Source organism: Crocuta crocuta, unplaced genomic scaffold, assembly GCF_008692635.1.
Source record: "Crocuta crocuta isolate KB4526 unplaced genomic scaffold, BGI_CrCroc_1.0 scaffold289, whole genome shotgun sequence".
NCBI classification, from domain to species: Eukaryota; Metazoa; Chordata; class Mammalia; order Carnivora; family Hyaenidae; genus Crocuta; species Crocuta crocuta.
Window position 1 is genome coordinate 313,162 of NW_027533264.1, and position 69,469 is coordinate 382,630.

The 69,469-nt window shown below is 50.3% G+C and overlaps 4 protein-coding genes, 1 long non-coding RNA gene and 1 pseudogene across 6 annotated transcripts in view; 2 read left to right on the forward strand and 4 right to left on the reverse strand.

Moving 5' to 3' along the window:
- DUSP3 (dual specificity phosphatase 3) overlaps nt 1-5,427 on the reverse strand; it is a 7,707-nt gene extending 2,280 nt beyond the window's left edge. The window contains exons 1-2 of the mRNA XM_077747777.1: nt 5,384-5,427; nt 4,947-5,173 (exon numbers count right to left, since the gene is read on the reverse strand). Of these exons, the coding sequence (XP_077603903.1) occupies nt 4,947-5,173; nt 5,384-5,427 (271 nt within the window). The remainder of the gene's footprint in view (nt 1-4,946; nt 5,174-5,383) is intronic.
- A 2,350-nt stretch (nt 5,428-7,777) lies between these two features.
- On the reverse strand, nt 7,778-9,085 carry LOC144217948 (uncharacterized). Its single transcript, XR_013330998.1, has 3 exons — nt 8,920-9,085; nt 8,663-8,714; nt 7,778-7,826 (listed from the first exon to the last, which is right to left on the reverse strand). It is a non-coding gene; the product is annotated as an uncharacterized LOC144217948 (long non-coding RNA).
- Nucleotides 9,086-9,094: 9 nt separating this feature from the next.
- On the forward strand, nt 9,095-12,768 carry CFAP97D1 (CFAP97 domain containing 1). 2 transcript variants are annotated; one of them, XM_077747751.1, is made up of 6 exons: nt 9,099-9,307; nt 9,841-9,911; nt 10,399-10,517; nt 11,427-11,550; nt 12,059-12,115; nt 12,636-12,768. In XM_077747751.1, exons 1-5 carry the CDS (start codon nt 9,184-9,186, stop codon nt 12,113-12,115), a joined length of 495 nt encoding a protein of 164 aa, XP_077603877.1. In that variant the 5' UTR covers nt 9,099-9,183; the 3' UTR covers nt 12,636-12,768. The 2 variants fall into 2 exon arrangements, with proteins under 2 accessions (XP_077603878.1, XP_077603877.1); XM_077747752.1 differs by lacking the exon at nt 11,427-11,550 and having other exon boundaries at nt 9,095-9,307.
- Nucleotides 12,769-16,166: 3,398 nt separating this feature from the next.
- Nucleotides 16,167-18,024, reverse strand: LOC144217974 (large ribosomal subunit protein eL32 pseudogene; annotated as a pseudogene).
- A 2,472-nt stretch (nt 18,025-20,496) lies between these two features.
- On the reverse strand, nt 20,497-46,159 carry MPP3 (MAGUK p55 scaffold protein 3). Its single transcript, XM_077747760.1, has 18 exons — nt 46,104-46,159; nt 45,744-45,862; nt 45,403-45,480; nt 43,763-43,843; nt 43,374-43,511; nt 39,764-39,845; nt 37,908-37,993; nt 36,530-36,604; nt 34,041-34,237; nt 31,572-31,636; nt 30,141-30,161; nt 29,599-29,640; nt 28,357-28,521; nt 28,171-28,251; nt 25,902-25,995; nt 25,589-25,697; nt 24,011-24,133; nt 20,497-20,804 (listed from the first exon to the last, which is right to left on the reverse strand). The coding sequence occupies exons 1-18, from the start codon at nt 46,126-46,128 to the stop codon at nt 20,628-20,630; spliced, it is 1,758 nt and encodes a 585-aa protein (XP_077603886.1). The 5' UTR covers nt 46,129-46,159; the 3' UTR covers nt 20,497-20,627.
- A 15,098-nt stretch (nt 46,160-61,257) lies between these two features.
- CD300LG (CD300 molecule like family member g) overlaps nt 61,258-69,469 on the forward strand; it is a 12,031-nt gene continuing 3,819 nt past the window's right edge. Inside the window, 6 exon segments of the mRNA XM_077747773.1 lie at nt 61,258-61,300; nt 62,347-62,682; nt 65,954-66,055; nt 66,685-66,769; nt 66,887-67,072; nt 67,720-67,832. Of these exon segments, the coding sequence (XP_077603899.1) occupies nt 61,258-61,300; nt 62,347-62,682; nt 65,954-66,055; nt 66,685-66,769; nt 66,887-67,072; nt 67,720-67,832 (865 nt within the window).

Below are 69,469 nucleotides of genomic sequence, written 5' to 3' on the forward strand. Positions count from 1 at the left end.
ACGGTTCGGCTTGTGGGTTCGAGCCCCACGTGAGTCCAGCTCTGCACTGACAGTACAGAGCCTGCTTGGGATTCTTTCCTCCCCCGCCCCGCTGTCTGCCCCTCCCCAGCTTGTGCACACATGTGCATGAGCTCTCTCTCTCAACATAAATAAACTTAAAAATAATAAAGAACCACACCAACAAAGACACCCTCTCACAGCCCCTCAAGAGGCCTACGAGGCCCTACTCAAGCTGGCCCCCCACATCTGATGTCATCTCTTGCTCTCCCTCTGTCCCTCCACTCCAGCCGCCTTCTCAGCCTACAACACTTCCCTCCACCCACCGTGTTCGCTCTCCCACCCACCCCCTNCTCAGCCTCCCACACCTCCCCCCACCCACCGTGTTCGCTCTCCCACCCACCCTCTGTAAAGTCACAAACCCCCTCCCAGCCCTCCTCCCTAATCTCTGCCTCCCCACTCTAGGTCCCCCCACTCTGGAAAACAGGCCAGAAATCTTTTCTACTTGTTTGCTTTCAGCTTCCCCTGAAGTGGGGAAGGTTCACGAGGCCAGGGTGGTCCATCTGCTTGCTCCCGGCGGCACCCCCAGCATTTGGTGAAAGAAAGCATCATTGCCAAACTGCAGCACATTTCCAAGGAGNCTTGGCCTTTCTCTGCCACCCCCCCAAGCCCCCACACACACACAGAGCATTAGTTCAGGTCCTCGTCGCCTTCACCTCCGCACCTCCAAACCAAACTCTCACTGTACCCTCACGACCACTAACCCACACTCCACCCAGCAGCTGGAAGGGCTTTCTAAAATACCACCAGGACCTGTCCCCATTTGGGGGGCTTCTAGTCTCCACGGTTCGCCTTATAAGGCCAAGTGCATACAGCCTTGCTACCTTTCCCTGCCCTTCCCCACCTCTGGGCCTCTGCACATCACTCCTTCTGCCTGGAACATGTTCTCCCTCTTGGCTACCTGGCAAACTCCCCACTCATCCCTTAAAACCCCAGTTTAAGTATTTCCTTTGTCAGCATAGAAATTTAGAGCCCCAACCTTTGAAGTCATGTGAATCTGGGTTTCAATTTTAACGTGCTGGTTGGGATGGTTACATGTGTCAACTTGGCTTGTCTATGATGCCCAATTGCTTGGTCAAACACTGGTCTAGAAGGTATGTGGTGGATGTAATTAACACCTACTATCAGTTGACTTTCAGTAAGGGAGATTACCCTTGGTAATGAGGATGGGCCTCATCTAATCAGTTAAAGATCTTAAGACGCAAACGTGAGGCTTCCCCGAGAAGAAGTTCTGCCCCAAGACTAACAAAGAGGGGTGCCTGGGTGGCTTAGTCAGTTAAGTGTCCGACTTTCGCTTAGGTCATGATCTCGCGGTTCGTGGGTTCGGGCCCCGCGTCGGGCTCTGTGCTGACTGCCAGCTCAGAGCCTGGAGCTTGTTTCAGTCTGTGACTCCCTCTCTCTCTGACCCTCCCCTGCTCACGCTGTCTCTCTCTCTCTCTCTCTCCTAGAAATAAATAAAACATTTACAAAAAAAAAATAATAAAATAAAGACTGTAACAAAGAGGGCCTGCCCAAGTTTCCAGCCTGGCAGCCACCCTACAGTAAGCTTAAGATTTGGGATCCAATCCCTTGAAATAAATAATACCAATTTATTCTATTGGTTCTGTTTTTCTGGCCAGTACACTCGTTATTAACGCTAGGACACACGTAACTCCACAATGCCTCAATTTCCTCATCTGTGTTGGTGGCACCCACTGCACGACGTTGTTAGGGGACTGAAGGAAACGACGTATAAAGCCCTTAGGCTAGAGGGGCGCCTGGGTGGCTCAGTCGGTTAAGTGTCCGACTTCAGCTAAAGTCATGATCTCGCGGTTTGTGAGTTTGGGCCCCGTGTCGGGCTCTGTGCTGACAGCTCAGAGCCTGGACCTGCTTCAGATCCTGTCTCTCCCTCTCTCTCTGCCCCTCCCCTGCTCATACTCTGTTTCTCAAAAACGAATAAACATTTAAAAAAAATTATAAGCCCTTAGGCTAGAGCGTGGCACATATAAACACCCAATACATAACTACAGGCAGGCACCAGGAGTATCTTTTGCTACAGCTGCCCGGCTGTGCCTCTGTTGGCCATGCACAGATCTCCCTCCTCTGCCAGGCTGTGAATTCCTTGAGGGTAAGGACTGTGGGGTATTGATTTTGGGAGGCCCTACCATCTCTAGTATACACTTGGTGGTCAATAAATGTTTGCTGACTAGCCAAGTAAATGATTATCCACCAAAACATCTAGATTGCCATTACTTTGAAGGAAACCGGCTGGCCCAGAGTCGAACAGAGTCTCTTCCGTTCCCATCACCCTACCCGCAAAACATGACTCTATCTTCCCAGTGCCTCCCAAGCAGGAAGGGGGAGCCCTCCACTTTCCTGCCCATTCACGTCCGGCCGGTATGCCCCAAGTCCACAGAGTGGGTCCCCCTATGCACTGGCCCTGGCAACGGCACCAGCTGCAGAGTGGCTCCCTCACCATCTGGAACAGACTCAGAAGCCCAAGGTGCACAGAACTGATAGGGAAGGGGAAGGTTCGACTCCAATCCTTCCAGGCCCCACCCCCCTCCATAAAGCCCCCTTGATCTTCCTGGCTGGAAACGACTGCTTCCTCCTCTGAGCACTCCTGGCTGTTCCCACATCTCCAAAGTACCAGGCATCTGGCTCCCTCGAGCCCTGCACACTGCTGGAGGCCAGGGCGCTTCTGTTGACTCACTTGGCCAGTCAACCCCAGAATCATCGGAATCCTTGGAATTCGTTTTGGTCACTCACTCGGCAATTATGTGCAGCGTGTCTGCTACGTGCCCGATGCTACATCAGGTGCTGGAGAGACAGACAGGGGGACCCAGCAGACACAGCCCAAGGGCAGGCTTCATGGAAGAGAGAACACTGTGCCCAGTGCTGAGACACAAAGTGGGGTTTGCCAGCGGATGGGACAGGAGAGGCGGAGAGAACTTTCCAGACTCAGCTCACGTGGGCTCCTGCTAAGGCAGGAGGTCACAAAAAAGGCAAGACATGTTCCTAGTTGTATGGAAAGAGGAAACACAGTCGGAAAGCTCTAAGTTCCCTGTGCGGATGACCAATCCAGATATAGAAGAGCAAGACACAGGCCCTTAACTGTGCCCCTCGTCACCACCCCACCAGAACTCACGTAGCGGGGTTGCGGTGGACACATAGACCATGACGTGGCACGAAGGGCCTGACAGTGAAGTCTGCAGGTGTCCTGGGGGAGAAAATCTCCCTCCTGAGCCCCAGACATGCGATAATCAGCATCTGGTACAAACTGTCCACTGAGAATCATTCTAGTAGGAGGCTGCAGGGTGCGAGAGGCACCGTGTAGCAGAGATGCCTAGAAGTGGGGGGACAAGGCTGACCATGCCTTAATGGCAGGAGGGCTTCCCCTGAGAGGGTTGTGGGGAGGGGGAGGAGGGGGCTGGGAGAAGCAGCTGGAAGGTAAAAGGCAGATGCTGAAAGAAGCGAGTTGAGCTAAACACAGGAAGGGCAAGTGGCCCAGCCTGCTCAGCAGATGTCTGCCTTCTGCCTTCCAGGAGTACCCCGGGGACACTCAGCCTGACTGTCAATTCCTCACCCATTCTGCTCCAGCCTACAGTTTGGGAGCATTTGGAAAGTGGCTGGAAGATGTGGCCTGTGGGCCATAGCCTCCTGAGTGCCAGGCTAAGCCAGTCATGGCTGCCCCCATTCCTCTGGCCCGGCATTCTTGTGAGCCAAGTCCAGCCAGCGAGATGCGAGGGGAACCCTACCAAGGGGTTTCTGAGGACTGTTCGACTTACTCTTTAAAAAAAAGAAGAAGAAAGATACAGCCCCTCTGGAAAACAGTGTGGAGGTTCCTCAGGAAACTAACAATAGAACTCCCCTATGACCCAGCAATAGCACTGCTAGGAATTTACCCAAGGGATACAGAAATGCTGATGCATAGGAGCACATGTACCCCAATGTTCATAGCAGCACTCTCCACAATAGCTAAAACATGGAAAGAGCCTAAGTGTCCATCAACAGATGAATGGATCAAGAAGATGTGGTTTATCTATACCATGGAATACTACATGGCAATGAGAAACAATGAAATCTGGCCATGTGTAGCAACATGGATGGACCTTGAGGGTGTTATGCTGAGCGAAATAAGTCAGGCAGAGAAGGACAAATATCATATGTTTGCACGTATAGGAGGATTAGGAGGAACTTGACGGAGGAACAAGGGGGAGAAGAAGGGGGGAAATGGTGGGGGAAAGGGAGAGAGGCAAACCAATGCTGACAAAAACTGAGGACTGATGGATGTGGGGGGGAGGGGGGGATGGGCATGGAGGAGGACTCTTGTGGGGATGAGCACTGGGTGTTATGTGGAAACTAATTTGACAATAAACTTTGTAAAAAAAAAAATAATAAAAATTTAATTACATTAAAAAAAAAAAGAAGAAGAAAGAAAGAAAGAAAACACACGAGAAAGAGCTGGCGGCCTCATCTTTTGCTGCACTTTGTCCTGCTGGGATGTCGTGACTGGGTCTGCCGCCGCCATCTTGGGACCGCTTAGGGGAGTGCCCAGCATTGGCAGCAGGAGAAAGACAGGGGAAATACCGCATCCTGATGCCACCACTGAGCTGCTGAACCAACCACCCCCAGAACTCCCTCACCTTAGGACTTCTTCCCGTGGAAGAGAAAGTGTTATTACTGAAGCTATTTGAAGAACTGGGGGGCATGGCGGGAAGTGGCTGGAAATGAGCTCTCGGCCCAAGTCAACTCAAACACGAGGACCCCGGGGCTGCCACTGGGGGAAAGATTTTTACATCTTGTGTCATGCAGGGCCACTTGATAGGTTCCAAGAGGAAGCCTCTTTTCCAGAACAAAAATCCAGTCAAAGCTGCCTTGCCCTGTTCCCTGGGCGGCAGATGCCTTACCGTTCTTGTGAGCCAAGGCCTGGTCAATGAAGTCTGCAGCCCTTTCAAAGTAGGCGCTGAGGTTGAACTCCTGCGTGTCATTGGCCTTGATGCCCAGGTAGGTGATGCCAGAGTCCTTGTAGAAGTTGGCATTGGTGTTGACGTGCATGAAGGACCTGCCCTCGGCAGCATTCAGAACGTGGGTGATGCCTAGCTTCTGCAGCTTGGGGATGTCCTGAGCCACAGACCTGGACAGAAGAGGGCAGCAGGGAATGATGAAGTGACCAAGGGGCAGCCCCAGGGGGAGGAAGACAGAGAAGATTCTAAGGGTCTTGGCAACGCCAGGAACCCTCTGTGCTCGGCCCCTGCCAGCTTCTCCTGTCTCATGACCCACCCCCCTCACGCCAGCCATATCTAATTACCAGTGGCTTCCCCAAATAGACTGGGTGGTTCCATACCCATGGTGTCCGCCCTCTGGAATGCCGTGCTCCGGCTTCTCCATGGACACACACCCTCTTGTTTTTCACCACCCTCTGCAGTATGTCCTGGTAACCCCTCCATTCCATCTGTCATCGTGCTTTCTACACTGTGCTAGTGGTAGTGCCTAGTGGCTTAAAAACGGGCTCTAGAAGCCAGGCTGCCTGGGTCTGAGTCCAACCCTGAGACTTACCAGCCAGGTAACCTTGAGCAAGCCACTTAAGGTTCTGGCAACTCCAGTTTCCCTGCCTGTATAATGGGGATGATAACAGTAGCTACTACCTCTGGGGTGTTGTCATGAGTGTTCAATGCGCTGTTGTGTAGACAGAGCCTGACGCTGTGGACAGTACTCTTCTAATGCCTGACTGTGTTTATTTGTCTTGATGGGCAGGCTGTGAGCTCCTGGAGGGAATAACCATGTCTGCTGCAGGTCTGCCTGCCTAGCACCTGCTGTGGCACCTGGCACATAGTAGGTGCTGAATGAGTCTGTAGTGAATCAGTGAAAAGAAAGGAAATCGGCACAACCTAGGTGGCCCCCTTCCTTGGATTATAAAGCGCAGCAGCCCCTCCCATCCCCCAGGGGGACCCTTTCCGCCACATCCCACTAACGAACGGCGTTTCTGAAGCTCTCTTGGGTGAGTAAGCACTTGGGGACCAAGTGGCACCAACAGAACTCTGGGGGTTATAAAACATTTGATCTGAATAGTCAAAGGGCTCCTTTATTTCATCTCACAACAACATCCCAATTCAGACAGCAGTTGACACTTTACAAAATGCCATCTCCTACAGGATCCTGTTTGCCAGTCATAGCGGCCTATGAGGAAGCAAGGACTCGGCTTAAACTCGGGCCCAACAGAACAGTAGAAGGATGCGCTTGTGCTCACATGGGCTGCCTGGCGGCGGAGCTGGGAGGAGACCTGACGCCAGCCCTGTTCTGTCCTCCCTCCCTCTGCCTGTCACGTCCACACCAACTGCAAATCCCGAGTTCTAGAAAACAAGGCTTCTCCAGGATCCTTTCTGCCCTGTGAACCCTGATCTGGGTAATGGGGATCCCAACGTGCGGGCAGCACCCCTCACACCTGCAGCCAAGTCAAAGCCAGGTTCATTCACTGAGCAGGGGGTATGTTTTCTGCAGTGGCCGTCAGCACCAGACATTCACAACCTCAGTTTTCACTTGGGAAGTGTTGGCAGCCGAATGTGCCAAACTGCCCAAGGCCAGCAGGTCCCAAGGGTGCCAAAGCCACTTGCTGCTTGCGTGGCTGGACAGGGGGCTATCTTCAGAACTCTGCAATTACTGAGCCCTCTCGCGGAGGCTCTGGGACTGTTTGTCTCTGCTCACAAGGCTGCATACGGTTGTACTGTAAGGCAGCAGTTGATTAAAATAAACAACTCTGAAGGTGAACTCCCACTCACCTCCCTTCTCTATTCCTTGATACTCAACAAATTTACCATTATCATTACTATCGCTATGAATGTGCACTGTACAGTGCCTGACACACAGGAGGTGCTCAAGGTGGTGAATGAATGGATGGAATGATGGAGACTGTCCCCCGTGAAGGTGGGACCTGCCTTATGGACCCCTTTTAGCCCCACGATGACCCCCATTTTTGTGGCACTCCTTAGGGTAAGCAGCAGGTCCTGATACAGACATGAACAAGGCGTTGACCCTGTCCTCACAATCCCTCAACCACTCCCGGCCACCATTCCCCCCCCAACTCCGCCCCCCATCCCTGTTAAAGGAGAGAAGAGAGTTAGTTCTGGGTTTCCAACACGCAGACCCCGGCCCACAGAGCTCAGGGCGTTGGTTAATCCAACCCTATCTGCAAGGCAGGAAAAGGAGCGAGGAAACCCCAGCCCAGCTCTCTGGCTCCCACATTTGGAGTATTCCGATTCCTTGATCGGGCCTGCCCAGCCGGGAAAGTTCCACGCCCGGTTTGTGACGTCAGCCCGTTGCCATGGCAGCGAAGGCAGACATTCCGCGGTGACCTCACTGCAGAACCAGGCAGCTGTCACATGACGCGCGGGACGGACACCGGCCGGGTGACACAGGGCCACCTGTTTAGTGATCATGGTAGCCCGACCCCGCCCANATTGAATTAAACTCAGGGCGCAATAAATGGCCCTACTGACCAGGGTCCTAGTGACACCACCGGCGTCGCTTAGTTTTTCCAGGATTACCGGGACACCCGGGTTCGGCTTGTGACCTCTGGCTGCCCGCTGCGCTGCGGGACCAGCAGCAGTGACATCGCCCAGGAAGCGTGTCAGAAAGGCCAAGTTTCCNGAGCCTGTTTGCTTAAAAAAAAAAAGATAAAAAAGGGATACTGGTGATGGGGGAAACAAAGGCAAAAGAAACAATTAAATTTCCTTGCTACTCACAGCCCATTGATGAGTCCTGAGCTCAGCTGTCTCAGTGTTGATACTTTGCTAAGGGCAAAAGGGAATTTTGGCTTAACATTAGCTGCGCCCCCACCCCCACCCCAGAATCCTGTGAATCTACTTTAAACAAATAGAAATTCCTTTGGAAACTTCTTTTATCTCTACCTCCTAAGATATATGTTAGCAATCATCCTCCAGGCATATGGCCCCCCAGATATACATCTGAAAGGGCTCCTGACCGAGTTTTTACTGAAGAGTAATAAATGACTTTTTCCTACCAATAGCTAATCCCCTCGGGGTCCTGGAAATCTTGTTTCCAAAATTCCTTACAACGTGCTCTATCCCTGAGCCCCTCCAGACTTGAAAGCATATATTCAGCCACTGCTCACAACCCCAGCGCCCTTCTTTCTCACCACCGGTCCTGTCCTCGTATTTTAAGAAAACCACCTTTTTGCCACAAAGACATCTCAAGAATTCTTTCTTGATTGTTTGCTCGGAACCCCATTTCCACACCATTTGAACCTCATTCCTAGGGTTGTTTGAAAGATTAAATATGACGTTCAAGGAAAGCACTCAGCACTGTACAGTGAGCACTCAGTAGGTGTTCTCCCTCTATTTCAGCCAATGTGATGAGCACCTACTAGGTGCTACTACACCTGTGCTAGCATGGAGATGCACCGGGCTCCTTTGCAGCCGGTCCAAGAGCAGCTGCCCGGCCCAATGTTGACTGCTCCTCACTTACTGAGATCCCACTAAGAGCAGAAGACAGTCTCTGTCCTCCCCCACTGCGATGGCAGATACCCCATACCCACCCCTACCCCTCCAAAAAGCAAACATCCTGGGAATTCAGGAAACCTCATCTGGAGCCCAGCCCTGCCACTAACTTGGTTCGTGACCAGCAGAGCAGGCTGTGACTCTGGACTTCAGTTTCCTCTCCTGCAAAAGAAATGGGATGAGATTATCATTAAGGTCATCTTTCACCTTCCCCCAGAAGCTTATGGTCTCACGCCTCCAGGGGATCCATCACAGTGGAGGTAAATTAGCTTAGACCCCAAGATATGTAAGGAAGGCTAGATCCCTCCATCCCACCCCCCCACACACCCCCACCCCGCGCCTTCCCACCCCTCCCAGCACAGCACACCTTTTCCTGTGGTGCTGGCGGCATCTGCGTGCCAGGCAGGTGGGAGGGCTTCTGAGTCTGCCCCCTCATCTTGACTTGGACCTAGATGAGCTTTCAAGCAGAAGCCCAGGGATGGCCAGGAATGCTGGCTCCTCCTCCTCTTGCTTCCCAAGACCTTCCCCTGATGTCATAACTGGTAACTATGACAACGTGTCATGGGGACAGCTGAGGACCTCACAGAGGAGCCTGAGTGCCTCATTTCTGAAGTGAGACTAGGAAGAGAAGATGAACAATTCCCTGGATTATCTAGCCTACCCCGTAATCGTCTCTAATCACAGGCAGAGCACAACCTTCAGGAAGAAACTGGACTTTGGCCACTACATATGTCACAAGAATAGAATACAAATAGGTATGTGGGCCCTTGGGGCAGGACACTGGCATTAGGGGTTTTGAAAGATTAGAGATATGGACAGTAAACCAGACCAGTACAGGGCTTCACAATGATGTGACCTTCTCTGCTGGGTTGGGTCAAGAAGACATTAGAGTCAGTGACAAAATTTCTCTTCCACCAGGAGCCCAGTGGACAGAAATGTTCATTTAAACTCTTTAAAGCCAAAGAAAGGTAGAGAGAGGGTGGGACTCTGGCTCCCAACAGGCTAGTTGTATCAGGAGGGGATGGGAGAGGCTCTTTCACTGGGTGCAAAAAACATTATCTCTTCTGTTTTACTTGTTCGAGTCCTCACATTCTTTCACGTCTGCTAAAAACTCATCAAAGATGTCCACTTGGGACATCAAACTAACCTAAAATTCCTGAACCTGAGTAACATCAGAATTCAAACTCGTGATGTTTATTAGTCGGACAGTTGTTTAGAACGTGAGCAGGTTTTCCGAGGTGGCTAAGAGGACTCCTGTGTCGTAACGTGTCTCTCTTTTATCCTCTAGTGAAGCCTGCTGTTGATACCAAACCCCCCGTGGCGCACACACATCACATTTTAAAACTGAGCAAACTCCAGGTATTTGTTCTCGCCATTTGCCAGTGTGCTTTACTGATTTTTTTTAAAAATATTTTTCATTTATTTCTAGGGGAGAGAGAGAGAGACAGCGTGAGCAGGGGAGGGTCAGAGAGAGAGGGAGATACAGACTCGGAAATAGGCTCCAGGTTCTGAGCTGGCAGTCAGCACAGAGCCCAATGCAGGGCTCGAACCCACGAACCGCGAGATCATGACCTAAGCGAAAGTCGGACGCTTAACTGACTAAGCCACCCAGGCGCCCCTGATTTTTATCTATGTCCTGAAGAGGTCCAGTTTCCCAGAGCCTTCTAAGTACCCACCTAACCCAGAGATTTGGTACTTCTCCCCTTCCCTTGCACACCACCGGTTTCCTACGCTCAGATCCCAGTCTCCACTGTGGCCTTGGACTTGGCCTTCCCCACCATCCCAGAGGAGGGGGATGCCAGGGTGATGGATGAGGTCACCATGGCGGGGTGTGGCTTCTTCCCAGGGCGAACAAAACCGAATCGACAAAATCGAATACGAAAACAAGCAACTGTGTCAGAAAATCGCAAACGCCCATCGCGGCCCTGCCAAGGTGGATTGCTGGAACGAATATTTTTCCAAGAGGTAGTGTTCTTTCCCCCTTTTTTCGGAATTGACTCGCCCCTCGTTGAATTTTAGTGCGGGGTTCTCCTGAGCAGGAGGAGTACTCGAAGGAAGGTATCTTGATGGGTAAGCCAGAGAGTTCAGATTAAGGAGAATAAAAACTACTCAAAATGGGGAACTTCTTCTGGCATTAAAGACTCCTAACTTTAATTGCACCTAAGAGACTTTTTAGAGTCCTATTCAGAGTTTGTCACAAGAAAATACTGCATACGTTTGTCAAATGGTGACCATTGCTGGGACTCTGACATAGCGTTCTTAAGGATCGGTTCCTCAAATATTTCCTGAGCAACTACTGTGTGCTAAGTGCTATGAAGGGGGATGAAATGATATACATATATGTATATTTCCTGACCTCAAAGAACTCAAGACCTGTTAGGGGAGACATTTATGTAAATAATCAGTGTAGCCAGGGCAACAAAAGAAGTGTATGCAATGGAAAGAATTTGGGGTGTGTGTATGTATCCTTGTATATCTGAAATTGTTGAAATCTGAGAAGAAGTGAAGCAAACTTGTCACTGTCCTTTTGTGATGTATCCATAAGCAAGACCTTCCCACATGATATAAACCAGACATTCTCAGGCCTGGTTTCACCTAACAATTCCTGGGGTGCTTTTCCCAAATGGCAGGGTCCAAGCTGCGCCCCAGACCAGTAAAGTAGAATCTTCTAGTAGACGTCAGGGTTGAAAAACTGCTGGTAGAAGCTGTGTACATGCCCCAGAGTGTAGTCTATTTCAACAGGTGTATGGGGACCTCAGAGTTCAACAGGACAGTCTGTTCCCTGAGCTTAGCTGGCCTGGGTTTATGACATCACGACTTCCTCCAAGAGGGGAAGTTTATTCTTCAACTGTCTCAGGATTTTGTGTGCTTCAGCTTAAACAGAGAAACAAGAAACCGGGAGCTAGTGAGAATCACCATGGAAAACCAGGGCATTCTGAAGAGGCTTGGTGATCGAAAACCACATTACGACCACAGGTCATCGGAGATAGACTGGCAGGCACGTGGATACCCGGCCCTACTCCCCAGCACACACTGAGTTCGTCTGTTCAGAGTGGAGTCAGCCTCAGAAGAGACCTCTGGGTGGTGGGGGGAGGGATCATGAGAAAGGCAACAATCTGTAAAAGAGAAGCTACCCAGAGCAAACAAAGCCAAGGGCAGGAGCAAGCCATCCTTGGTAGCAAAGCCAGGAGGCATCAGTTCCAGAAAATACCTAGTAGCATCTCCCCTCAAGCTTTAACTCACTGAAAAAGGCTGAACGTACAAGCCGAGAGGAGGAACGGTGTATGATTCAGGGTGTGGCTGATTTCCTTCATTTAGGAATGACCCTTCAAGAAGGGAAAAGAGAGAAGCCATCTGCAGTGTTTTTAAGATACTCCCCCACCCCGNAGAAGGCTGAGAAGGGATCTGTAAGCCTTTTCCAAGCCAGCCTTAGGAGCTAGACCTTCAACTTTAGCATCAGCCTCCTGGCACTGACGTCATTCTCTCTGATTTTTTTTTCCTTCAAGAATTCAAGGCGCTATATCAGAAATACAACAAAATATCTTCTCTCCCGAGATGAATAGGTATGTCTCCCCATGGCTGCTTCTTACTGTGAAATAGAGTGATCACAGTTGAAGCCAAAGCCCTAAGAATTGTGTAGATGGAGAACAAGGGGCCCAGTTAAAGGGATGGATTTTGCCCTTCTGCGAATATAAGGGAACTTAGAAGTCTCTGTGTCCTCTCTCCCTATGAGTCGGAAATGACTGGCTTTTGTCATCAGCTTTGAGTCTTTATGGGAGTCTAAGGGGAAGCGATTTGTTCCAATAAAACGTAAACAGGAGGTCTCACGGCTTCAATGTCATGCCAAAAGTTGAATGACACGTCTCTGTCACTATTTAAAAGTACTGTTGTGTTGGCGTTTTGTATTACTTAACTTTATTAGTAATGGCCAAGTTTGGGTTGGTTTTTTTTTTTGTTTGTTTTTGTTTTTGTTTTTAATCCCTGGGGAGGAGGCTAAATGGCCACTCAGGCTTTCCAAGGAATAGGTCTGTGCAATTAATGTTTCTCTATTTCTCTCCCTCTCTTTTCCCCTGAATACACAAGGTCACTCACCATGGGAAAGATACAAGAGAAAGCCCTAGGATTTCTTAGCTGCTTAGAATCTCAAGACACTCCCTCCTAAGTGGCTAAATGCTCAATCTTAGGATGCTACAATAAAGCTTGGAACATAAAATGAGTAAGTTAAATAAGTTACATTGAAGATGTCCGAAGGCTTTAAGTCCCATCCCCAAAATGGAGACAGAGTGGGGCAGGCAGAAGGAAGGATACAAGCATTTTTATTTGGGGCTATGAACACAAGTGTCTATGAGAGAGAAAGTGAGAGAAACAACTTTTTAAAGCATACACCATCAACACCATCGTGGAGGGTAGGAGGGTGGGGTAAGATGACCCAGCCACAAGCACAGCTCTGTCAAAATGGAAAACAAAAGCAGGTGAAATAAGATTAAGGCTCTGACAACACAGAGAACAAATACCATTCGTTTCTCTGTGCATACACAGAATTGGAAACCGCTTCATTGAAGTTTCCATGTACTCTGTCCATTTACAAGGGAGCAGCGACAGTGAAAATGTCAAACATATCTCAAAACATACGCCAAGACGGCGTTACCTGACTGCTATGACTGGTCATGCTGGGGTTGAGCCTGACTTTTTAAACTTTTTATTTTGAAAGAGAGTAGACCTTAAATGTTCTCATCACCAATAAATACACTTTTTATTTTAAAATAATTAGATTCACAGGAAGTGGCACATAAAGTACGGGGTGGGGGCGGGGCGCTCCCCCACCCTTCACCCAACTTCCCCTCGGAAGTTGGCCTCTTGGGTAACTGTCCTACTCCATCAAACCCGGGAGCTGACATTGGTCCAGTCCATAGAGTGTATACAAATTTCACCAGTTATACATGCACTCATTTGTTTGGTGTGTATATAGCTCTAAAGTAATGTTGTGGCACCTGGGTGGCTCAGTCGGTTAAGCGTCTGACTTTGGCTCAGGTCATGATCTCTCAGTTTGTGGGTTCAAGCCCCGCATCGGGCTCTGTGCTGACAGCTCAGAGCCTGGAGCCTGCTTCAGATTCTGTGTCTCCCTCTCTCTCTGACGCCCCCCCCCAACTCATGCTCTGTTTCTCTCTGTCTCAATACTAAATAAACATAAAAAATAAAAAAATAATAAAGTAATGTTATCACATGTGTAACTTTGGAAAACTACAACCACATTCAAGATATATGGTTAAACGGTATCATCATCAAAACACTCTACTGTACCACTCCTTTTAGTCACAGCCACCCTCTTCCATTCCTAACCCCTGGCAATCACTAATTTGTTTTTCCATAATTACAATAGTAATTACGCTATTTCATAAGTGTTACATAAATAGTATCACACAGTACTTATCCATTCTTTCGAGACTGGCTTTTTTTATTCCATATAATTTCCTTGAAGTTCATGCAAGTCGTGTACATCAAAAGTGCATTCCTTTTTACTGCTGAGCTGTATTCTGTGATATAAATGTCCCAGTGTGTTTAACCGTTTACCTGTTGAAGGACGTTTGGGTAGTTTCTAGGTTTTTTTGACTATCATGAATAAAGCAGCTATGAATATTTGTTCCAAGTTTCTGCATAAAAATAAGTTTAATTTCCCCAGGATAAAGACACAAGAATACAATAGCTGGGTTGTATGGTAAGCTTAGTTTGAAAGGAACTACAAAGCTATTTCCCAAGTGGCTGTACCATTTACATTTCCATGAGCAACGGATGAGTGGTGCAGTTTCTCCACATCCTCATCAGCATTCGGTCTTATTCTTCATTTTAGCCATTCCGATATTTGTGCAGTGACATCTCCTGTGGTTTTCATTCTGCATTTTGTCATGATTAAGGAAGCTGAACATCTTGCATGTTTATTTGTCACCTGTATATCCTCTTGCATAAAATGCCTGTGAATATCTTTTGTCCATTTTCTAACTGGGCTGTTCCTTTTTTTTAATATTGAATCTTGAGAGTTCTTTATATAGTGTAGACCAAATCCTTTGTTGGATCTGTGAGCTGCAAAATATTTTCTCCCAGTCTGTCATTTGTCTTTTTGTCCTCTTCACGGGATCTTTCATAGAGCAAAGTATTTTTTAAGAGTTTTTGTACTGCTTATTATTTATTTTTGAGAGAGAGACAGAGAGAGGGAGGGAGACAGAGCATGAGGGCAGAGGGGCAGACAGAGGGGGAGACACAGAATCTGAAGCAGGCTCCAGGCTCTGAGCTGTCAGCGCGGAGCCTGATGTGGGGCTCCAACCCACAAACTGCGAGATCATGACCTGAGCCAAAGTCAGATGCTCAATCGACTGAGCCACCCAAGCACGCCCTGACTACATATTTTAAATCCAGCATTCCTATTGCTCAGTCTCTGCATGTGCTGTTAGTTTCCCTTCATCTGAGAATGTCTTCATTTCCCTTTCACTCCCTAAGGATAATTTCATCACATATAGAATTCAAGATTGACAGTTCTCTGCTTTCAGCACTTTATAAATGTTGCGTGACTTCTTTCTGCCTCCGTAGTTTCCTTTATAGGCCATACTAAAATAGAACTTGAATTGGTACTGCTTCCTGGTTGTTTCTCCCTTTTTGTCAGATGTTATCTAAGTGTTCAGTTTTCAGAAGATTAATTATGATATGTCCAGTGGATTTCTTTGGTCTCCATCTACTTGAAGTGTATCAACTTCTTGAATCCATAGGTTTCTATCTTTCACCAACTTTGGGGAGTTTTCAGCCATTATTTCTTTGAATATTTTTCAGCCTCACATTTCTCCTCTCCTAGGATTCTGATGATACACATGTTAGCTCTTTCATTATTGTCCCATATGGGTCCCTTATCTTTTTCTTTGTTGTTCGGATTGTTTCATCGATCTGTCCTGAAGTACCCTGATCTGATCTGTCATTTCCCTGCTACTCCTGAGTTCATCCAAGTTTTAACTTTGACAGTAATTCTTCGTTTCTATCATTTCCATGTGGTTCTTTCTCATAATTTCTATTTCTTTGCTAAGATTTTTCAATTCAAGAGAATTTGCAGTTGACTATTGTGGCATTTTTATTATAACTGCCTCAAAATCCTTGTCAGATAAATTCTAACATCTGAATCATATCAGTATTGGTAGCAGTTGATTGCCTTTTATTTACATTGTTGTTTTCCTGGTTTGGGGTGTGATGAGTGATCTTCTATTGTATCCTGGACATTTAGGTCATTATGTTAGGGATCTTTTAATTCTATTTACATCTATTTTAGCAGGTGGGAGTCCTGTTTAAGTATAGCGTATTGGTTCTTTTATGGGTGTTAGTTCCAAAGACAGTTCAGTTTCCTTTCTCTTCCTTTCTCTCTCTCTCTCTCTCCTTCCTTTCTTCCTCCTTTCCTCCCTCCCTCCCTCCCTTCCTTCCTTCCTTCCTTTCTTTCTTTCCTTCCTTCTTTCCTTCTTTCCTTCCTTCCTTCCTTCCATCCTTCCTTCCTTTCTCTTCCTTCCTTCCCGCCTTTCTTTCTGTCTTTTCTTTTCAGTTTTATGGTTTTATTAACACAAATATGACATGTACATAAGCTGTCTATTCATTTTCTTCTCTGAGCAGCCTCATATTGGGGTTGGTGACTCCGATGGCCAGCTGGGCTGCTCTTTCCACAAGGACTTTGTGGCACTTGGAGGAGATGCTGTGAGCGATCTCTGCACCGTCAGATTTGTCGTTCTTCAGCAATACTTCCAGCTCCTTGACGTTGTAGACTAGGAACTTCCGGAAGCCACTGGGCAGCATGTGCTTTTTCTTGTCACTCCCGTAACCAATGTTGGGCATCAAGATCTGGCCCTCGAATCTTCCATGCAACCCTATTGCCAACTTCTCTGGGTTTCTGCCATTTGCACTTAACTTTGACGCACCAGTCTGACTGGTGCCAGATGAACTTCTGGGTCCTCTTTTTCACGATCTTGGGCTTCACCAGAGGGCTGAGGGCGGCCAGGATGCTGAGGAAGATGACTGCCACCTCCACAGGCAGTGCCGAGGAAGAGACAGCAGTTCAGTTTGTTTCCTGAGCCCTTGAGATACTATTCTGGTCTGCGCTGTTCTTTCGGTGCGGCTAGGGTTCCTACTCAATCCGGGCTGGTGTCTTCTGTGGTGTTCCCTGGATCGCATGGTGGTGCTGGGTCTTCTGTAGTGGGGCAAGCAGGGAGACACAGGGCTTTGCTGCTGCTGGGAACGATTTGGGCCACCTGCTGGCACGCTGGTGTGAAACTAGGGCTGGGGTTCCCGTAAGTCTCTACTGGGCTCCCTTTTTTTTGTCCTTTGGCTGAGAAAGCAAGCTTTCCTTTTTTTTCTTCCTCTTCTTTCTGCTGGTGGTTCTGGGTTGCAGGCCCCTTCAGATCTTAGTCCAGGGTATATGGAGAGGAAAAGAAAACCCAGGAGATTCACGGCTTTGCTGTTCCTCAAGTCCCGAGGTCCCCAGCCAGCCCCCCATCTTCTTTCTAGCTTTCAGAGTCCTTTTATCATTTTTTAAAAGTTTTCAAGGCTTTGCGTTGTACTTAGAGGAGAAAAGAAGGAAAAGCTGATTCTACACCATCTTGTTCTAAAACCATAAGCCTGCCTTTTTTTTTTTTTTAATATTTTATTTATTTCTAGGAGAGAGAGAGAGACAGCGTGAACAGGGGAAGGTCAGAGAGAGAGGGAGTCACAGACTGAAACAGGCTCCAGGCTCTGGGCTGGCAGTCAGCACAGAGCCCGACGCGGGGCTCGAACCCACGAACCGCGAGATCATACCTAAGTGAAAGTCGGACGCTTAACCGACTAAGCCACCCAGGCGCCCCTAAAACCATAAGCCTGCCTTTTAAAGGAAGCGGTAGTTTGAGACTATATTCAAAGGGCAGGGGGAAAAAAATAAAGAAATTGACCTACATCAGCTCTCCCAGTTTTTTCATTGGTTCTGTATAACTCAAAATGGGGCCTTGTGCTTGGTATGGTCTGTTGTCGTTAAATAAATCACCAAGTGCTGTCATTCTGGTGTGCATGATTTCGGGGACTGGTGGCACAAACGTGACGCTGGATAAATGTATGTAAAATTGTCATGGGCTACATGTCTTTGTGTATGTATTCAAACACGCAATGGCTTTAAAAGCACAATTGGCTAAAGTTTATCATAGCTGAGCACAGCCTGGAGGATGTATGGTTGTATCTTTCTTAAACCACTCTCCTGCAGAGGGGGGAGTGGGCGGCACACATGGTTACACAGCACTGGATCAAGGATGGCAAACAGGATTAACTCACTTGCTAATTCTGCTGAACTGATGCTGGATACTTTGACCTGAAAGATCCGAAGGCAGTGCTTAGAGGCAGGAGTGTCACGTCCAAGGAGTTCTGTGTGCCGTGGATAAAAGAATGGGTGGTGGCAACACATACATATGCCTCACCCATTTAACATCCTCGATCTAGAAAAGTCCTCCGGAGCTCACATTCTTTCAGTAGACACGGGCAGAGCTGANATATTAAAAAAAAAAAAGAGAGAGAGAGAGAGATTTCTTGGGCTGGGGACCCACCCAGAGTGATGGGCTTTTGCAGATTGGCCCAGCGGCTCAGCACATATTTAGTTCTAGCCAGAAGGAGACTTGGCATGATATTTACCTACGTCCTACCAAATCTATTTGTAAACAATTGCGTATTCTGTTTTATTTTTCTAGCAAGGCTTCTCTGCTTTTTACAAACAGTATTAACGCTTTACAAATGACCTCCGTCTCTGGGGACCTACCTGTTCTACTCTCACTGACTTAGTAGCACACAAATGGCTGTCGACACAGCTCATCTCAGGGGCAGGGAAGTGACTTGGACAGGAAATAAAGCAGGCATCTCATTTCCACGCCTTGCTTTATCATATACAGGAAGAGAATTAGTACCACTTTATCTGACAGTTGTGTAAAAATAGTAAGAAGCCAAAAATGCCTGTTGAGTAAAATGAAATACTAAATAAATAAATAAATAAATAAATAAATAAATGGGCGGCATTGGGTGCTCAACCATTGTTCAGATACTGGAGGAGAAACCACCCAGATGGGGCTTGGCCAAGAGTTGGTTAGTGCCTCTCAAGGGCCCTTTTGACCTCTGTGTTTCCTGCCTCAGAGCTGACCTTAGCTCCTGGCTCTCCTGTGTAACACACACACCTCTGCATATGTCATTCCCACGTCCAGGGCCAGCTGCCACATGGAAGAACTCAAGACTCATCTCACTTGCTAAGAAGCGAGTGCTCACGTAGTCAGGGCAAAGAAGTCCTCGCCCTTTTGCTTTTTTAGGATGTGAATCTCGCAGGTAGAGCTGCCAGGTCAGGGAGCTAGAAAGGTGCCAAAGTGTCTCTGTAGGAGAATGCAAAGTGGAAATTTCGACACAGGCAGCAAATCTCCTGAGAGGAAGAGCTTGCAATGGGTAAGTGGCCTCTTTGCCATCTTAAAAGATACATCCCACCCCCACCACGGCATGTTGTTGTAAATTCTAGCTAGGAACGCAGTCCTCACGCGGAAGTCCGTTCTTTAACGGGTAGCCCCAATTATGAGACCACAGAAGGATAAAGCAGCGCAGGATACAGACAGCAATGACCATCTCTGGTAGGGAGGCTTGCGTTCCAGTCCTACGGCTCTGCCATTTCTTTAGAGCTGTGTGAGCTCAGACAGGTTGCTGAATCTTTCTAGGCCTGTTTTTCTCATTTGGATAACGGAGTGATGGGCCCGTGTCATAGGCTTGGTATATCTGTCAGTCACATATACAGCAGCCTTAGCATAGCTCCTGGCGCAGAGCCAAGACTTCTATACACAGGCTATTAATTAATAAAATTCTCTGCGCAGCTAAGATACATCACAAGTCGTGTGACATTAAACACGTTTGCCCAAGGACCAGCCATTAGGCCCACACTGCATCTTTATACTTTGATTTTGAGAGTCAGGACCGAAGTGTCTTTGACGGGAGGTATCATTTGGTTTCCCATGACCTAGCACGACAGAAGCCTCTCTAATGTGAAGGTTGGGCCAGGGGAGAACCAGGACAATTGGCAGGGACAAGAAGGACAGGTGATAGAACAGGACAAAGCAAAGCCAGGGCTCACTTCTAGGAACCCGAGGGTATTTAGAAAAGGGACAAACAGCCTTGTATTCCTCCAGAGTCCCTGCAAACACCACTGCGTCGTCCAATAGCCCAGTGACTCGTGGTGACGGCGAAGCGTGCCTTACGTTTCAGATAAAGCTTGTGCGTGCTCACTGTTTAAGCAGGCAGAGAACCAAGTTTTTCCACTGCCAAGCAAACACTCTCCGAGAGGTCAAAGTCAACACGTTAGTGCTTGACGACTGGGGAGCCCCAGCTGCATGAACATGTCAGGGGGCAAAACAACTCAATTTCCAACAAAGCTGAATAAATGAAACGTCACTCTGTTTAGAAAGCTTAAACATCTCTGGGGCACCTGGGTGGCTCAGTTGGTTAAGCGGCTGATGTCGGCTCAGGTCATGATCTCACGGTTTGTGGGTTCGAGCCCCACATCGGGCTCTGTGCAGACAGAGCCTGGAGCCTGCTTTGGATTCTGTGTCTCCCTCTCTCTCTGCCCCTCCCCCATTCATGCTCTGTCTCTGGCTCTCAAAAATAAATAAATGTTAAAAATAAATTTTTTAAGCTTAAACATCTCTGCAAACCGGTACTGCATAAATCCACCACCACCACCACCACCCTCCCGCCCCCAAAAGACGGTGGCCACTTCACTTTGGTGCAAAGAATCAGGGTCAGCTTGCCTGTGACACTTTAATGAGTGAAATGTGTTATTTTGTGATATGCCTCCCTTTCAATTCCTGTTTTCTGCTCCAAAGGGGTACAGTGAGAAAAACAACAGACAAAAGCCAGTAACAAACCAGACTCCACGCACATACTCTTCTCGACAACAGAGTTTATGAAAACTTCTGCTCCTCTCCACACTGGAGACTGCTCGACGGTGGCACAGGGGAGGCCAGGCTAGGTGGTATTCCAGGTCCCTTCCAACCCGGACGTCCGAGGATACAGTTACCTGACCCAACTAATAGGTACCCAGTGAGTGTCCTTGCTCAGCTTCTCTAGAAGCACCCTGAGCTGGCCATGTGCGCTCTGGAGGTCCTCCTTCACCACCACGGAGTCCACCAGGTGCCCGTAGTGCTGGTCTATGAAGGCGGCGGAGGCGGCCATCTCCTGTTGCTGCTCATCCTGCAAGGAAAGGGGCGCTGAGGCAGTAGCTGGGTGGTTCTCCCTCAAAATAAGAAGCCTCCAGTCTTCTTCTTGGGCAATGGGCCCGCCTCTAATTTTCAAGTGATGAGTGGGTGACTACGGCCCACGAATACCCAATGGCGCACCCAAGAACAGGGTGTAGTGATAATGGCCCATCACAGCCTCCCAAAATGTCACCAGGCAGTAGACCTCATCATCGTTCGTTCTCGTAAGATACCTACTACGTTCCCTTAAAATATCTACTATGCATTGGTTAACCTCCAGCCATGGTAGGTGCTTCGGGAGAATGTCGAGTCTATACCCATGTGTACACCTAGGTCAATATCACACTTCCTGTTGGACGAGATTTCCAAAGAAGTGGTACTATTGTGTTGCATGTCAACTTGGTTAAATAATTCCGGCAAAGAACTACACAGACACTTAACCAGAAGCAAAGCAGGCATTGCTGGAATCAACGAAGAAGAAAAAGAAAGAAAATAACTCTGGTGCCCTCTGAAAACTCCTAAACCCACAGAACTTAATTCTTCTTGTCATTTCATCATAACCAGAGCCAGACACCAGCACAGAAGCTAGGGTTTTTTACCCAAGCGCTGGGATAATCCTGACCAGAAGCCCCATTTCCTTTCATCAGACTGCTTTCCTGACACCTACCAGTAAGGGACAGGTAGCCAGTGACCCCTCCTTTGCCCAGCCTGCTCAGGGTTTGCTTCTTCATTCAAAAACGCTTCGAATAACCAGAAGCTCAAGTGGGTAGTTGACTGACAATTAGCTTGATTTGGGGGGAAAAGGCAGGTGGCAGATCTACTTTAAGTAACCAGCAAAATGAAAATGGGCCTCTGGCATTCACTCACTTCCTTTTCTCTTTCCAGTCTTTTTTTTTTTTTAAGTTTTATTTATTTGGAGAGAGAGAGAAGGAGAGAGAGCGAGCATGAGCAAGGGAGGAGCAGAGAGAGGGAGAGAGAATCCCAAGCCTGACATAGGGCTCAAACTCACAAACTATGAGATCATGACCTGAGCTTAAATCAGGAAGTTGGACACCTAAACCTGACTGAGCCCCCCAGACGCCCCCACCTCTCTCCAGTCTTATGCTTACAGAGACTCAGTGCTTTTACAGAACAGGGCGAGTTGTCCTCCCCCAAAGAGACCCACATTCCAGAATACTCCCTCCTCCTCTTCTCTCTGTTGCCAATCAGCCCCCACTCCTACTTTCCTTTAGAAGATGTGTTCTAAAGGCCTAGGAAACAGGTTGGCCACAAAAACGGTAGAGACAGAAGAGAAGGCTGAGGTTCCTTCTCCTCCTCACTTCTTTCTCCCAGGAGGGGAAAAAGTAGATCACATTGGGAGAAGCTTTCCTTTTTCTTTTTAAATTTTTTTAATGTTGATTTATTTTTGAGGGGGGGGAAGGGCGAAGAGGGGGGAGACACAGAATCTGAAGCAGGCTCCAGGCTCTGAGCTGTCAGCAGCACAGAGCCTGATGCGGGGCCTGAACTCATGAACTGTGAGATCATGACCTGAGCCGAAGTCGGATGCTTAACTGACTGAGCCACCCAGGCGCCCCCTTTTTAAAAAAAAAAAAAAATTAAAGTATTTTTAAGAGACAGGGTGAGCAAGGGAGGGGCGGAGAGAATCCCAAGAAGGGCTTGAACTTACAAACCATTGAGAGCATACCCTGAGGCTAAATCAGGAGTCAGCCGCTTAACCAACTGGGCCACCCAGGTGCCCCCGGGAAAAACTTTCTAAATAAATACTCTCTCTCACAGGGCTCCTCCCCTACTCAAAAGCATTCTTCTTGGGGTTTTTTTTATAATTTTTTTTTTTTTTTTTAATTTCTAGGAGAGAGAGTGAGAGAGCGTGAGCAGGGGAGGGTCAGAGAGAAAGGTAGACACAGACTCCGAAACAGGCTCCAGGCTCTGAGCTGGCAGCACAGAGCCCATCGCGGGGCTCGAACCCACGAACCGTGAGATCATGACCTAAGCGAAAGTCGGACGCTTAACCGACTAAGCCACCCAGGCGCCCCTACTCAAAAGCATTCTTCAGAGTGCCAGTGCTGCCCCTGGAACTTCAATCCCATGTGCCCATCCAACCCCATATACCTCCAGTGCACCTGTCCCCGACTTCCGGAGTTTCCCCACCTCCAGGCACCCTCATTGTTCATCTTGGAAACATTCAGCTCTTTAAGAAATTATAGAAGGAGGGTGCCTGGGTGGCTCAGTTGGTTACGCTTCCAACTTTGGCTCAGGTCATGATCTCACAGTTCGTGCTGACAGCTCAGAGCCTGGAGCCTGCTTCGGATTCTGTGACTCCCTCTCTCTCTATGCCCCTTACCCACTCGTGCTCTGTCTCTCAAAAAATAAACATTAAAAAAGAAATATGAGAAGAAACAGTTTCACCACTAAGTACCTCGGTCCTCCTAACATTTGCATCTTGAAAGAACTCAAGTAAATCTCTCATGGAGTAAAATGGATGACATTTGTTTTCCAGCCATAAATCCCCTGAACCCTTTTCTTGGCCTGGAAAGGTGGAACTCAACCACCTGTGGCTTCAGCAAGAAAGTCACAGGGGCGCCTGGGTGGCTCAGTCGGTTGAATGTCTGACTTCACCTCAGGTCATGATCTCACAGTTTGTGGGTCTGAGTCCCACGTTGGGCTCTGTGCTGACAGCTCAGAGCCGGGAGCTGCTTCGGATTCTGCGTCTCCCTCTCCCTCTGCCCTTCCCCTGCCCGCACTCTGTCTCTCTGTCTCTCAAAAATGAATAAACATTAAGAAAGAATTTTTAAAGAAAGTCACACTCCTGAACAGCAGACAGGAAGAATTCCTGCCGTGCTGTCCCCTGCCCCATGTTGGATTCACTTGCTGGATCCGGAGTTGGTATTTTAATTAAAAACTACTTGGGTTTTGGCTTGGGAATTTAACAGATTAGTGTGATCAAATTCTTGACAGATGTCCCTGATCTTCTGGGAGGGTGCTTCTGTGAAGGAGTGAAGTGTGGGGAGCCCAGGCAAACTCATCCCTGTCTGAACTGGGAGGAACTTTTAGCGGCCCTACCTCGTGCCTTCTGGCGACATGACCATCTTAACTCTGGCCAACAGGCCAATGGAATGACGGTCCTGTCCAGAAGGTACAAGCACCCTTGTGCAGCTGTAATAGGCCTTTTTGGGCCTTCGGAAACATCAACTTTGAACTTACAAGTGGGGCTGCTGTGTCCTCACAAGCCGGGGACATAGGTGGCGTCTTCCTTTTTTCCTGTATTGCAGGCTTTACAAATATAACATAGGGCTTGAACTCTGAGGTCCTCAGCTGTTGCAGTGCCTGCGAAAGGAAGTTCAAGAATAATATACATTTGGGAAACACGTGATTGTGAAAACACTTTTCGTACGCTGGGTGATGGTGTACTTCATCCCATAACTTCGGTGGCAAAGGTCCTGATCACACGGTCCTATGACAATGGACTTCAGCTGGGCAGACCAGCTGCTCATTTTCCCATCCTCCACTTTGACACGGGACTTGGCTGGGCCCCCAAAGACCCACGTGCTGAGAACAAACGTTCCAGAGCCCTGGCCCCAAGAGCTGCCATTTCTTTAAGCCCTGACCCCACGAGCTCTAATTAACCTTCTTACGCCCTTATCCACCTGTCCAGTCTTGACGGAAGAGGCAGCAAGATTCAACGTGCTTCTATGGAGTCAAATGTCACCAATTTGGACTAATCCAAAATATGTGTTATCAAACAGGCCTCTTTATATTCAAAGAAGAAAAGGTTTGCTAAGCAAATGAAGAGGCATAGAAACCGTTTGAGACACACTGTAAAGACTTTAGAAGGTTTTCAATATGCAAATCACCCTGTTCGTTAGTGCATATGGTCTGTAACGTTATGCCTCCGCTTGGAAACACTGGTCTCTCGAACCTATACTGCCCCACTCCCCCGCCCAGCAAAAAAAAAAAAAAAAAATCAATAAAATCACTTTTCAGGTAAAATATTGAAATCTAGACTTTTAATTTCAATTACCAGCCCCCAGTAAGTCCAAATGAGAGAGGATTTTCCTCCACAGACATAACGTGCTTTCTGGAACTCTGTTTCAAGCCAACTTCTGTGAAATCAAGCCCTGCCGCTTATAGCGTGGGCTGTTTCTATAGAGGAAGAAAAATCCCCAGGTTGGGTTCATAGCTTAGAAGTGTTTCTCAAAGACAAGATTAAAAAGACGGTTAAGTCCCGGTCAAATACACAGCACGCAGCCTGTGCAGAACTGGAAATGGTTTTGAAGCACTTTACAGGGTCAGGTCTCCTTTCCTTTTCCCTTTCAGATTGCTCTCCTGGCCGCGCCGCCTCCTTCAGTGATTCCCTAAGCCACCATTTTACTTGTCTGAGAAGGGGGTGAGGTAGGAGGGGGGGTGGTGTCCTGATACCGAGGGCTGAGCCCTACCATCCACCTGTGCATTGACATCTAATTCCCTGTCACATCACCGGTGATCACTGGGTGTCACCACTGACTCCATGATTTACGCAGAGGCTACTGTCCGAGGTCTGCAGGCCCCGCAGAGGGACCGCGAGCGCCCCACAATTAATGTTGTCTTGGGTACTGATGTGCATGTTTAGGGGTACTACAAAGTTTTCATTAGATTCTCAAAGGGAGACTTAAGGAAACTTTAACAGCCAGTACTCTGGACTTAAAAAATCCTAAAACTGAGGTCAAATGTTCTGTAAAAGACACAGTTCCCTCGTTTACATATTCTGTCAACAGAAAATGCCCAACTGGCCCAGAAACTCACGTCCGGCTCCACGTCCACCAAACACACTTTGTTTCTGGCCATCACGGCCTGAATGGCATCCAGGCTGGTCCCATAGAGATTTTCCTTATATTCACCGTGTTCCAGGAACCTAAAACACCACCAACGGTGAGCAGGCCGTTAGTTTCGGAGCTTGTCTAAGCAAGCGCGGAAAGATGGGGGGACTTTCCACCGCAAATTCTCTCCCGCTTCCCCCATCTCTCCCGAGAGCCCTCCCATGAGGTCAAGTGGACCAGTGGACACACGCACAGAGCCCCAGCGCGCCGAGGCCAGCCGGGCCATCACATCCACGTACTTGTTGTGATGTAAGTCGGCCTCGAATGCTTGCTTAGAGACGAAGTGATACTCCACCCCTTCCTTCTCGTGGCTCTTTCGGGGCCTGGTGGTATCTTTTAAAGAAAGGAAAAGGGAAACCGGGCAAAGAATTGTCACCTCACAGTAAGCGAGAACAGCAGCAGGCCCGCAATGCGGCTTTCCTCTCCGGAACCCATCACTGCTTTGTGGATAACCCGTTCGTCCATGTCCCTGTGGCGCAGGCACTTCCGTGATGTAGGAAAAGAGGAAACTGCGGCGCAGTTAGCAGGCGGCAGGTCTCAGAGCCAGAGTGTGAGCTCTGTCTCATATGCCAAGTGTTTGCCCTTAACTGCCCCGCTAGACTGCCTCAGGGAGGCTGTGGCTTTTATTTATGTTGATTTATTTTCGAGAGAGACAGACAAAGAGACAGAGCATAAGCAGGGAAGGGACAGAGAGAGAGGGAGACACAGAATCCAAAGCAGGCTCCAGGCTCCGAGCTGTCAGCACAGAGCCCGACACTGGGCTCAAACCCACGGACCTCGAGATCATGACCTGAGCAGAAGTCAGACACTCAGGTGCCCCAAGGCTGTGGCTTTTAAAGAATTGCAGAAGGGATCCCTAACCCTAACCTTTGATTTCCAAATTGTTTTCCAATTTCCAAATTGTTTTGAAAGCAATGGGGTCCCAGACAGAGATGACACTGCTATATGCTTTTAATTCCTCATTTAGCTACTTCTCATTTTGCAAGAAAAGACATGAAGGCGGTCCTGCTATGGACTAACTGTGTCTCAGCCAAGCTGGCTCTCACGCTAATAATTTAAAAACGCACAGCGTTTCCCCACCGATTTCTGTAGCAGAACTGAGATGCACGCTTCTGGAGGGAAAACCAGTCCTTCACAGAACAAGAGTGCACGTGAAATAACACACCGCGTTTTTCCAGAGCATTCCAAAACAAAAGACGGGATCCTGAGGGACGTGTTCATGCCCTTGAGAACCACCCGGGGATGCTCTGTCTCTAAGCGTGGCATCTTTGTCCGACCTCTGGCAGAGCTGCGGGGTCGCTTTTCTGACCATGTTGTTGACTTAGTTAAAAACTTTCTATTCACCGCCGATTACATTCTGAAGACCTGACAAGAGTCTCTCCTCCCCGATCACCCACACTAACTTCCCCAGTCCTTAACGCTGCTACGGGGTCACACCTCCATCCCTCTGGATGCACAAAGGGAACTATTCCTTTCTTCTCTGCCTGGAAAACTCCTATTTATGCTTCAAAACCCAGGATAAAAGCCACTACCTCTGTAAAGTGGGGAGAATCGGGAAGCTTTCCTTGACCTCCTAGTCTCTAGAAGCAAGGGGGAAAGTCCCCTTTCTGTGGTGTGCCTGGAAGCAGGGGGGCCTGCCCGCCCATGTACCCCTGCCCCAGGGGATGGCTCTGGGGGTTTCTGAAGGGCCCAGAAGCGGTAGGCTGTAGCCTGAGGCCCTTTGTGTGGCCCCATTGGGGCTATGACTGGGCAGGTTGCCTGGTTTGAATCTTGGCTCCACTGCTTACCAACTGTGTGACACTGGCCACGTTACCTAACCTTGCCGAGCCCCAGTATCTTCCTCTGCAGCGCAGGGTGGTGATAATCCTTCTCCTTGAGGGCACTGGGAGCGCTGCCCAAGCTACCACCCATGAACGCCCTTGCTATAGGTCCTAGACTCCTCCTCTTCTTCATCACATTCAGAGCCGGGACCTACTCCCTACCGGCTCTCGGCATCCACAGCTGCTTCTAAACTCAGGAACGGGCAGGGGTGTCAGCACCTAGAGGATGCCCAGCCTCTCTGATGGGCCGGAGCCCAACTACAAGGGAGCGACTGGGCAATATCGCTGACCGGGCTCTCTGGCTTCTCTGACCTGCTCTCGTACCCAAGCGGAGAGGGCAGGGGCCATCGGGGTCAGAGTCATTGTGAAGAGGAAGCTGGAATGCCCCCTTGGTGTCTGTCGTGCTGAGGTTGCCGCTTTGCCTGCAATGTGCTCTAGACTCCACTCCCACCATGGGAAGGAACTGGGCAAGTGGTCGTCCGACTTCTGACTCAAAGGGTCCTAGCGGACCACTGAGAGTGCGTTTCTTATCATGCTTAGGTCCCATGATCTGCATACAGCAGGCAATGTCCATCAGTCGCTCAGACCCAAAGTAAGGCTTAGGACAGACATGGGGAGTCAAGCCCCCATGAAATATTCATGCACATGTGCGCCCCTCCCCTCCCCCCCACCACGTGGGCCCTCTTACGTGGAACAGCAACACCAAAGCGCTGTGGGTTCTCTGCCACCACCTTCTGCTTCAGCTCGTGCAGTCCGGCTCCCAGAGACCCTGGGAAACAACGGGAAGGCTGACCAGGGTCCCTACTGAGCTCCCTCCCCACCCTTCCAAGAGGGAGCCTTGCATTTGTCCCCAGAAATGCAGGACATCACCTACCAATCAGGACCACCAGGCGCGGCCGCTCACCAGGCTGGTGCTGGTACCTGGTTACCTCCTCATAGGTCAGCAGCTCCGGAGACTCGGCTACTGCGGGCACCTTTCCTTCCTGGGGGCTCCCCAGTCTCTCCCTTCGGCCCAGCCGGAAGCTTCTCCGAAGACCGGCTTTGGGGGAAGGGCAGGGGGAACCATGGCACTGGTCCCAGCATCTCCCCGTGAAGACTGTCTCCCCCTGGCCAGACCTGGAAGGGGGGCTGGGTCCCACCGGCCTCTCCCGACCACCTGCTGTTCCAGCAAGGGGCTGATCACAATGCATAGTAATGTGATGAAAGAGTGACCACCTGGCCTCCAAAACTTAGGGTTCAAGGTCACTGTTCTGTTTAGCATGTGGCTGACTTTGGGTGAATCGTCACCCCTCTGAGCCTTGACTTCCTTACCCGTGAAATGGGAATACACATCTACAAAGGCAATGTGTGGTCCTGGGGTGGATCCTGGACTGGGGAAAATGCTCTAAAAGACACGACTGGGGCAACTGGCAAAATTTTAACAGGACCAGTATATTAGGTACTTGAATTGTATATATGCTAAATTCCCAGAACTTTAATAAACTACCCTGATTATATAGAGAATGTCCCTGTCCTTGGGGACCCATGCTGAGACATTTAGGGGTGAAGGGACAGGATGGCTACAACGGAGTCACATGACTCAGGAAAAGCCCGTGTATATGTAAGAAAGGGGAGGACAAAGCAAAGAAGGCAAAGGGTTGTCTGGTGAATCTGAGTTTTCTGTACAATTCTCGCATCTTTTCGGGAAGTTTGAAATTACTTCAAAATGAAAGGTGAAAAAGACTCTGCCGGTCTCTAAGGCCTTTGAAAAGACTAAGGAAAAGAAAAGCAGCCAAGGACCTTTGGAGACACTAGTAAGAAGGCTCCGTTGCCATGTGGTGGTAGCACACACACACGCTGACTAGACCTTGGCCGAGACCGTGATGGTAACATCACTATTAATGTGGCGGCCTGAATCCCTTCCCTGCGGGGGCTCTGCTCCCAGCACTGGGTGAAAGCTGGGAGGACCCGAAAGCCTGGGCAGACCAGCCGTCTTCTGGCTGACGAGAGACTGAAGGGGAATGTGGGTTCCCCAGGTTCAGCTGTTCCCCAAAGGTTCCTGGTGCTAAGATCACCCTGCCTCGTTCGGGAGCCCACGGCCGGCTGTGCGGGAGGGGGCAGCGCCCCCACCACTTACCCACATAGTGCCCTTTGAGGTACCCCTCACAGTCACACGTCTCTGGGAACCAAACAGAGAGAGGGCAGCCAGTGAGCTACGCCGGACACAGACTCTGACCCGAAGGTTCCTGGCCCCTGGGTGGCCAGGCAGAACCCACTGGGATGGTGTCTGGAGCGGGGGGGCAGGAAGTGATGCCATGTCCTGGCCCCCCAGGAAAACAAGTTCTTCGTTTCACTCAATTCTCCATGCTTCAGTCCCCCACAGCCTTTCCAGGCCCTGGGGTCAGCAAGCCCCTCTGGGTTAGGATCAGTATGCACGAGGAGGGGGGATTCACTGGCCCCGTCCACCCCCTCCTGTCTCCTGCCTCCCACCGGCCTGTCAGCCTGGCCGGAGTCCAGAGAAGGCGGGGGGGCCTGTGTGCTAGGCGGGCAGTGGGGAGGAGCTCTGTTCCCCGCGGCTCTTCACACCTCAGGGCACAGGGAGGCGACAACAAGCCCTTCCAGACATTCTACAAAAAAAGGGGTCTCATCCGGGCGCACCAGGGATAGATACCAGCCTACCTTTGTCACAAGGCTGATCATCTGCGGTTTGCACAAAAGACAGATGGAAGAGCGTTAGTGGAGGGGAACCGGGAGGCCCCGCGGCTGAGAGGCAACTGTGGCCTTGTGTGCGTAAGGAGCCTCCATCTGTCCCCTCTTTCTTGCCTCCGACAAACCTGTGATCCGAGCTGTGGTGCGTTATTAAACCGAGACTAGCTCTAATTAGTCTTCCTGTGTGTGTCTCATTAGTGGCCCCCAGCAAGCCAGCTCATCACCGGCGCAAGCAGCCTCAAGGCCAATTTACTCGGCGGTCCTTCTGACTTGAGAGCAAGTCTGGACGAGTGGCCGTGGGCGGTGGCCCAGAGCCAGCGGAGCAGCAGTGGGCCCGGACCTGCTCTCTCTCTTCTGGGGGTTTGAGACTTGCCTGGGCCAGTGCAAGGTACCAGAGGACAGGGTGGCACCGAGCAGGGCTGCGGGCCAGCTGCACCCCGCAGTTCACCCGTTTGGGCCCTTCACTTGGATCAGAGCCCCCCCGAGTCCAAAAGGCCAGACCACGGAGAAGCTTCCTTTCTATACACTGCTTTAACCTGGACCCTCTGGCCAGGGGCCCTCTGAAAACCTGACCCCAGCCCCACTCCATTCTCTCACGTTGGAAAAGAGGATGTACTGACTCCACTACTCCACACTGTGATGATTAAAAGGCAAGGTGAGTGTGTTTTCCAGAAGGGAGGTGCTATATAGAATAAGCCTGCCAGATAAAATACAGGGGACTCAGTTAAACCTGAACTTCAGATAAACGACATATAATTTCTTAGTATAAGTATATCCCAAATATTGCATGGGTTATACTTATATTAAAAACTCATTCATTGTGGGGCCCTGGGTGGCTCAGTCAGTTGAGCGTCTGACTTCGGCTCAGGTCATGATCTCGTAGTTTGTGAGTTCGAGCCCCGTGTCAGGCTCTGTGCTGACAGCTCAGAGGTGTTTAATCTGAAATTCAAATTTAACTGGCCTTCCTTTATTTGCCAAATTTGGGTCACTCGCAGCCTTCTCCACTCCTCCACCATCAGTTTGTCAGGGTAAGAGAGCCCCTTGGGAATCTAATGAAGGCTGTGGACGCTCTCCCAGACACACACAAGTACACACAGTCACACACAAACTCACATAAACACGTTTGCACACAACTTTTGAGAGAGGTGTTTAACATGTCCCCCATATCATCTATGGGCCCCAAATATAGTAGCTCCTTTCCAGGGAATAGCTCGTCCCTGACCTACCCCATTTCCCCTCCTCATCCCTCTCCCCAACCCCTCCTTCCTCTGGAGGCCCTCGAGCTCAGACAGAACCCATCGTGCCCCCTCCAGTCCAGTGCTTGCTACTTCTTCCGGGCACCGAGCCCCTGAGCCCCAACCCCAGCCCCTCCCCGAGGTGCTTCCCTGCCCATCTACTCACAGGGGGGCTTCCTGAGGCTCTGGGGGCTCGGCAGGGTGCCCGTGGCTCTCCGGTAGCTTAGTCGCCTGTGGGGACACAAGGAGATGGGCAGGCCCATGAGCTGGGCCACAAAACCAGTCAGAGAGAACCTTCTAGAAAACTCAGGGAAACCAAGGCTTGGCTTGCACAGGTAGGTACAGCCTGGCACTCCGAGGGCCTCCCTGCTTCACAGTCAGTTTCCATAAAAAGAGACACTTTTGGGGCGCCTGGGTGGGTCAGTCAGTTAAGCGTACGACTTCAGCTCAGGTCATGATCTCACTGCTTGTGGATTCGAGCCCTGTGTCAGGCTCTGTGCTGACAGCTCAGAGCCTGGAGCCTGCTTCGGGTTCTGTGTCTCCCTCTCTCTCTGCCCCTCCCCTGCTCACAGTCTGTTTCTCTGTCTCTCAAAAATAAACAAACATTTAAAATTTTTTTAAATAAAAAAAAAAAGAGAGACACTTTCACAGGAGCTCACTGACTGGTTCACGAGGAGAAAGAAACCAAGTCTTTTGTTCTGGGAGAGGTTCATCCAGCCCAAGATGGTCAGTGATCAGTTGTTCCTTTCCTATGACTGATTCCCAAGGAAGGAAGGCCTCTTCTTCACTCTCCCCTGGCCTCCCCGTCTCTGAGGAAGCTGGGAAGTAGCAGAACGACTCCCAGGAGAGGTCAAGGGCAAAAGCGACTCTAATTTAACAGCCTTCTCCTCCCAAACCAGAGAGCTCAACCTGGCACGTTACCCAGTGTGGGCAACAGTGGAGAGGCGGTCACCAAGACCTCATCTCTGCCCTGAGAAAACACTCAGGGCTCTTCGAGGTGTCTAGAGCCCATCAAATGCAGCTAAAGGCCTCTCCCCCAAGACCCGCGAAGCCAAAAATGCATACGGGTCTGAGGTCCCCCTGCGGAAACAGGGTGATGGCTCTCTGACTTTAGCGCCTCAGGATCACCTGGAATGTCTGCTGGGACACAGAGCTCAGAGGCTGCCCCTCGAGTTACTGACGCAGCAGGTCTGGGGCAGGGCCCGGGGGTCTGCATGTCTAACATGTTCCCAGGGGGTGCTGACGCACCCAGCCAGGGACCACGTGGAGGGGCTCTGAAACAGCTGAATCCTAAAGTCTGTCACTAGAGTACTCCACACCCCCAAAAGACGGAAGAGGGCGACAGACCTCAGGAGAGGGGACGCGGTAGTAACCGCCACACCCTCTCAGGCAGGACTTGCATCTTGGGAAACGTACCTAAGGAAACAATCTGAAGTATGAGGGAGAGTCTAACGTGCACGGAGATTACTGCAGTCTCGTAGCACTGAACAGTGCAGACACCTTAAAAGTACAGCCGCGGGGAAGCAGTGGAGTCAACTGGGTACGATCCTGCCCCAGAGATGCCTCCCCGCACACTTGGATGAGGGACAACCCTCCTATGATATGACCCTGAAGAGCACGTGTCCTCCTCCCCGGCACCCGCCACATTATATAAAGTGTTCGTCTGAATACTGTGTGACTTGCCTGCTACACTGTCAGCTCCTCGGGGCAGAACCGACACTTGCTGCCGGTGAGTGAACGGTCTATTTTCTGATGCAGTATTAGAAAGCCATTAAAATCACACAGTAAAGAACAGGCAATAATGTGGGAAATGTGGACATTAAAATAGTAAGTTATAGACACACACACAAAAAGCATGACTTCCGGGGCACCTGGGTGGATCCGTCGGTTAAGCGTCCAACTCTTGATTTCAGCTCAAGTCATGATCTCAAGGTTCGTGAGCTCGAGCCCCATGTCGGGCTCTGCACTGGCTCCGTGAAACCTGCTTAGGATTCTCTCTCTCTCTTTCTCTCTCTCTTTCTCCCTCTCTCTCTCTCCCCCCTCTCTCTCTGCCCCTCTCCCATGCACTCTCTCTCTTTCTCTCTCTCTTTCTCCCTCTCTCTCTCTCCCCCCTCTCTCTCTGCCCCTCTCCCATGCACTCTCTCTCTTTCTCTCTCTCTTTCTCCCTCTCTCTCTCTCCCCCCCTCTCTCTCTGCCCCTCTCCCATGCACTCTCTCTCTCTTTCACTCTCAGAATGAACATTAAAAGAAAAGTAACACTTCCAACTCTACATCCATTGCTTGCATAAAAAGCACAGGAAAGAAATATATGATATATTGTCTCCATATGGGCGAGACTCTGGGCAATTTTCTTTCCCTGGTCCCCATCTTCTGTATTTATATGTTTTACTTTTCAACTTTCTTTAGGTATGTGTTATAAAATATACACTGACTGAAGAACATAGACTTCCATACGTTTATTTAAATCTCCAACAGCCATCACCGCTGGTTATAGCACAGAAGACCAATCACAAGAGCAACTGGTCCTGACGTCGGGAGCGACACAGTGCGTCCCTCTAGCTGCGCTGGCAGAGGTTTGGGTGCCTGTGCCCCCTGCCACTCCAGAGCCACCCCCGTACAACACGCCGCAGACCCACCTTTCCTGGAACTGCTTGGAGGGGATGAGGCCAGCCCGGAGGTTGGTGTCCCCTACTCGCTTGGCCTGCCACCACGTCGGATCGTCCTGGCTCACCACCTCCAGGACCTGCCTGCGCTGGAAAGGCAGGCCCGCCTCCTGGCAGGGGATGGCCCGGTCTTCCCGGGGGTTATAGTGGAAGAGAGCCCGCATGAACACCTGAAGAGGGCGTGAGCACAGACAGCTCTATGCCACATGGGAAGCCGAAGGACAACTGTCATACACAGTCAGGACAAACAAGTAGCGTCGAGAGCAGAAAGCTAATCAGAAACTGCAGATGTTGTCCTATCACTTTTCAGCCATTCTGAATATTTTAATCAGGAAATCCATCAAGGTCTGAATTTGTCTTTCCAAACGAAATATTTCCTTATTTACCTGATCTGCTGTCCTTAATAACAGCCTCTTAGCATACACATAGCAACAATTCTGTCCCAGGAAGAAAAACTAAAGGCAGACACAATTATAACTAAAATGTTAGTTTTGATATGCTAACTGCCCCTAATGAAGTTAGCAGCCATCCATTAAATATGTAATCTAGATGTGTTGGTTAGAGCCCGAATACTGACTCCTCACCATCCCCTTTCAGTGGGTAATTGACATCCACACTTTTTATAGCTCAGCCCTGCCTCCTCTGTCACATGTCTGGCCAACCCCCAACTCTCCCCTTTACCCTGAAGTCACCCCCTAGAGAAGATGATGGGAAAATACAGCATCTTGTCACATTTCCTTGTTCTATAACTTAGTGGACAGATTTACTTTATTTGTTCTATTTCCAGACCATTAAGGCTCAATTACATTAAAAGCAAACAGGAACAAACAAACAAACAAAATGCCAGGGGGCTTCCTCAAACAGATCCAAGTCATAGTCCTTTATGTATGTGCCAATCAGAAAAGATTCAGTTAGGCAACAGTAAGAACTTTCTGGGCAGATATTGCAAGGACAGACACCCTCAACCAGCCACAGATGTTACCAGGGTCCCAGGTACTCAGAAGAGAGTATATTCTCAAGTGGCCAGCCCAGACCAAGCTTCTGGATCAAGAAGAAATATTTAGGAAGGACGGGCTAAGGGACACGCTATTCATTTCATCCTCCGGGAAAAGCAAGTTTTCTCCCCGTATCAAGTGAGAACCTGCAAAAGCTGCTTACGGAGATCACATCTGCATATCCAAGAAAGAACCACCTTCCATCAGATAAGAGCCTACATTAGGTCAGCCCTGGGACTTAATCCAAGTGCGCAAGTAAGAAACAGGCGTATAAAAATTTTGTCTTCAAAACACTGATATCAAAGACGCTGTCCATTACTGATCCGCATTCACCAAAATATTTACTGACATCTACTCTAAGCCAAGTGCTGTAACATCTCTTCTTTCACACATTTAGTGCTGGGAAGCAGGAGCTGGGAATCACCTTTCTTGAAAACTTGGCATCCTTCCTTCCATCTACTGATGAAAAGCATGTCGGGCATTTCATCTCCTTTCTGCCTTGGCTGCCAGGAAGACCAGATCCAAGTCTATCTGAAATCTGAGGAATGCCCTTTCGCTCTCTGCCACCACCTCAGCTCAGGTCATAACGATCTCTCACCTCGGCTTTTACAACAGCCTCCCACCAGGTCTCCTGGCCTCTGGTCTCTACCCACTGCGGCCTCCCCCTACGGGGCTGTCCAGGAGCTCCCGCCTCGCCCGGGGACCTCACCATCCCAGGGCGCTCCAGACAGACTCCCAGCAGCCGGTGCTGGCGTCTCACTGCCCAAGGGCTTTCTCTGGCCACTGTCTACTGCAGCCAGCGAGGATCGCTGGGAACTAATTTGGGGGGGGGGGGGCGCGGGCAGCCTGGCGGGAGCTGGTATATAGATCTCTCAGCTCCCCTGGCTCTTGGGTGGGAAGACGGAGGGCACGTGCCTACAGAGGACCCCCGAGTTTCCCATCTCGTCTTCACCGGGGAAATTCTCCCCGTCTTCTTCCTCCCGCCTCACTTCCAACACCCCTACTACACAACACCTTCCAGGGCACCCACACCTCTGCTCGGATCCTTCACTCATCACCTAGCAGTGAAAGGTTTGCTCCCCACCCCCACCCTGCTTCTGGACTAGGAATCCTCAGAGCTCCTGACTGTCCCTGTCCCAGCATCTGGCAGAGCGCCCAGCACAGAGGAGGTGCACAAAAAAGGGTGGCTCACTAAAGAATGAAACAAATGGCAGTTACTTAATTGGTCCCGAACCCAGTACATTTGGTGCCTTCTCCTCTCCGTGGCCCTGATTTTCTATTTCAATTAAAATAACCTTGTCTTTTATTAGTAAGCTACGTCAAATCCTGTTTAGAAAGAGACAGGTACAAATACATGAATCACACTAGGACTGAATTAAGTTCTCCACGGAGCGCGCAGTCCAAGGACCAGACGCGTGATCTCTTCCCGAATGACCGCTTCAGAGCCCGCTTCCAACCCCGCCATACCTTGCTGTCCTTCAACCGGCCCTCCTCCTGGGTGGCTGGGATGACTTTCAGGGTGATGGATCCCTGGGACTGTGCCTGAAAGAGGTGAGTGCAAAGCTTATCACCTCCCATGTCCAAACCTTCATGAGTTCCGGTCTTAACTGTCCGGATCTGGAAACTCACATTCAGACGGACGTCAGACTCGCCATCACCCCTGTGGCCCACCCTCCCATGGTGGCACCCAGCTGAATTAACTAAAACAAAACTCAAAACCAATTACCATCTGCATTTTCAGGGCACAAAGGGACAGATGAGCACCAAGGACAGCGCAGGCAATGCATTCCACTTTCCCATCGCTCCTGACCTCTCGTGCCCCAAAGGGCCACCACCCTTCTTTTCTTCTCTCAGGTTATTTTAATAACCAAGTGCAGTTTCCTTTCCCTCCCTTTGTTTACATCTTCCCCAGAGGGTTCTCCAACCTCAGGCCGCTCCTCCTGCCTTTCCAGGGGTTCCCCTTTCCTCTACCCAACACGGACCCTGCACCCCCACGTTGGGGCCCACGAGGCAAAATGCTGGCACCCCATGAGAGCACGTCTCGCCCACAGTCTCCTGGGCCCAGCACTGCCCTAGAACACAGGGAGGCCAGTGCCCACAACCGGGCAAAGGGCAGTGGCAGCAGGAACACCAAAGAAGCCTGCCCGCTCCTTACAGTGGGGCCTCCCCTCTTCAGATCTTCCCATATCTGCCCCTTCCTGAACCCTCAGAAGTTAGCAAAGAGTGTCACGTCTGGGGAGAATGCCTTAAGATAAAGAAGACAAAAACTGCGATTGGGGTTTTTTACAACCGCGGCTTGACTTGAATTTCCAGAATGGGCTCTGGAGGTGGCTCGCGTCCCGGCACTGACCACCCTAGACGCCCCTTACAGACGTAAAGCGCTGTATCCTCTCCTAGATGTTTACACCCTAATCATAACCACACACTGGATTAAGAAACAATCCCTGTTCTGACGTTACAGGAAAGTGAAGCGCAGAGTGAACGAATGATTTGCCTGAGGCTGCACAGCTAGAAAGTCGTGCGGGCAGGATTCCAACCCAGGCCCAGCAGACCCCAAAGCCCTTGCTCTTGGTCCTCCCCAGGCTGCTTCTTATTCCAAATTCCTCAGCCCTTCAGAAGAGGGGGCCCTTGGGAGGGGACCTCCCAGGAGGGTCTCGGGAAAGGGACTGGGGCCGGGGGAGGGCTGTGCTGAAGAGAAGGTCTGGGAGGCAGGAGGCCTGAAAGTGTCATTCTCCCTGGCCCCCTGACCCGCGACCTCGGGCACGCCGCAAGGCCACTGTCCCCGCAGCCTCCACATGGAAACAGAAAGACTGCACCGGAATCTGGCCTGGCTCCCGAAAGTGACTTGCTTTGGTCTCCGAAGATNCGGGCGCTTATGTAGGACTGTGATCCCATTCACTTCTCGGAGCTCATCTCCAACGTGGACCAGACCTAAGAGACACAGGGGCTGCCCATCAGCACGGGAAGGGGCACCACTGGCACCTGCCTGAGGAACCCGCCGCACGCATGGCAGACACGACACGAAGTGTAAAGGCTGCGGGACTGGCCGAGCCCTACTGCGTGCGGGGTCTCGGCACCTCAGCCTCAACAACCCGCAGGGAAATCCTTTCAAGGAGGCAGCTGAGACCCAGAAAAAGTACACAGCTTGCCCAAGGCCACTCTGCCAAGAAATAAAGGAGCCCGTGTTCAAATGCATTTATTTTGACATAGAACGCCTGTGTTCTTTTACTTATGACCTTTGCTTCTTTAAAAACATCGTTAACTCTTGGGGCGCCTGGGTGGCTTAGTCGGTTAAGCGTCCAACTTTCGCTTAGNATGCGGGGTGCCTCGCTCGGCACCGCAGCCTCAACAACCCGCAGGGAAATCCCTTCAAGGAGGCAGCTGAGACCCAGAAAAAGTACACAGCTTGCCCAAGGCCACTCTGCCAAGAAATAAAGGAGCCCGTGTTCAAATGCATTTATTTTGACATAGAACGCCTGTGTTCTTTTACTTATGACCTTTGCTTCTTTAAAAACATCGTTAACTCTTGGGGCGCCTGGGTGGCTTAGTCGGTTAAGCGTCCAACTTTCGCTTAGGTCATGATCTCTCGGATCGTGGGNGAGGCTCGAGGCTCTGAGCTGTGAGCACAGAGCCTGACACAGGGCTTGAACTCACAAACCGCGAGATCATGCCCTCAGCCGAAGTTGGATGCTTAACTGACTGAGCCACCCAGGTGCCTCTGTCCTTCTTGAATCTTAACAAGAACACTGAAGGGCACCAGGAAAGATGTTGTCAAGAGTGTTGGGGGCACCTGGGTGGCTCCGTTGGTGAAGCAACTGACTTCAGCTCAGGTCATGATCTCAGTTCATGGGTTCAAGCCCCGCATTGGGCTCTGTGCTGACAGCTCAGAACCTGGAGCCTGCTTCGGAGTCTGTGTCTTCCTTTCTCTGTGCCCCTCCCCCTGCTTGCAGTCTGCCTCTCTCTCTCAAAAATAAATTAAAAAAAAAAAAAGAATGTTAAATACACCTGGACACTGGCCTCTGCTTTAATGACAAGAGTCTCCACACATTGGGCCCTATTTGCTAATCAAAGTGATGCTCCGAAAGCGGTGGCAGCAGCCGGAAGGCAGTTAGGAGTGCGGGATCTTGGGCCCACCCTAGACCTGCTGAATCAGAATTGCATTTTAACAAGATGCTTGGGGGGCTTCTGTGCTTGTTAATGTTTGAGAATCGCTGGCCTTCACCACAGTGGTCCCCAGACTTCTGGGGTAACACCTCTCTACACCAGAAGGTTTGCCTCCCCGTTGAGTAGTTCTTTCACACAACAGCGATTCTCAACCTGTTTTCCACCCAAACAAATCTGGGGCGTGAACAACCTTCCCTCCATGATAGTGACAACCGGGGTGGTGGGGAAGGGCGTCCCTGCTCCTCAGTTAGAAGTCACCTCTCAAGCCCGTGCTGTGGGCTGAACTACCATAGCCCTCGGCTAGGCCACGGCACAAGAGCCCTCCCCTGACCGGCCCCGACGTTCTCCATGCCCGAGGTATTTTCAAACCATTAAAATTTCTACCAGGTTTGGGAAGGAGAGAAATCCAGCCACACTCCCGGAAAGCAAAGCATCCCAAACAGGGGCCAGAGAGGAGGAAAGGAGATTGTGAGCCAAAGGGAGAAGGCTGGGCATACCGGCCGTCACCTCGGCCAGGCCAGCACTGATGCCACTCACCGCTCCGGTCCGCTGCGCCCCCTCGCATGATCCGGGCCACCACAACGGCCCCTGAGTGCTCATCCCGCCGGATGGTGGCGCCCTGCACGAGACAGAGCGGGCAAGATCCTAAGAGGCAGCCCCAAGCCTCGGGCCCCAGTTCCCTGGACTCAACAGAGCCTCCCCGTCTCTCCCTCTGTCAGACCAGAGGGTAGATCAATGGAGCTCTTTGCAGTGCTGAGGACGCCATAAAACAGGCATCTCACATTAATACAGCACAGTGATTTACGCCTTACGGGAAGCACAAGAACACTGTGACAATCTCATCTCCGTGACGAGGGACTGGGGCTCAGAGAAGGTCAGCATCCCCGAGGTCACCCGGCTGGGAAGGAGTAAAGGATTCAGTGATGCCGAATCCCATGCATCTGTCTCCTATCACAGCCTGTGCCTCTTCGCAAAGGCATTTAATCGTGAGAGTTCGTGCCTGCAAATTCTCAACCTCTGACCAATCACAGGGTACTGAGCCTTCTATGGCTGCCGAGGGGAACCAATTATGCACCAGCCAGAGCCTGGGGACCAAGAGTTGGCCCGTGGAGCACAGCGGAGATGACATGTAGGGTGAGAGGTACTCACAAGCCCTCAGTTCCATGCACCAGCAGACAGGACTAGCGGGCAGGGCAGTGTCAGGTGAGGTCCTGGAGTTAGATGCCCCAGGGTGTGACTCCTCTGCCACTCACTGAAAGCATGCAGCCTGGCAAGGAAGCCCATTATCTTCTCTGAGTCTGTTTCCTCTAGGGTGTGGGATGGCATTTAACTCCGGGGGTTAGGACAAGGGGTGGTATCAGCTAATGCAGGCAAGCCACTTAGCATACACTAAACACTCAATAAATGTTAACCTTTTATTATTGGCTGTTCGGGCAAACAGGTGGTGCACTTATCATTAACTTCATTCACGCCACCTATTTGAAGTCCATAGGACAAATATTGCTGGAAACAATCAGCCAAGAACCCCGTGGCTTCTTGCTTCCTAGACCTTCAAACTTTCCAGCATCTCTGTCCATCCTTTCCTCCTTTTCCCCTCTCAGAGGAGGGAAACCTCCCTTCTGGGCTGGTCCTTCTGTCCCCTCCCTTCCTCTGCCATAGTCTCAATGCCCCATCTCTGCTGGCTCCTTCTCCTGGCTCCAAAAATATCACATCCCCCTCATCAATAAAAATCCTGCCCCCCACCTCCCATCCGGCAGCTACCGGTTTCTGTTCCTTTGGAGCAAAGTTCTTTTATTTTAATTTTTAAATGTTTATTGATTTATTTTGAGAGAGAGAGGGAGAGAGGGAGAAAGAATCCCAAGCAGGCTGTGTGCTGTAAGAGCAGAGCCCAACACAGGGCTTGAACTCACGAACAGTGAGATCGTGACCTAAGCCAAAACCAAGAGTTGGTCCCGGATGCTGGCGGCTGCCCAGTCTGTTATCTCTGAACAAATAATCCTTCCGCTTCCTGGATGCCTCCACTTTTGAATTCAATGGGACCGCTCTTCCCTACTCCCTCCCTTAAATGACGGCCCCAGTGCCCCCCCAGCCGTCCCAGCGGGACACCTGGGCACTATCCCAGGGATCCCCCCCTCCACCGAGACTCCTGCTCAAACCAGGGCAGTCACAAAGTGACATTAATTTTGTTCTGAAATATATCTTGGATTTCCCTTCCCTATTCCCACAGGCCAAAGTCAAGCCCTCTTTCTGAACTTCCACCTATCTGGTCCCCACCTTCAAATCGGTCCTCTGCTTCTGGCCTCAGCTTCCAGGCCACTTTCTATTTGGAAGCTGGGTGATCTCTCTAAACTGCACATCTGACCATGTTACGTCTTAACCTAAAACCTTACAATAGCTCCCCGCTGCCCTCAGGGTCAAGCTAGGACACTCTGCGCGGACAATCAGCATCTCCCTCTGATCCGGCCCCACCTCTGTCTCTCCTAACCACGACTTAGCGATTCTACATCCACACTGGGCAGTCCAGAGCTCCCCGAATATGACAGAGCAGGCAATTAGCTAGATATAAGCAGGGAGCAAGTGCTTTCTGGCTGATAAGATGGCGGAGGCCAAGTTCCTAACAGCCAGGACAGACCCCAGGGGAAACGACGAGTTCCTCCCTCTGATCACTGCCCTGCAGTAACCTATAGCTTCATTATAATACGTTCACATTGTCGTTTTAACCCCTTGCCCCTGCTCTCCCTCATTGCTGCCCTGACAGGTCAGACAAGGACCATATGGGGCTAAAAACTCCCCCTGCCCACAGCTCGCTCTCCCCCCTCCCCCATCCCCTTACAAGGATGACTGGCTGCAGCCTGAGTCAGGAAGCACCCTAACTCTGACCCATAACCTATCCAAACAGAAAAAGAAAGACACCCCTGACCCACAGTGCAGCTGTCATCTCTGGGCCTGCCGGCTCTCCAGTGGTTCAGGCTCAGTCAGTTAAGCGTCCAACTTCAGCTCAGGTCGTGATCTCACGGTTCATGGGTTCGAGCCCCGCATCAGGCTCTGTGCTGGCAGCTCAGCGCTTGGAGCCTGCTTCAGATTCTGTGTGTGTGTGTGCCCCTTTCCTGAACATTCTCCCCCCTCCCCCATCCCCTTACCATGATTTTGCTCAGGTAGTTCTAATGTGTGGAGTGCCCTTCCTCTCCCCTTTCCTTCTGGGAAACTTGTTCCTTTTCTTGGAACCCAACCGGGGTATCACCTCCACAATGGGAAGCCCCCTCCTCACTCTCCCGTGGCCTCCTAGAGGGCAGGGACTAAGTCTTAATCACATCTGAACTGCTGGTGCCCAACACGGTGCCCGGCACACGATGTGTTGGTGCCTCAGTGGATGCCTGCCCCATTTGGCAGGCGGGGAACAGAGGGAGAAGAGAGCTCCTCTTCTGCTTGCAGAAGCGGTTTAGCTGGGGGCCCTCGGTGAGAGTTGCAAATAAGGAATGCCAGCTGCGGTATTCTCCGGGGCATGCACTCAATTCTCTGGCCTTCCTCCACTTCCCTCCATCTAATAAACAACCTTGTCCCTTTGCTCGGTAAATGGGCGCTGCACTAGGACCAGAATAACAATGTGTCAGCTGGGGAGAAGAATGGCCGCTGCCCCGAACTTCCTCAGTATTCAGAGCAGGGTTTGGCAAACTTTTTCTGTAAAGGGGCCAAATGTAAATATCTCAGGCTTTGCAGGCCACGCCGTCTCCGTGGTAACTACTCACCACTGCTGTCGCAAGGTAGAAGCGGCCACAGACAATACGTAAGTGAAAGGGCATGGCCAGGTGCCAGTGAAACTTTATTTACAAAAACTGGCAGGGAGCTGGGTTTGGCCCTCGGACCATAGTTTGCCAACCTCTGGTTCAGAGCAGGACGATCAGGGTGGCCCTGTACAGCTGCAAAGGTTATTGACTGCACAAAGGAGCTTGGCCACAGCTGAATGGGGCTGAATACACCCACAGAAAGAGGTACCCTGTACACACTGGTGCCGCGTGGCAACCCTGATGAAGCTACCATCACTCACTCCAAAGACTTTGGGGTGGGGGGGTGTCTCTTCCTGGTTTTCTGGGTGGGTGAGGGACGGGTACAGGGGGAGGCAGAGGGAGGAGAGGAGGGTGTCACATACCAGGGGCTCCTTGTTCTTCACCAGGCGGACAATCTTCACGGATTCTTCATCAAAATCCTCATCAATATTATCGGGCAGAGGGGGAAGAACGGGGTCGAAATTCTTTTGGGCAACCGTATCGTGAACCATGAGCATAGCCTGTAAGGAAAGCAGGAGAAATGAGGGGCTAGACCCAGAAGCTCCAGGGGTTCAGGGGGGCCCCTGACTGGGCGGTGATTTGCAGGCCTCTGGTCTCAGGCCCGAGAAACCACCCCCCACCCCAGACATCAGCACTGAGGACCCTTTGCTCAGAATTCTCCTTCCTCAGCCTCCTGGCCAGGTGTTCCCTCTTGCCCCCCATCCGGGGAGATACAAGCTGTGTGGCCGGGCAGGGACTGTGGTGTGACTACCCTGAGGTGGGGGCTGGACAGCAGCTGCAGCAGCTCCCTCTCGTCGCTGTGCACGGAGGTGGCCTGCAGCTCCTCCATCACCTGTAAAGGAACCAGACAGAACTCACCTGCCGGAAGTCGCCCCGGGAAAACCCTGCTCCCTGAGCTGCAGACCCAAGGGGCCTTGCAGGAACTGCAACATCACCCAGGGGTTCATTGACCCCTTGGCCACCCCCGTAGCTCGCAGGGAAATCACAGCAGGGATCAGAATCCTGACTACTTCAGGAGCTCTCCAAGGTACTCCTAACAGGAGCTCACTATCAAGCCCTTCCTATGCGCTCTTTTGCTTCATGTATACCTTCCCACCTAACCTGCACAGTGAACTAAACATAACAGGTGCTACTGTTTGGCCACTGGACAGACAAGAATTAAACAAGAGAGATTAAATATCTTGCACAAGGTCAAAAAGCCAGGGTTTGAACCTGGGCTTAGCTGGCTCCGTTATCGGTGCCCTCACTGCTATGCTACTTTATAGATGAAGACACTGAGGCTCAGAGGGGTTGACTGACTTGTTTAGGGTCACAGAGCTAGTAGGAGAGGCAGTGCCAACAACCTAACACGCTTCGAGTCACAGTAGAGGAGGGAGGGGGAGGTCGGCACCCACTGGCCGCACCCAGGGCCTCGCCAGGCCGTCCCCTGGGGTCAGGGGAGTTTATTCAGGAGCTGGCCTTGGCAATCAACTGGGACAGCTTTTGCCAAGCCATGCAACACAGAAGACAGGTCTAAAAGAAATGAGGAAGCATTCCTTTTTTAGGGGAGGGGTAGAGAGAGAAGGAGACACAAAATCTGGAGCAGGCTCCAGGCTCCGAGCTGTCAGCACAGAGCCCAATGCAGGGCTCGAACTCCCAAACTGCAAGATCATAACCTGATCCGAAGTCAGCCGCTTAACCGACTAAGCCACCTAGGCACCCCTAGCCGCATTCATGCAAGAAACAAGACCCCTGGGGTGCCTGGGTGGCTCAGTCAGTTTACTGTCTGACTCTTGGTTTCTGCTTAGGTCATGATATCTCAGTTCGTGGGTTTGAGCCCCACTGGTAGCACAGAGCCTGCTTGGGATCCTCTCTCTCCCTCTCTCTGTCCCTCCCCTGCCTGCTTTCTCTCTTTCTCTCTCTCTCTCTCTCTCTCTCTCAAAATAAATAAATAAACTTAAAAAAGAAATAAGTAAGTAAAAAACAAGAACCTCGAACCAGTAAGCAGGGACGCACAGCAAGTCTTTTGACCCTAGGGCTTCACGCCTCCCCAAAGCACAGAACAAGGCGATTGCTTGACCTTCACATCGCCAGTCCTCAACTGTGTAGGAACTGCTGATCTGATCCAAATGCTCTCATTTCATGGCTGGGGGAACATACTTCCCCGGAACACACAGTAAGTGGGCGTCATCGCGTCCCCGTGTCCCTTGGCCTCGTGCAAGGCTCACAGGTTCTTTCCTGCCTGTTGGGAGGCCCAAGGAGGAGCAAGAGGAAAAGAGACAGCGATGCCTCTTTACCTCTGGGCTCTGAGCCCCTCTGTCCCCTAGGCTAAGCAATGGTGACAGGCACCACGAAGGAGCCCTATGGGGTAGGGAGCAGGGCAAACACCGTAAGGAAAAACCCGGGGCTTACATCCTCAGCAAGGGCCACGGCGCTGTGCAGAACTGGGGTGGGACTCTGCCTCTCGTAATAGCGAAGCTTCTCGTGAATCTGCAAAGACAGCCGATTTCAGGTGGGGGCCTCCCAAGTCAGCTGCCCAGGGGTGCCCCGGATACCACACAGCCTGCCCATGACTGTGGGGATGCACGGGGCTGCAGAGGGGCTCGCCGGTGGGGCAGCATAAGAGAAAGCCATTCACAGTGGGCTGATGAAGACCTTTCTGGGGGAGGGGAAAGGTTAAGATGAAGTTCATGACCCCTCGCTAGGAAAACCCTCTAGAACCCCTTACCAGATGGGATGAAATGAGGCTTTACCTTCATTAAGTAACTGAGGCTTTTTTCACTGAAAACGTCCCTCAAGAAGCCCATCTCTTCCTTGTGGTTGGAGTCAGGTCTGAGCTGAGACGTCAACAGCGCCAGGGTTTCATGCAAACCTGGGGACAGTGTAAGAAACACAAAGTGGGGCCAATGCAATGGGTACCGCCTGGCCCCAGGGGGGCCCACGTGGACCCTGGCACATGGACATTCCCTCCCCAGGCTCTCGTTCCCAAGGTTCGCAGGTAAGGCAGCTCCCGTGACCCAGCGTTGGGTCAACATGCTTTCTGTCCAGCCTGGGGCTGCTGGGCAGGCTCTTGTCCTCAGCGCGATGGCTGTCCAGCCAGGGGTGCCACTCACCAGAGTCCTCAGACAGCACTGGCATGTCTGTGCTGGTCAGCTCCCGAGCGCGGCCTGTGGCTTCTGGGAGAGGGAGGGTGAGTGCTGTAGCTCCACTGGGCATATTCCCTCAACAAACAGTGAGTACACATCTGCTGTGTCGCTCCACTCAGGGACAGAGGGAATGGGACAAATAACTTCTCTGCTCACTTTTTCAGAGAGCAAAGGAAGAAGACTTGAGATTGCTAGTACCCCCAATATGCCAAGCAGTATGCTGGGTGGCTTCCTACGACATTTTTCTTAATCTGCACAGCTCTGAGGAATGGATACGAATATCCCCATTGTAGTCTGATAAAGCGGGATAAAGGAACAGGCGCGGAGGAGTTCAGTAGCTTGCGGGTCAGGATCCATGCTCTGGTGGCCCTTCCAGACTGGTCTAAGGTACCAAGTGGCCTCTGTCTGCGGGTGCTCTCCTCTGCGGCATCTTCTGTGCCCCGTCACCTTCTAAGAGGTCCTGTTCAGGTCCCTTGGCCTTCACAAGTCCCTCATTCACCTCCAAGTCCCTTGTCACACCTTCAACAAGTACCTGGCTGGGCCTACAAGCTCCCTCCTTCCCCACCACCCCCAAGTCCCAAAAGGAAGGGAGCCTCCCCTGGAATGGAGTGTTAGAGAGGAGCTGGAGAAACGGGAGTCGGGTTTCTACTACGCAGGACTAGGGAGCCCTAGCTCAGGAGCACCCCCCCAAACACACACACCGTGCTCTGCAGCACGTGGACCTCAAAAAGTCCTCCTTCGGAAGGGGACAAGGAGAGTAATGATTCATTCATTCCGCCAACATGGAGCCAGCCCCAGTGCGCGGAGCACCCGGTGACACCAAGATGCAAAAGAATGGTACGGGGCTCTCCAGCCACCGCGCCCCCCACCTCCGGACTCACCCTCTGGGTCCTTCTAGCTGCGCCCCCCACTCCCCGAGGCGGCCAGCCACAGACTCCGGCTCGCTTCCGAAAGGAACCTGTGGGACGAACAAGGAGCGCGGCTGGCTGAAGGGGAGGCGATCCCAAGGGCCGCCCGGAGGCGGTCTGGAGAATGCGGAGCGGCGGGAAAGGAGCGCGGCGCACGGCCCGGAGGTGGGGGGGAAGTGGTGAGAGCGGGGAGGGGACNCTCTCGGGCCTCGTGTACCCCCTCTCTGGTGTCCACCCACCGACCCCCAAAGAGCCCGCGCCTGTGTCCTTCCACCCGGCACGCGGCCAGCTTTCCCTTCTGCCCCCGCCGCCTGCACATCCCCCACCCCCGCGAGTTGAGGGCTGGACGCTGGCTTCACATATTATTCAATGTCGCAAACATTTATGGAGTGCTCTCCAAGTACCAGGCACTGTGCTGGGGCGGGAGGCGGGGGTTGGGGGTTCAAAGACGCCCGAGACAGACAACCTGTATTTAAGGAACTCCCAGGCCGGACCAGGGACCAGTCAGACGCGAGGGCAAGTGGCTGAAACAATGCAGCGTGCTGGGAAAGATTTATCTGTGCACCGTGCCCTGGGGGCGCGGAGAAGAGAGAGGGAGGAGAAGTCGAGCTGGGAAGACTGCAAGGCTCAATTCAGCCCCGGTGTAGGGGGTGGGGCTGCGGGGCGGGGGGCGCGGAGGCAGCTTGTATGCTGGGACTTCCCCTGGGCGACAGACCCTGTGAAATGGCCGTGAAGATCACTGACTTTTATTGTGCTGTCTCTGTGCCCAGGTACTCCTTAGATCACTTTGCATCACATTAGCCCCTGAGATAGACACCATTATTATCTGGGCTCTGTAATTGAAGAAACCGAGGTTTAAGGGTGGCAGGGGGTGTATGGAGGAGAGGGCAGAAGCTGCTGGCTGAGTGAGCAGGTGGCTGTGGGTATTAGAGGGTGAGGAGTAGGCGAGCGAGTTCCCTCCCCTGTCTCCCAGCAGCAGAGAACGCGCCGCAGCACTTGTCAGGAGTGGTGGACCCTGAGATTGCTTCTGAGAGTAAGCCTAGCATCTAAGAGGAGGAAATGAGTTCCCAGGACCCGGCAGCCTGCTGGAGTGCATGGGGAGGCTGTCAGCCGCGGAGTGGCTGATGTGTCATGATGACATTTCCCCATCTTCATCAAAAATTATCTACATCAGTGCTTCTTTCTCAAAATGTAATGTGCCTGTGAATTATCTGGAGGCTGTACGGGACTGGAATGGGGCTGGCTTCTGCATTTCTAACAAGCTCCTAGGTGATGTGATGCTCCTTGTCCTGGGTATTCCCTTTGAGTACAGAAAGACTGCCCAGACACCTTTTTACCGGAGAGCTTAGTGTTGGAGAGAATATCAAGAGCCATCTGATATAGAGTCAAATGATTTTTGTTGAGCCCACCAACAAATGAGGCTGTTACAACTGGATATTCGTGGGGGGGGAGGGGTACTCCAATCCCTACTTCACAAAGTTGAATTTAAGACAGACCATAGTCCTAAGTATAAACTTAATTGATAAGTCTTCCGGAAGAAAACATCGGAGACTATCTTTTCAATCTTTTGGTAGATAGATTTCTTAGAAAGGACATAAAAAGGAGAGACCCTAGGGGCACCTGGGTGGCTCAGTCGGTTGAGTGTCCGACTTTGGCTCAGGTCATGATCTCACGGTTCATGGGTTTGAGCCCCGTGTCGGGCTCTGTGCTGACAGCTAGCTCAGAGCCTGGAGCCTGCTTCGGATTCTGTATCTTCCTCTCTCTCTGACCCTCCCCTGCTCACGCTCTCTCTCTCTCTCTCTCTCTCAGAAATAAACAAAACACATTAAAAATTTTTTTTAAAAAAAGGAGAGACCCTAAAAACAATTGATAAATGGACCTCATGTAAACTTAAAACGTCTGTTTATCAAAAAACACTATCAAGCCACAGACTGAGAGGGAATATTCATAGCAGATATATCTGACAGAAGACATGTATCTGGAATAAAGAAACCCTGCCACTCAGGAGTAAAAAGACAAACCATACAGCCAAAAAAAGAAAAAATAAATAAAAAATAGGCAAAAGATGTGAACACACACTTCACAAAAGCAAATATGTAAATAGCCAACGAGCACAAAAGAAAGTGCTTATCCTCTATCATTTGTCAGAGGGAAACGCACCAGCCACCAGCAGGTAACACTACCCGTGCACTAGAGGGTGGAAGTGAAAAGTACATGTAAGGTGGTGAGGATGGGGAGCAACTGGAACTCTCCAACTGCCATGTGAGTATAACATGGTGCAGCCACTTAGGAAATCTATTCGGCAGCTTCGTTGAAAACTTGAACATGCATCTACCATGTGATCCAGCAATTCCATCGCTAGGTGTTCATCCGAGAGAGATAAAACCATCTGGCTACAAGAGCTGTACAAGAATCCAGTGCATCTTTATTCATAATAATCAAAAACGGAGAACAATCCAGATGTCCTGCAACAATTGAACGGGTACATTGTGGTATAAGCACGTGGTAGTATCATCATTAAAAAGAAACTACTATTCGAAGATTACTCCCACCATGCAACAACGTGAGTTGAATGTCAAAATATATGATGTTGAATGAAGGAAGGCAGACACAAAAATACGTACTATATGATTCCTGGAGTGTTGTGACCTTTTTAAAATCTCAATAGTGAGAGAGAGAGAGAGAGAGACTCTCAAGCACAGAGCCCAAGTTCATGTTCCCATGAACAATGAGACCATGACCTGAGCTGAAACCAAGAATTGGACGCTCAACCAACTGAGCCACCCAGGTGCCCCATGGGGTATTAGGATCGTATTGCTGTCAATACACAGGACTTGACTAATCCAGAAACCCATTTATTATTATCATGATGCAAATTACCTAAATTATCCCAGAAGAGAGAGGACGATTAACAGACCCATCTCAATAGAGTGAAGTTGTTGGGGCCCCTGACTGACTCGTCAGTAGAGCTTGCAACTCTCGCTCTTGCTCTCAATCTCAGGGTCATGAGTCCAAACCCCACATATGGGCATGGAGCCTAGTTAAAATTTTAAAAAATAGAGCAGAGCTGTCAAAAAATTGCTCCTTCAAAAAGCTCCAGATAGTGCTGCAGAATTTAACCAAACACCTAAACAGATACCTTATTCCTCTTCTAAAACACAGAAACAGAAGGAAATCTTCAAAATTCTTTTCATGAAGCAAGCATAGCAGTAAGATGAAAACCTGATGAAGAAAGCGAAAAACAAAGAAACCCAATCCCAGAAACTTATCTTACTTATTCCCAAAAACTGCATGAGCTGACAATTTCACCAGAATGCCAGAAGAATAATACATCATTATCAAGTACAGTATACTCTAAAAGTGGCTTAATATTGGAAATGAAATGGCTCACTGTTTGTAAATATATTACTATAACTCCATATAAAGTAATATATTAATAGAATAAAAAGTGAAAATTAATATTAACTCCAGAGATGCATCCGTACATGATTTTTTTAAATGTTTTTATTTATTTCTAGGAGAGAGAGAGACAGACAGCGTGAGCAGGGGAGGGTCAGAGAGAGAGGGAGTCACAGACTGAAACAGGCGCCAGGCTCTGAGCCAGCAGTCAGCACAGAGCCCGACGCAAGGCCGGAACCCACGAACCGCGAGATCATGACCTAAGCGAAAGTCGGACGCTTAACCGACTAAGCCACCCAGGCACCCCATGATTTTTTAAATATCTTTCAAAAATGAAGGCGAACAAGAGGTTAAACCTAGAGTTAGCATCTGAGCCAGCAACTCCACTCCTAGATATGTACCCAAGAGAGATGCAAATGAAAACACAAAATTTATACAAGAATGTTCAAAATGCATTATTCGTAACAGCCCCAAAGTGGAAAAAACCCAGTGTCTATCAATTAATAAATGGATAAATAAAAAGGGGCATCACCATGCAATGGAATTTTTTTTAAACTTTTTTCAATATTTGTTTATTTTTGAGAGGTGGGGAGGGGCAGAGAGAGAGAACGACACAGAATCTGAAGCAGGCTCCCGGCTCTGAGCTGTCAGCATGGAGTCCAACGCAAGGCTCGATCTCATGAACCTCGAGATCATGATCTGAATCAAAGCCAGACACTTAACCGACTGAGCCACCCAGGTGCCCCGTGGAATGTTATCTAGTAAATAAAAGAAATGAAGTGCTGATAGGTGCCACAGCATGGACGAACCTGAAAACATGATGCTAAGTGGAACAAGTCAGTCATAAAAGGCCACATATTATATGATTCCATCAATAGGAAAAATCCAGACTAAGCAAATTTACAGAGACAGAAAAAGGTGTGTTTGCTTAGGTTGGGGGAATGGAGGTGAGGAATGAAAACTAATGGGTACCAGCTTTTTTTTTAAGATGATGAAAATGATCTAAAATTAGATTATGGTAATGGTTTTATGACCGTCTGTTGAAAATACTAATCTCTGTGAATCTACTAAAAATGCTACTATTCAATCTCTCCATATACTAAAAACTATTGAATTGTACAATTGACATGAATAGGTTTTGTGGTATGTAAATTATATCTCAACAAAGTTGTTTTTATAAAAAGTAAATGGCTAAATCCTCCAATTATAAGGAATTGTCAGATTTTTAAAAGCCAAGACTTGGAGCACCTGGGTGGCTCAGCCAGTTGAGCGTCTGGCTCTTACTCATGGTCTCGCGGTTAAAGATAGAGCCCCCCCCGTTGGGCTCTGAGTTGGCAGTGCAGCTCTCTCTCTCCCTCTCTCTCTGCCTTTCCCATGCTCGTGCTTTGTCTCTGTCTCAAAATAAATAAATAACCTTAAAAAAAAAAAAAAGCAAGGCTTAACTGTATGCTAGCTAGAAGAAACTCACTTCATACACAAAATACAGGCGCACCTGGGTGGCTCAGCCAGTTGAGCATCAGACTCTTGGTCTCGGCTCAGGTCTTGATCTCAGGGTTTGGAGTTCAAGCCCTGTGCTGGGCTCCATGCTGGACAAGGAGCCTCCTTAAATAAAATTAAAAAACAAAAATAAATATAAAATACAGATATGATAAAAGAAAATGAATGGAAAAAGATTTACCTTGGAAACACTAATTAAGAAAGCTGAAGTAACTACGTTAATGTCAGGCAAAGTAGACCTCAAAAAACAAGGAATATTGCCAGAGATAAGGGGGGATATTTTATAGTGGTAAGGAATCAGTTGACCAAGAAGCTGTGTGAACCCTAAATATGCATGAACAAGAATGCAATGATCAGACCTCAGGTGCCTACCATCACCTCTGGAGTTATTTAACAGCACTCTGGATGTGTTGGCCAATATAATTAGATGAGAAGAAGACATAGTAGGCATAGATACTAGAATGAAGGAGGCGGCTTGGGTGGTACATCCCCAAACTCAAAATAATTGACTAAAAATAGAAAGGCTGAGATTAAATCAGATGGAAGAATATGCAATTGATATTACAATTCAGTGACATTCCTACAAACAAAAATACATAATCATAAAATAAAATGAAAGATGGGGCGCCTGGGTGGCTCAGTCAGTTAAGTGTCCGACTTCGGCTCAGGTCTTGATCTCACGGTTCGTGGGTACGAGCCCCAGGTCGGGCTCTGTGCTGACAGCCAGCTCAGAGCCTGGAGCCTGCTTCAGATTCTTTGTCTCCCTCTCTCTCTCATGCTGTCTCTCTCTCAGAAATAAATAAAACATTAAAATTTTTTAAAAAATAAAATATAATGAAAGAAAAAAATTCCAAACTAAGAGAGTAACAGAAAGATGAAATACCCTGTTGTTATATGGGGAGGGGGAAGGAATTTAAAACATTAGTAAAGCACGTATACAGGAAACGAACTCAAATAGATATAGAAAAGGATAGTTTACTATCATATATGTCATTTTACTCTAAAATCATCTCCAAACCCAATACAACCCAATGAAAATATAAAAAGGAATTTCAGAGGAAACTTTTAAATCCCCCCCATAATTCATCAGGGGGGGGGGAAAAAGCATTTGTGAACAGCAGGGAAATTGTGGGGAAAAAAAAAAAAGAATTGAAGGACCAGGTAGGGTGGGGTGCAAGGTGGCGCTAGGGTCATCAGATATGAAACATTTCTGACATGAAAACAACTTTTTAAAGTTTAGTACTGAAGAGAGGCACCTGAGTGGCTCATTGGTTAAGCATCTAACTTCCGCTCAGGTCATGATCTTGCGGTTCGTGAGTTCGAGCCCTGAGTCATGCTCTGTGCTGACAGCTAGCTCAGAACCTGGAGCCTGTTTCAGATTTGTGTCTCCCTCTCTCTCTGCCCCTCCTCTGCTCGCGTTCTGTCTCTCTGTCTCTCAAAAATAAATAAATGTTAAAAAAAAGTTTTTTGAAATAAAAAAAAATTTAAAGTTTAGTGCTGAAGAAATCATCAACAGCTAGATAAATAGAACAGACTAGAAAGTGCAGAAATAATCTTCATGTATATGGTAATTTAACTTTTTAGAAAGATGACATTATAAATAAGTGTGGAGGGGAGGAATTACTAAAAAAAAAGAGTGTGGGGACAACTAGCTAGTTTTTATGCAGAAAGAAAGAAAGCTGGATCCCACCTCACTCCTCACACCAAAATACTTCTCCAGTGGATTTATTTTTATAATCTTGGAGTGAGGGAAGGCCATTCTAAGCCAAAATCCAAACCCAAATCTATAAAGAAAAAGATAGACATGCGTGACTAAGTGAAACGTAAACACTTTGACGGACAAAATATTATTTACAACATGATAGGATATGGTACACAACAGAACCCATAGTGAATAAGCATTGACACAAATCAAAAGTAAGACAGAAAAAGGGGCTCCTGGGTGGCTCAGTCAGTTAAGCAGCCAACTTGGGCTCGGGTCATGATCCCATAGTTCATGGGTTCAAGCCCTGCATCAGGCTCTGTGCTGACAGCTCAGAGCCCAGAGCCTGCTTCGGATTCTGTCTCCCTCTCTCTGCCCCTCTCCCCATCTCAAAAATAAACATTAGGGGCGCCTGGGTGACTTCAGTCGGTTAAGCATCCGACTTCGGCTCAGGTCATGATCTCACAGTTTGTGGGTTCAAGCCCCGCATCGGGCTCTGTGCTGACAGCTCAGAGCCTGGAGCCTGCTTTGGATTCTGTGTCTCCCTCTCTCTCTGCCCCTACCCTGCTCATAGTCTGTCTGCCTCTGTCTCTCAAAAATAAATAAATGGTAAAAATTTTTTAAAAATAAACATTAAAAATTTTTTAAGAATAAGATGGGAAAAGGAAGACAGGCTAAAAAAATTAGTTTGCTACAAAAGAAATAGATATGGTCAATACACGTACAAAAAAGATGCACAACTCATAATCAAAGAATTTTAAACCACAATAAAAAGCTATGTCCCCTTTCACATACTAAGGCAAAAATGCTTACGTTGGTTGACAACCAGTGGGGTCAAAGATGGGGGGAGGTAAACAGGTTTACACTGGAAGGAGCAATAATTGGTGCAAGCCTTCTGGAAGATGACTCAGCATATTATTTACGGAAATGTTTATATGTACCTGTCCTTTAGCCCAGGGGCTCTCTGCACAAGCAAGTTGGAAGGAAAAATTCGCAGGCAGAGAAAGAGAGGGATGTTTGGGTGGATGAGAGTCTGGATGGGGGAGCTAGGGAGAGGCCTGCGCCCCAGGACAGAGAAGACGACTCAGGGCAGAGCTGGCCGGGGTGGCTGGGGGCCCAGGCAGGGGTGGCCTCAAGAGCCAGGGTTTGGTCCAAGGGCGCTCTGGCCGCTCTGGCCGCTGCACATAGGACAGGAAGAAGAGCTTGATGCCGGAGAAATGATTTGTTTGGGGTCCGTCCTTACGGGGAGAAGAGGGTAAAGGAAGCAGTTCTGAAAAAGACAGAATGTCCGCGATCCTCAGAGAGGTGACACAAAGAATCCTTGAGGCTACAGGTCGGCCTCGTTTGGTTTGGCGCTCGGCCCAGACTCGGAAGGGAACAGGGAATAATTCCAAGAAGAGAAATGGGCTCCCTCCCAGACATACATGCAGAGAGTGAGTCAGAAGGGTCTGAAGAAAGGGCAGGTTCGGCCCATTTACATCTCAAGGAGAAAGAACAAGGGAAAGTACTTGTAACTATCTTTTTTTTTCTGATAACTTTTCCTATTTGTTGCTATTGTTACTCCATTGCAAAAAAAAAAAAACAGTTTAGATTCGTGAAACAGAATGTGCACACAGGAGAGTCACAGACAGGAGAACTTTACAAACCAACGAAAGGTCAACACCTGCGGACCCACCGCCTGGGCTGGGGGGATAAACTGTGTGCCCCAGAAGTCCCCGGGCACCCCCCCAACCCCTGCAGATTACAAATTCAACCACTACCCTGACTTTCTTTTAAATTTTTTAATATTTATTTTTGAGAGGGGCTCCTGGGTCGCTCAGTCGGTTAAGCGTCCGACTTCGGCTCAGGTCATGATCTCATGGTTCATGGGTTCAAACCCCATGTCGGGCTCTGTGCTGACTGCCAGCTCAGAGCCTGGAGACTATTTCAGATTCTGTATCTCCCTCTCTCTCTGACCCTCCCCTGCTCACGCTGGCTCTCTCTCTCTCAGAAATAAACAAAACATTAAAAAATGTATTTATTTTTGAGAGAGAGAGCATGAGCAAGAGAGGGGCAGAGACAGAGAGGGGAGACACAGAACACAAAGCAGGTTCCAGGCTCTGAGCTGTCAGCACAGAGCTCTGTGCAGGACTCAAACCCACCTCTTGAGAGATCTTGACCTGAGCCAAAGTCGGATGCCCAACCAACCGAGCCACCCAGGTGCTCCAAAGCTTAAAGTTTCCTGAGACACCTAAATGACAGAGGAAGCTGTGTGTAAGTCTATGGTGGCCTCATTTATTTGCAGTTCACCCTTCTCCCAAAGGGCAGCCCTTTGGAGTTCTAGCCTAATGTGATACTACGTATAATACCTATGTATGTTACCTCAGGGGGGTGGAATCTGGTGTGTATATATTGAGAGAGAGGGCCACAGACTCCTAGCTCATCCCCTTAGCTGCTTCTTCTGAATCAGTACATACTCTTAAGGACAAAAGCACCTTGCACACTGAGCCCATATTTCTGGGTGCCTAGGCCTTGGCATAGTAACCCCTCACACTCTTATTAGCCCGTCACTGCTTGCTTTTAAAAACAAACAAACAAACAAACAAACAAACGCACGCTTATATAGTGAAATAATTTTAGACTACAGAAAACTTGCAAAGATAGTCCGGAAACTGCCTGGATATCCCTCATTCTGTCTCCCCTAATGGTTACATCTTACGTAACCTGCTACATTTGTCACAACGAAGCAATTAACACAGCACATTACTATTAAGGACACGCTACATTCTATTACCATTTCACTACCTTTTTCCACTAATGTCCTTTCTCTATTCTGGGATCCAATCCAAGTTACCACACTACTGCGCTTAACTTTCCAAGGGTTTTGAGACTTTAAAACCTATGTCTGTTTCATCCAGCTTCTGGGGGAGGGTGGCCCTAATCACCTCGGGTGCTTTGCTGCCCTCCCCCATCATTTCGAGGTCACCCCCTGGAAGTCGAAAGCCCTTAACACAGTCAACATAAAAATCATGAAGGAGGGGCGCCTGGGTGGCTTAGTCGGTTGGGCGTCCGACTTTCGCTTAGGTCATGATCTCACGGTCGTGGGTTCGGGCCCCGTGTCGGGCTCTGTGCTGACTGCCAGCTCAGAGCCTGGAGCCTGTTTCAGTCTGTGACTCCCTCTCTCTCTGACCCTCCCCTGCTCACGCTGTCTCTCTCTCTCTCTCTCCTAGAAATAAATTTAAAAAAAAAAATCATGAAGGAAGTTTTCAGACTTGTTTCAGGGGAGGAGATTGAAAACTTCAGTTTGCAACTGGCTGGGGATAGGGGAGCCGCAGGTAGGGGGCTGTGTGTGAGGAAGCAAACTTTGTGATGGTTTAGGCTAGGACATAGCAACAAACTAACTAACTGTAAGAGCTCCCCGGCCAAATGCATCAAAGCCTGTCTCCTGCTCACCCTGAGTCTGCTGCAGGCTTGGAAACTGTCCGGGCAGCTTTCTTCCAAGCGGTGATTCAGGGATGCAGGTTTTTTCCAGCCTGTGGCTCATCTCTCTTTGTTGGGGATGCTTCTTCCCGATGTGTCCATCCTTCTGAGAGGAGAGAGCCCCACGGGTATAACACCCTCAGTTCCTCTCCAGGCCTTTATTTATTTGATGGATGAGTTTGGAAAGAGAAACAAGGCGTATTTCAGCCAGCCTGCTTTCCTTCTCTTTCTTCTGGGAGCTGGCTCGCCTGCCGAGGGTGCATTAGGCGCAGCCACTCCACAGCGAGGGTGCGACAGGGATGGCCCCAGCCCCGCTGTGGGAGGAGGTCTGCAGTTTTCTAGCACTGCCTGTGACTGCAGAGAGCCTGCCTAATTCTGGGGTTCAGACGAGGAAGCCCACGCTGCTCTATCCAAAGCCTTGTGTGTGCACCTGTATAAACACAACTTACACTTTTTTTTTTTTTTTTTAAAGAATTTCCTCTCGGGGGCACCTGGGTGGCTCAGTTAGTTAAGTGACTGACTTTGACTCAGCTCATGATCTCATGGTCCGTGAGTTCGAGCCCCGTGTCGGGCTCTGTGCTGACAACTCGAGCCTGGTACCTGCTTTGGATTCTGTGTCTCCTCCTCTCAATCTGCCCCTCCCTTACTCACATTCTGTCTGTCTCTGTCTCTCTCTCAAAAATAAACATTTAAAAAAGAATTTTCTTCTTATGTTCTTTTTTAAATTTTTAACAGTTTTATTTATTATTTTTGAGAGAGAGAGAGAGAGAGAGAGAGAATGAATGGGTGAAGGGCAGAGAGAGAGGGAGACAGAATCCGAAGCAGGCTCCAGGCTCTGAGCTGTCAGCCTAGAGCCCGACAAGGGGTTCAAACTCATGACCTGTGAGATCATGACCCGAGCCGAAGTAGGACGCTTAACCACCTGAGCCGCCCAGGCGCCCCTCACTTTTTTTTTTTTTTTCATAGAATCAGTCATCCTCCAAGGCAGTGGCTCTCCACCTAGAGTAGTTTTGCCTCCCGGGGGGCATTTTGACAATGTCTAGAGACATTTTTGATTGTCAGGGCTTCTGGGGCAGGGAAGACACTACTGGCATCTAGTAGGTAGATGCCAGATATGATGCTAAACATCCTCTAATGCATAGGACGGCCCCTCATAACATAGAATTATCTAGTCCAAAATGTCAATAGTACTGATGTTGAGAAGCCCTGATCTAAGAAGAACAAATCACCGTCTTAGATCAGCGGAAGTGGCTTAGGCCAGTTACTTCCAGTCCAGATGGGCACCAGATCCGGATGACTGTCAAGCGGGCTCTTTTCTGGCCAGAGGTTGTCTGCGCTGCTCACAAGCCACCCTAAGCTCTGTCCCACAGCTGGGACTCCTATTTCAATGCAGGTTTTCTCAGATGGTTCAGAGTGAACTTGAGAGTATGTCCCTCATTCTCCTTTCTCCCTAAGGTGGTTCTAAGTCTTGGAGGTCGTTAATTACTATCAGGACCCAGCAAAGTAGGGGGCAGCCTTGGCCATTATCTGCCTGTGCCAGCATCCGCTGGGCTCTCCACTCCCCGGGGTCTCTGGTGTGGCTGTTCCTTCCTCCCCGGGTCTGCCGCCCACCCCATCATCCCAGCCACGGGAACCTCCAGGCTCATGGATGTCATGAGGATGTGATAAGGCTGCTGCAGGGTCGCAGATCCGGGGCCCCTCTTGCCCACTGCTCTCCCATCCTATGATGGTGGGCACCTCCCAGGACTGTAGGTAGGAAGCAGGACACAGGTGTGCTTGCCTCTCAGATCTCCAAACCCACCGGGGACTTCTATCCGTTGCTCCTCACATACCCCATTGGGACAGGCCCAGCTTCAGGGCCCACACGATGCTTCCCTCTAGTCCCTTCTCCCACCCCAAGCACTACTTTTGGGCCTGAGGATCTATTTCTTTTCTTTTCTTTTTTTATTTCTAGGAGAGAGAGAGAGAGAGAGAGAGAGACAGCGTGAGCAGGGGAGGGTCAGAGAGAGAGGGAGTCACAGACTGAAACAGGCTCCAGCCTCTGAGCTGGCTGTCAGCACAGAGCCCGACGCGGGGCTCGAACCCACGAACCGCGAGATCATGACCTAAGCGAAAGTCGGACGCTTAACCGACTAAGCCACCCAGGCGCCTCATGTACAGTTGGAACACCATCTTTATAACAATAAAATTTTTGTTAGTACTTCATTTCTTCTCCATAAACGACAACCATAAATAGTACGCCTCCTCATATACTTAATTTTTAAAAATCATAATACCGTATCTGTACTGGAACGTGGGCGGGGGGGAAGAAAAGGAAAATAATTTGTAACCATATAACACATATTTTGAAATGTCAGTGCTCAGGCCCCATGACACTAGAAAACATAATAAAGTGTCAGATGCTTGCCCCTGCTTATAATAAATAAGTTAGGATTTAAGAAAAGTAAGATCAGAATGTATTCTATATAAGGACAAAAACAAGAAAGAGACAATGATCAAAGGCTAAAATAAATGTTATTTTAACCTGTGTTTTTATTTTATTTATTTATTTTGAGAGAGAGCAGGGGAGGAACAGAGAGAGAGGGAGAGAGAGAGAATCCCAGACAGGCTCTGAGGTGGGGCTTTAACCCAAGAACCCTGAGATCATGACCTGAGCCGAAATCAAGAGTCCAACACTTAATGGACTGAGCCACCCACACGCCCCAGTCTGTGTTTTTAAAACTGCAAAAATTGATTACCTTTTGTAATGTGTACATGTGATAGGAGTCAGGTCTGTAGGTCCCTGCCCATTCAATGCCAGCAGTGCCTCCTAGTCACTGTGAAATTAAGACACGTCTCCCCACATTGCCAGAACCTCACACACACACACACACACACACACACACACACACACACACACANCCCCGTTCCTTGACCCACTGACTTAATGCTTCAAATATTAACCCACCAAGTGAGAAAAATTCCAACTGTACATGTGGCAACTGTTAACATCACCATCGTTTTCCAGAGGAAAGGGGAATTACAGGAAACATTCCCATTGTTTTCTATTGTACTTAACCTTTCTGAGTTGCGTAAAATTTTGCTTGCAACCAGTAGGAACTCAGCCATCTAGAAACCTCCGACAAAGCGATCTTGGAAAACGATGTGTCAGGGCTCCCTCTAGTGGGCGTGTTTGTTCTTGCACCTTTAAAGGCAGATTCAGTTCTGTGATGAGACATTGCTAATTCACTTTTTTCAATGCCTAGACAACTTAACGCGGACGGGGAGACCCGCCTCACAGAGCTGTCTGCGGGTGGCTCCAGGCATCGTGCGGCTCCCTTGTCCTTCGGCTTCTCTCAGTCCCTTCTTCAGCGCCGCCCGGTGGCCAAAGGCGGTACTGCGTCCTCGGGAGGCGATGCAGAGGGAGGGGCGGTGGGCACGGCACGCCAGGGCCCCTAACCTCAGTACCCTTGACCACTTAGTCTAGTAAAGCCTATGGACCTCCTCTCGGAATAATCGTCCTTTAAACATATAAGATTATATACATAGGCCTAAAAGAAAGCCAATAATATTAAAGTGATTATCAAAATATTTATAATTGTGTAATACAGTAATAAATGTGTTTTATTAGCGCTTTCAAAAAGCAGCTCTAGTGGCAGGCCTGGTAACTAATTATTTTCCAAGTACTGAGGGGCACATACGATATTTCGAGCTATCGGCGACAACTTGATTTTGCTCTATTGTCTGCTTTTTTATTTTTTTGTTTATTTTTGGTGACAAAGTCACAGGCACTGATAACACAATGGAAGGAAAAGATAAATGCCTTAAAGGTTCGTAAAAGTCAATATGCAGGGTTTTTTCCCATCCAAATTCTTGGACTCCCTGAACTCTACACTCAGACCTTCTGGGGTGCACGGCGATGGGCTTGATTAAGACTCCCTGGAAGAGGGTTTGGGAGAAGCGCTAGGTGGGCTCAGGAGTGGGAGGAGCGCGCATGGAGGATCAGTAAAGGGAATGGCAGAGGCGCCTCCCTCTGTGCGCGGAGGGGCGACCCGCACGGCCCCTGCCCCCTCCTTCCGTGTCCTGATCTCCTGCCTCTGGAGGAAGTTAAAGCCCTGCGTGGCCTGGAGAGGCGCTCCCAGTTCCCGAGTGTGCTCGTGCACGTCCAGCGCCCACCATGTGGCCCCTCGTGCTGCTATGGGGCTGCCTCTTGTTCCCAGGTGAGCAGAGGGCCGGGGAGGGGAGTATAGTGGAGGGACGTGGGGCTGGTGCCCAAGCTGCCAGAAGGAGGACCTCCCGCTCCAACCTTCCCTTTTTGTGACCCAGCCAAGCCGCCTGGTCCTTAAGGGCTTTACTCCACCGCACTGGCCCTCAGCTCCCCAAAAGGAGGGGTGGGGGCGCTTGCTGGTTCTTAGAGCCAGGTTTTCTCCCAAACCTACCATTCCAAACCCTTCATGGTCAGGTGGCCGTAAGGCAGGCTTTACTTCGCTCAGCCCGGAGGCAGATGAGGTGCCCCCTATGAGGTTGCCATGGAAAACTCTGAGAATATGTCTAGAGCCTCTACTGTACCACTGGGCACAACCCTGAGCGAGAAACAAGTATCCTGTTTCATCAGTTCACAGCCCCCCCCCTTTTTTTTTAACCTTTTAACATCAAATCTCAAGATGCATCTTGCCCCTGATGACAATTATTCGAGTGACAATGCTTTTTCTTGGGGTGTGTAAAATTACGGGCGCCTGGGTGGCTCAGTTAGTTAGGCGTCCAGCCGGTTCAGGTCATGATCTCACGGTTTGTGAGTTCAATCCCCGCGTCAGGCTCTGTGCTGGCAGCTCAGTGCCTCGAGCCTGCTTCAGATTCTGTGTCTCCCGCTCTCTGTGCCCCTCCCTCATTCATGCTCTGTCTCTCTCTCTCTCTCTCAAAAATAAACAAACNATGAAATAGGACAGTATCATCATCAGCATCTATAAATGAGAAAACCCAGAGGCCAGGGAGGTCAAGCAACTTTTCCAAGGTCACACAGCTACTAAGTGCCAGTGCGGGGAGTCAAACTCTGGGCCGTGCGAATCTAGAATTTTCCCCTCACCACCCTTCAATATCCCCAGTTTAGGGGCCCAGCAAGAGCCCTGTCCTAATATCCCTTGGCGGGGAAGGGACTACTAGCTTTTAGAGGGCAGCCGCAGAAGGGAGTGAGAGAGGAGGTGTCTTTTGCTCTGACCCTGGTACTTGAATCCAAGGAATTCGACCTCCATCCCTGCTCTGGTCACAGGATGCGGAGCACTGGTGGGCCCCAAGGAGGTCAGCGGGTTTGAAGGTGACACCGTGTCCGTGCAGTGCACCTACGGGGAGGAGCTGAAGACCCACAGGAAATACTGGTGCAGAAAGACTGGATTCCTCATCTCACGCTGCGCCAGCACCGTCTACGTGGGGGAAGACGGCCGGGAGACGACAGAGGGCAGGGTGTCCCTCCAAGACAGCCCCCAGGAGCTCACACTCAAAGTGACCCTAAGGAATCTCACCCTGAAGGACACCGGGAAGTACTTCTGTGGGGTCTCAAAACTGGGCCGAGATGAGTCTTTCCTGGTCTCTCTGCTTGTCTTTCCAGGTAACAAATGTCTCTCCTTCCCCGGATGGGGCACAGGTGACGTGGAGGGGAAGAGGGACGGGGGAGGGGAGCTGATTCGGTGCTGGACCTGGACACGGTTCCCCGCCACCCAAGGGGGTAGTGCTCGCACTAACCTCATCAGGGCGGGGGAGGGGGCAGTTCTCAAGGACTCAGTGAGGTGACACAGGTCAAGAGCTCAGTGCCCAGCAGAGCACAGGGGGGTTCGGCATGAGCCTCAGCCACTCTTTCACAAGGTCACACCATGCAGATCCGCCAAACTCCATGCTCAGTGCCTTTCCTCTTTGCCTGGAGGTAGCAGAGAGGCTGCCATGGGCTGGGGACAAGGTGGACATCCCATGGAATAAAAAAGCCTTCTTTCTCAGAGTCTGAGATATTCCTGCAGATTCTGCAGACGGGGCCTGCCATCGCGTGCCCCAGACTCACTCCATGGCACTGTGGAAGCCATGGCCACGTTGGCCTCGCCCTGCTTGTGGCTTTCCCTTCTTTTTTTTTTTTTTTTTTAATGTTTTATTTATTTCTGAGAGGGAGAGAGACAGTGGGAGCAGGGGAGGGTCAGAGAGAGAGGGAGACACAGAATCTGAAACAGGCTCCCTGCTCTGAGCTGGCTGTCAGCAGAGCCTGACACGGGGCTTGAACCCACGAATTGTGAGATCATGACCTGAGCTGAAGTCGAACGCTTAACCGACTGAGCCACCCAGGCGCCCCGTGGCTTCCCTTTTTGCTTCACTTCCCCAGATCTTGAAGTCCCAAAGTCAAGTGTGAGAAGGGCCTAGGAACTGGCGTTGGAGGGGCTTGTTGAGCTCAGGGATGCTAGGGGACTGAAGCTGGAGTCGTGGGGCTCTGGCTGGGGATGGGGCATCTGTCTGGATGCCCAGAATCCTACCTGAGCCTGCCGAGCTGAGAAGAAAGAAGCCAGAGAGGGCCCAGGTGGGCAGCCCACCATCTGCTGGCCAGTGAGGCTGAGGCAGGTCTTTGCATCCTGTTGGACAGATCGGGGATAGGGGGTGAGGCTCCAAAGACAGGATGATTTGCGCGAGGTCTCATGGCAGGAAATGGTGGAAAGAGGAGACACCTGTTCTCCATGACTGAAAAGATTCTCTGATTTCTTCTGATTTTCCTCAGTGTTCAGACCGCATTCTTCCCTGGTGGGGGTCAATTTCCTCTGTACTTGGGCTCTCTAGTTTCAGTTTTTACCTCATTTGTAAATATTCATTTGTGTGTGATGTATGCATTATTATGTTAGCCGGGGTCAGACGTTGTTGACCTTTCTCTGATAACATTTGGGTTACAGAAAATAAAGTTTAATGGCAGTGGCAGGCTGGTGAATGTTTGACAGCTGGGCGGAGAAGCTCTGATTTGCAATGTTTGCCAGTTTCTGTTGTTTAAAAGCCCCTGACCTTGCCAGTTTCCACCTACCAATAGTTTAGCAACCAGCTCACAAAATTTCTGAAGAGTGGACAGTCCGCTCTCCTAAGTTGGGGCGCCAAGCTGTCTCCAGCACACCACTGAGTATGCTAAAAGATTAGAATTTCTAGAAAGGTCAGAACAAGACAAGAACCCCCCAGTCATTTCTATTTTTTTTTAATTTTTTATGTTTATTTGTTTTTGAGAGAGAGAGAGGAACAGCATGTATGGGGGAGGGGCAGAGAGAGAAGGAGACACAGAATCTGAAGCAGGCTCCAGGCTCTGAGCTGTCAGCACAGAGCCCTACGTGGGGCTCAAACCCATGAACTGCAAGATCATAACCTGAGCTGAACTCGGATGCTTATCTGACTGAGCCACCCAGGTACCCCTCCCGCTCATTTCTTTTTTTCACTATTGCCTGGAGGCTCTAGGCAATGAAATATGACAAGATAAAAAAGTATAAATACTGGAAAGGAAAAGATAAATAGTCTCTATTTGTGAAAGATCGGAGAAAGCTTGACCTTATGTTAAAAGAGAGAATGGCGGGGAAAGGGAGCGAGACCAGAATGGCATTCCAGCACAAAGGGCACTGGGGAGTCAGGGAGCTGGGCAGCTCCTGGGGGATCGGCCACACCACATTTCTGCCCACTATGCTGGCAGAGGCTAAGGCAGTTTGTTCTTGAGGGGCCCCAGCCTCGCAGGGAGTCCCAGTAAACATGTTGCAACATAACTGAGCGCGAGCCCGGCCGGCGGCGGGCACAGGACACTGTGGCTACACAGGAGAAGGGACTTGCCCCTTCTGGGGAAGGCGTGGTGGAGGAGTTGAGGACAGGAAGAGAGTGGTTTAGGCCGAGGTGGAGAGGAGAGGCAGGGGATACACGGGAACATCATGTCACACAGAGGCGGGCAGGACGCTCACTTAATTGGGAATGGAGGGCAAATAGCAGTGTGGCTGGTGCACCAGATGGTGAAGAAGTAAAGCCAACATAGTGAGCGGCAGTCTGAGTTTTAATGTTTATTTACTTATTTATTTTATAATTTTTTTTAATTTTTAAATTTTTTTTTTTTGAGAGAGAGAAAGACAGAGCATGAGCAGGGGAGGGGCAGAGAGAAAGGGAGACACAGAACCTGAAGCAGGTTCCAGGCTCTGAGCTGCCAGGACAGAGCCTGACATGGGGCTCAAACCCACAAACCCTGAGATCATGACCTGAGCTGAACCGGATGCTCAACCGACTGAGCCACCCAGGCGCCCCTGTTTGTTTATTTTTTTGAGAACGAGCACAAGCAGGGGAGAGGCAGAGCGAGAAGGGGACAGAGGATCTGAAGCAGGCTCTGTGCTGACCGCAGAGAGCCCAATGTGGGGCTAGAACTCTTGAACCATGAGATCATGACCTGAGCCGAAGTCAGCCAATCAGCCGGTCACCTGGTCAACCGATCAACCGACGGAGCCACCCAGGCGCGCGCCAAGGTCTGGGGTTTAAAGGCTCCTAAAGCATGTTACAAAGCTTGAGCTCCAGCTTCTAGGCAACGAGGGGCCATTACCTGCTCTGAAGCAAGAAGGGATGAGGTCCAGCATATATTTTAGAGGCAAAACCAGTATTGGCATAAAGAGTGGCGTGGAAAGGGCACGCTGGTGGGCAGCTGGGGGCAAGGGAAGCCGAGGGTCTGAGCTAAGTGGGAGGGCTTCAGTCAACTCAAATCTATCATCCGAGCTCCCGAGCGGCAGAGGGGAGATGGGCAGTGCTCCACACAGAGGTGGGGGCGGGAAGGCCGCTGGCTGCAGCCACACTGGGAGCAGTGATCCTTGCCTCTGCTGAGACCAGCCTCTCCCTCTCCCTCTCCCTAGGTCCCTGCTGCCCTCCCTCCCCCACTCCCTCCTTCCAGCCTCTTGCTACAAGGAGCCTCCAGCCCCAGGCAAAAGCTTGGCAAACTCAGCCCCCAGAATTGAGTGAGTGAATGGGTTTTCTGTCTCTCCTCCATTCCTCTATAAAGAAACACCCCGTGAGTGCCTGATCTGGTGCCAGACCCCGCCCTTCGTGGCCCCAGAGCCTGGGAGCCGGTACCCATCATGGGAGGAATCAGGGACTCAGTGGGGTTAGTTCACCCAGAAGCAGCCTGACCCCGACCACCAGCTTTGTGTTCTGTCTGCTCCCCCCGGGGTTGGAGGAGTGAGCAGGAAAGGAAGGGCCTTGGACCCTGGCCTCTGCACCTGTCCCCGCCCTCCTGCCCTGTTGACCCTGTGGCTGTTGAAGGTCAAGGCCTACTGAGGCATAGGTGGTGAGGGTGGGCGTGTGATGGTGACATGAGGTGAGGGCAGAGGTGATAACCGGCCAGGACTGTAGGGGGGCGGCGGGAGGGCGCCTGGGTGCTGGGTGNCGCATAAGTCACGGGGCGGGGGGCGGGGTGTGATCACACAGGCACCAAAAGGGGCTGAAACCCATGCGCAGGGGCGGTTTGCTTCCTGGATTTCCTGTCGCTGGGGGTGTCCCGGGGCCTGGGGTCAAGGGTCAGAGGTCTGGGAATGGCTGGGATTCCAGGCTCAAAGAAGGTGCTGAGGCGCTGCTTTTGGACTTGTAGCTTCTCCTCGTCTCCACCAAACAGTCACCACAGCCAAGAAGGGGAAGACAGGGGCTGAGGCCGCTCCGTCCACAGGGGCCCCTCCGTCCACAAGAGCCTCCCCGTCCACAGGGGCCCCTCCGTCCACAAGAGCCTCCCCGTCCACAGGGGCCCCTCCGTCCACAAGAGCCTCCCCGTCCACAGGGGCCCCTCCGTCCACAAGAGCCTCCCAGTCCGGGCGCGCAGGAACCGCCCCAGACACAGGAACCTCTCCGCATGCGGGCACCTCTCCTCACGAAGCAACCTCTCCTCATGCAGGGACCTCCCGCCCGTCCACACAGCCCAACCCCACCGCGGTGGAGGACACCCGTCTGGCCCCCAGCAGCAGCGGCGGCAGCTCCGTGTCTAGGTGAGCCCAGTGACCAAGGTCACCTTTCAGGCCATCCCCAAAGCATAAGGTGCTTTTGAGCAATTGAGGACCTAGCACTCCCTCCTCCAGGCGAACACAACCTCCTGTCACGGCAGACGCCACCCCCATACCCCTCAGCAGGGCCCTTGAGCAGTGAACAACCTACATAGCTGACCCAGCAGCCCTGATTCTGTGGACACACAGCTCCCCCGCCCCAGGTGAAGGGTCCACCGTGGCCGCAGTCCCCTCCTCTCTCCCTGCCCCAGTGTAAAGGGCAGCGCCCCAGTTTTGCTTGTGTACTTTGCACTGGGCCAAGCATGAAACTATGGAACCCCCCCATTTTTTTTCTCACCCAACTGGAGTCCCAGGCTGAAGGACTGGGTCTTGGGGGTCATATATGATTGCATCCAGTTACTGACCGAGGCTTCCTGCCTGACTACTGCCAAGGCCGGACCCAGCTGAAAGTGGGATTGGTAGTGGGGGCAGGGTCCCTTTTACTGGGACCAGACTCTGTGGTCCCCGGTGCCCTCCGATCTCCTCGGGAAAGACAAGGGACATGGCTGGGTCGCAGACTAAAAACGTCATGGTGTAGAGCAGGCCACTGACACCTGGTGACAGCTGCTGGGCTCCTTGCGTCTCACCCACAGGGTCTCCATCCCAATGGCCCGCATCCTGGCCCCAGTCCTCGTGCTGTTGTCTCTTCTGCTGGCCGCGGGCCTGGCTGCCGTCGGCAGCTGTCTGCTCCGCTGGAGGAAGAAAGGTGAGCAAAGGTAGGGAGGAGGGGATGGGGGAGCCAGGGACCCCACTGAGACCCGCAGTGCCCCCACCATTGCAGGGAGACCTTCTGGGTCAGCGTATCCATCCGAGATATGGGCATCAGGAGCCCCGCCCTTCCCTTCGAGGGAGCCCCAGGTCGGTCAGCATGAGGAAAAAAGCAATTCGAATGTGGGAATGGGAGAAAGGGGGCGCTTGGCTTGCCCCCATCTGTCCAAGCCCATCCGTCACTTCTGTCCCTACTGATCCTAGCAGAACCATGTCCCGCCTCTGCAGATCCAGTTCCCCGTGGGACTGCTAGGGGGGCGGGGTGGGGTGAAGGAGGGATGGGAGACTAAGCACTTGACCAGGATGCACACGGTGGCCTTACCCCGGCCGCGGGGTCTCCAGAGGTGCCCAGCTCCTCTCAGGGCTCAGCTTCAAATCCCAGCTCTGCTACTTTTTAGCTGTGTGACCTTGGACAAGTCACCTAACTTCCCTGAGCCACACAGCTTTTTCAGAGCACAGACATAGAATACAACAGAAATAGAATACAGGCCCAGTAGAAGTAGAATACAAGCCTCATATGAAATCTAAACCTCTCTAATAATCACATGAAAAAAAGTAAAAAGAAACTAGAGATGCTAATTTTGATAATATACTTTATTAACATGATATTTCTCAAACGTTATCATTTCCATGTGGAATTGATATACACATTTTAATGATCCATATTCCACATTCTCCATTTTTTCATATGGAACCTTCAAAAGCTGGAATAATTCAGAGTGGTCATGCTTCCAGTGGCCGTGGCCTTCGTGGCTCGTGGCTCCTCTGGTGAACAGCACAGTTTAAGAGGGCTGGCTGAAAGAGCAGTCCAGGAGCTGCCACGTGCCAGGCGTTTTTGTGTGGCGTATGTTGCTTTTATCCCCTTGAATGCCCTCAATACCGTGGCGTTAGAGACTTATGACAAGTGCCCCCATTTTACAGGAGAGGAAACTGAGGCAGGGTGGTTAAGCGGCCTGCCTTGGGTTTGCACAGCCAGGAAGCGATGGAGCCAGGAAGATGTGTGCCAAAGCACTTTGCAACTTAGCAATGGTGTCCTGTGCAGGTGGCCCTGGGGTGGGGGGTCCTGGGCTTTCCTCCGACTTCTTCCTGTGTGGCCCCCAGGAAGAAATGTCAGCTTTGCCCATGTCCCCAGGTCACCGCAGAGGAGCCAGGAAGAGCACGCCGAGTGGGAGCACTCCTGATCAAGTCCTCAAAGTCCTTCTTAGCCCCTTGCCTCTCAAACTGTGGTCCCCAGCCAGCAGCAGTGGCCTCCCCTGGTAGCCTGTTAAAAGACTCTCAGACCCTGACCTCAACCTGCTGCATTGGAATGGGCCTTTTCATAAAATGTATGCACCCTGCGGTTTAAAAGCAATGACCTTAGCCCATAGAATTACTTCCCAAGCCAGTTTCTGACCCACACAATGGGCTTTCCACAGACCGATCCCGAAAGGCTGGATCATGGCTATGGCACCGAGCTCAAAGGGACTTCTCTGCGCAGCCTGTCCACCTGCTCGGGGTGGGGAAGCCCCTCCTCCAAAGTGCAAGGGCATCGGTGCGTCTCTGCGGGAGCTGTTGTAGGCTTCAGGGTACTCCCGC

Bases quoted from the DNA above. Each gene is read 5' to 3' on its own strand.
- CFAP97D1 (XM_077747751.1), top strand. From the start codon at position 9,184: ATGAACAATTCCCTGGATTATCTAGCCTACCCCGTAATCGTCTCTAAT. The intron at 9,912-10,398 runs GTATTTGTTCTC...GCTTCTTCCCAG, and splicing joins TAAAACTGAGCAAACTCCAG to GGCGAACAAAACCGAATCGA. The intron at 10,518-11,426 runs GTAGTGTTCTTT...TGTGTGCTTCAG, and splicing joins AACGAATATTTTTCCAAGAG to CTTAAACAGAGAAACAAGAA.